Raw genomic sequence first — 72,089 nt, 5'->3', positions numbered from 1 at the left:
GTGGTGACTGTAGCAGCGGATCCTATCTTTTTTGAACTCACTGAACACGCAGCTGTTTTTGTAGTAAAGCCTCCTTTTCTATTTTCATGCATGCAGGATGTCGTTTTGATAAATGGAGTGAAGTATAGGCCAAATGGAGAAATGAATGTGCATCATGTTGAATACCTCTCATACGCATCCTCTATATCCCTCCTTTGATTCCTTTTCCTTTTTCATGGCTTTTGGAGTAAAACTCTCTTGACATCATGCATGTAATAAAAGCTTGTATTACTATAAGGAGCAATGTGTGAGAAACCATATGTGCATTGTTAAAAATGGTAAAAAAATGGTGGGAATGACTCCACCAGGGCTTGAACACATACACTAACATTCATATTCGTGATGCCTTACCACTTATGCTGCCCTTTCATTCATATACTATATGCCTTCATTAATTAAAGTAGTAAACTTGTTTCTAAATGCCCATTTTATTCTTGAAACTCCATTTTCTTGAAGACACATCTTCTCATACAAGCCTCTAATGTAAAAACTCCCAACTACAAAGTTGTGGAGGGCCATGATCTGAACATTTGTTATGTTGGGAATTTTCTGAAATGAAGCCTATTGACACGTGTAACCATGTACTGAAGTCAACCACCCAGCCATCTTTAAAACTTCCAAAAAATTCTTAGTGTAGAAGCTTTCTAATTTTAGTAACTTCACATTCCAACTAACTTCCACTTTTGGTAACTTTGATAATTTCTTGATTTTTATTATTTCTTTGACTTCCTTTGACCGATTTTCCACCAAAAGTCCACATTTGACAGTTGACTTTGACTTTGACCAAAATTCAACATTTCCTGATTTTTCTGATTTCAAATGAATTTCCCGATTAATCCGTTTCTGATCTGATTCTCAATCAATTTTCAACCCAAGGGCTCCAATGAATACTTCCTCCAGACAACCATATTTTCATACTCAAAAATCATCTTCTGATTAAATATTGACCAAAAAGTCAACAGGGTTGACTTTGGTCAAAACCCTAATTTGGAGACTCTGATGGATCGGAAGCTTGTATCCTTTAACCTGAGCTTTGACTTGGAGAGAATGAAACCCTGATCTTTAGGAGGACTTCCATGGGAGTGGTATCATACAATCAGACTTCAAATCTTCTCTTATTTTCTTATCAGGAATTTCTTCTACATAGAAACTCTTTTTTTGTCAGTTTTCTTGAACAGTAACGATGATATGAATGAATGTATTGAGTGAATGGCCTATATGAAGTATGTACATGAATGTGATGTGGAAGCCAGTTAGGAATAAATATGTGGGCAAATTTTGGGGTGCAACAGCTGCCCCTATTCAATCTGCTTGGACCTGAATGTACGAACGACACAAGTTCTAGACATGAGAGGTGAAAGTGGGTTCCTTGCCTAATGGAATTCTAAAGGCTTCAAAAATTTTGGAAATTGGGCGAGCATATGGTAGCCCACTTGCCAAAGAAAAACAGTATTCCATATGGCGGAGAATCACATAGGCCCAATTTACCGGCATAGCATTTTTCATGGCACATAGAAGCATCATATCCACTTCTCCTACTTTAGTATAATTGTTGCCTTTTGGAACAAGCACATAAGCAAGAAAGTAATGAAGCATTCGGTCACTTACCGACAAATTCTTGCTAGAGACAAACACCTTGGATGAACCGGATTGAATGTGTTTGGCATAAAACTCCTCTCTAGAAATACGACTTATTCCAAAATAAAATTCCATCATTTCATAGTTAAGAGCTCCTAGTTCTTCCGGAACATAACCGCGCATAATTCGTACACCTTCATAAGGAACACCCAAACATCTACCAAATTCTTCTATGGTCATAACAATGTCAACATTTTTAACCTTAGAATGTAATGTAAGAGTATCATCTATCCTAAGGTGAGCATAAAAGATTCTAACCAAATCCGGATAGTATGGGCCAGCATCAGAAACAAACTCATCCATCTTTTGAAAAGCTAGCATTTCAGGGAAACTGAAGCTAGTGTTAGGGAATGTAGTAAGATTAGCAAATTTAGGTGTGATGATGGCTCTTTGTTTGAAGTTGAAGAATGCTTTGCATTGCCGTACCGGAGGGAGTTCTTGCTCAGAGTCAGTGTCGGAGTTGACAACCATGGGAGCTTTTCCTCTTGATCTTTTTGGAGGTGCCATGGAAGAGTTTTGGTGAGGTGAAATTTTGTGAGGGAGAGAGTGATTTTCGTTTTTGGTGTTAGGGTTCACAAAATAAGTACTTTTGAGAATGACTTATTTTGTGAGAAGAAGAGAGAATAAGGTTTTATAATAGTTGGGATAAGTGGGTTTTAATGGAGATAGAGTTGGGAGATGGAGAGATTTAAGTGGGCAATGAAGATTGTGTTGAATACTTTGTATGTTACCAAGGAGAGTAGTTGAAGAATGGAAGAGAGAGTGAATGCTAGTTTGACCCAAAATTAGAATACATACAATGCATAAAACATATAGAAACAGAATAGTAAAAGAAATTAAATAAATAAGAAAAACGTACAACAATAACGTATATTAATATTCTGTGTAAGGTTACGGAAATCGATTTCCTATGGGAAGGAATCGATTTCCAGCTTCGCAAACAGCATTCCAGAACCCAGATTTTGAGATTTTCGCTGAAGGAAATCGATTTCCTGTGAGGGTAAATCGATTTCCGTGACAATTTTTGCCCAAAATTACTGAAACAGCAGCTTTGTAACTTTGAAAATATTATAGGAACACTTATGGAGTAATATATAACATCACACTAACATGTTTAGGCAATATGTGAGTATAATTAAAAATAAAGTAACACAATATAAAATGCAAAAATATGATTTCACAAATAAAATTGTGAAGATAATTTTAAAGAAATTTAAGTGAAGTAAAGAATGATAGCATGTACCTTAAATATCGAAACTTTATATCATATGATTCAAACATCATTCTCATCTAAAATTCCGAGTTCTCTCCGAATTTTGTAAAATGGTTCTTTTGCAAGCGGTTTGGTAAAGATATCTGCAAGTTGGTTATGAGTATCCACAAATGTTACTTCGACATCTCCTTGAAGAACATGGTCTCGGAGAAAATGATGTCGAATGTCTATGTGTTTGGTTCTTGAGTGCATGACCGGATTTTTTGTGATATTAATTGCACTTGTGTTGTCGCATCGAAGAGGAATGCATCCTAGATCAAGTCCGTAGTCACGAAGTTGTTGCTTAAGCCAAAGAATTTGTGTACAACAACTACCTGCTGCTATGTATTCTGCTTCGGCCGTGCTAAGAGCAACACATGCTTGCTTTTTACAAGCCCATGATACTAATGCATTTCCAAGAATGTGACAAGTGCCACTTGTGCTTTTACGATCAGTTTTACATCCTGCATAATCCGCATCAGAATAACCAACTAAATTGCAAACACTACCTTTAGGATACCATAAGCCAACGTTGGTTGTTCCTTTGAGATACTTCATGATCCTTTTAACCGCCTTAAGATGTGATTCCTTTGGATTTGCTTGAAAGCGAGCACAAAGACAAACACTAAACATTATGTCAGGACGGCTTGCCGTCAAATACAATAAAGAACCAATCATACCTCGATACTTAGTAATATCAATTAGAGTACCGGATTTATCTTGATCAACATATGTACCGGAGCCCATTGGAGTATTCATTGCTTTACAATTATCCATATCAAACTTCTTCAATAGTTCTTTACAATATTTAGATTGATTGATAAAGATTCCATCTTTGAGTTGCTTAATTTGTAGTCCAAGAAAGTAGTTCATCTTTCCCATCATAGACATCTCGAATTCTCCTTGCATCATCAATGAGAATTCCTCACACATTTCTTTGTTAGTCGATCCAAAAATGATATCATCAACATAGACTTGAACCAATAAAGTGTTACTCTTGATTTTCTTAATGAACAAAGTTTTATCAACCTTACCCTTTTCGAAACCCTTTTCACACAAAAAAATTGCTAAGTCTATCATACCATGCTCTTGGTGCTTGCTTTAAGCCGTAAAGAGCTTTTCTCAACTTAAAGACATGTGTAGGATTCTTGAAGTCTTCAAATCCCGGGGGTTGTTTGACATAGACTTCTTCATTGATGTAGCCATTCAAGAATGCGCTCTTGACGTCCATTTGATAAAGCTGAAAATTTAATGAACATGCATAAGCAAGTAAGAGACGAATTGCTTCTAACCTTGCAACCGGAGCAAATGTTTCTTCAAAGTCGATGCCTTCTTCTTGTTTGTAACCTTGGGCCACCAATCTTGCTTTATTTCGAACAATTATACCATTCTCATCAAGTTTGTTCTTAAACACCCATCGGGTACCTATGATGTGTTTATTACTTGGTCTAGGGACAAGTTCCAAAACTTGATTTCTCTCGAATTGATTTAATTCTTCTTGCATCGCATTTATGCATTGATCATCTCCTAAGGCTTCATCAACTTTGGAAGGTTCAATTTGAGAAACAAAAGCCATGTGTAAGCAAGCATCTTTGAGATTTAATCTTGTTGCAACTCCTTGGCTAATATCACCAATAACTTTATCAATAGGATGATCTCTATGAGTTCTCCATTCTTTTGGTAGATCATTGGTGTTTGATTCTTGTTGTACATCCTCTTGTTGAACACTTTCTTGTTGAACTTCCGGTGCCTTCACAATTGTATCATTTGAAAGTTCTTCCGGGGGTAAATCTAAAGGATCATCATCATCACAAACAACTATTTCCTCCTTGGAGGTGTTAGTTTCATCAAAAGATACATGCATGGATTCTTCAATAGTTAAAGTTCTTTTATTATAAATTCTATATGCTTTACTAGAAAGAGAATAACCAAGAAATATACCTTCGTCGGATTTCTCATCAAACTTACCAAGATTGTCTTTGTCATTGTTGAGAACAAAGCACTTGCATCCGAAAATGTGAAAGTGAGCAATGTTTGGCTTTCTTCCTTTGAAGAGTTCATATGGAGTCTTCTTTAAGATAGGTCTAATGATTACTCGATTTCCAACATAACATGCCGTACTAACCGCATCCGCCCAAAAGTATTTAGGAAGATTTGCATCACTAAGCATTGTTCTTGCAAGTTCCACTAGAAACCTATTTTTCCTTTCAACTACTCCATTTTGTTGTGGAGTTCTTGGTGCTGAAAAATTATGAGAGATACCATGTTCTTCACAAAATTCTTCAAATGATGCATTTTGAAACTCTCCACCATGATCACTTCTTATGGATACAATTTTTAATGACTTCTCATTTTGGATTTGTTTTGCATACTTCTTAAAGGCTTTAAAAGCATCACTTTTCTGCACAAGAAACAAAGTCCAAGAATATCTAGAATAATCATCAACAATAACTAAGGCGTATACATTACCTCCGAAGCTTCTTGTCCTTGATGGACCAAATAGATCCATATGCAACAATTGAAGTGGTCTTGTTGTAGTCACCACATTCTTTGGTTTGAAAGATGATTTGGTTTGCTTTCCCTTTTGACAAGCATCACATAATTTATCTTTGACAAACTTTATCTTAGGTAAGCCAATAACAAGATCATGTTTGGTTAACTTATTTAAATGATCCATATGAATATGGGCTGCTCTTTTATGCCATAACCATGAATCATTATTATTGTTTACCAAAAGACATTTTACTTTCAAAGATAAATCATTTAAAGAAATCATAAAAATGTTATTAATTCTTGTACCTTTGAGTTTTACCTCATTGGTGACTTCATCAATGATCAAGCATTCCTCTTTAGTGAATTTCATCTTGAAGCCTTTGTCACAAAGTTGGCTAATGCTTAGAAGATTATGCTTTAGTCCTTCAACATAAAGAACATCTTCAATGGATGTGAAAGGTGGTGCACCAACTTTGCCTTTGCCAAGAATTCTTCCCTTATTGTTGTCTCCATAAGTGACAAAACCCTTGGCCTTTAACCTTAAATCTGAAAATTGGTTTAGGTCTCCCGTCATATGCTTTGAACAACCACTATCTAGATACCATAGGTTTGAAGTGGTCTTCAAGCATGCCTGCAAAACAAATTAAGTTTTATTAGGTACCCAAGTGGCTTTGGGTCCATCATAGTTAGTTCCTTTCTTCACCCATACATAATGTCCACTAGGTACACTAAAGTTTCTTACATAACAAGCATTGGGTGTGTGACCAATAATACCACAATAAAAACAAGTAGGTTCAAAGTTACTTCTATATCTAGGAGGATAAGATTTCTTCTTAACAAAGTTCTTCCTTTTAGGATAATGTTGAACTACTTTAGGCTTGTTCACTTTCTCTTGAATTGGTTGGTCACTAGCCTTGATAAATATAGTTTTATTGGAACTTGGTTGATCAAATTTTGAAAAGCCAAGTCCACTTTTATCATTTGAGTATCTTTGTGTTCTAAGAACATTTTCCAATCCAATTTGTCCCTTTTCATATCTTTCTAGAACTCATTCTTGCATGCAACATTCTCTTCTTGAACACTAATCAATTTTTCTTTGTCATCTTTATGTTCTTCTTCAATTATCTTAACCTTCTCTTCTAAAGATGATATTATCTTATTTTGAGATGAGATCGTTTTATAGAGAATTTTACACTCATTTAACAATTCATTTATTGCACCTTGTGCACCATTATTAAAAAGGGAATCATCGTAACTAACCTCGCCTTCTTCATCATCGGAGTGGTGTGATGCCATCAATGCTAGATTTGCACTTTCGTCACTATCGGAGTCCGATGAAGAACTTACTTCATTATCTTCCCATGCTATGTAGGCCCTTTTCTTTTTGAATTCCTTCTTGCCTTTGAATCCATTCTTCTTAGAAAGTTTTGGACACTCCGACTTTATGTGTCCTTGTTTCCCACATTCATAGCATGTTACTTCTTGTGATGAAGTGGATGCTTCTTTATCCTTATGCTTTGAGAATTTCTTCCTTTTGACAAAGTTAGCATTATCAATATTATTTTTATTACCAAAAAATTTGCCTAACCTTTTTACAAGAAGCATGAAGTTTTCATCTTCATCCGATGTATCTTTCATTTTGCTTTCCTTTGAATCTACCTTTAATGCAATGCCTTTGGATTTCTTCTCTAAGTTTTCATGCTTTTCTAATCTTCCAAGTTCCGTCTCATATTCTTGAAGTTTACCGAACAATGTTGCGGAAGTCATTCTAGATAGATTCTTTTTCTCGGATATCGCTGTTACTTTTGGTTGCCATTCTCTAGTTAACGATCTGAGCACCTTAAGATTAAGTTCTTCGGTAGTGATGGTTTTACCAAGTGCCTTCAAGTGATTTGTCAAATGTACGAATCGCTTTTGTAAATCAAGAATAGTTTCTCTGGGCTTCATTCTAAACATTTCGTATTCTTGACTTAGAGTATTCAATCTTGATCTTTTAACTTCAGTGGTACCTTTGTGAGTTTCTACAAGAGTATCCCATATTTCTTTTGCTGTTGTACATCCCGATACTCGGAAAAATTCATCCATACAAAGAGCACCTTGAAGAAGATTGACCGCCTTTTTGTCAGCAAGAACCCTCTTTCTATCGTTATCATCCCATGATGCTTTAGGTTTATCCGATCCAACACCATTTACGACAGTTACAGGAACATGAGGACCTTGTTGGACAGCCTCCCATACTTCTTCTCCTTGTGATTCTAAATGAGCCTTCATTCGGATTTTCCAAAAGTCAAAGTATTCACCACAAAACAATGGAGGTTTGTTGTTACTACCACCATCTTTGAAAACTGGATTTTGATTTGCGGAAGCCATTCAGGATCTTTAGGAACAAGTTACCTATAACTTGCTCTGATGCCAAATGTAAGTATCAGATATGCCTAAGAGGGGGGGGGGGGGGTGAATTAGGTACTTTATAACTTTTTCGGTTTTATGGTGTAAAGTGATTATTTTTCTGGTTTATGGTAATGTTATTAAAGGATGTAAAGTGTAGAAAAATAAATGACACAAGGATATATCCTGGTTCCCCTCAAAAACCGAGAGTACTCCAGTCCCCTTACGCAGTAAGAGATTTTAATATAGTTGGTATCTTGTACAAGCCTAACCAAACACCAAGAATAATCCTCTTGGACCAAGAACAATCCTCTTGGATTTTTCACTAAGACCACTTATGAGAACAATCCTCTCAAAGTGTCTAACTTGTTTCCAACAATCCTGGATAACAAGAATACAACAAGTATTTTGATTTTGTATAAGAGTTTGAATAGAAGAATAAAGTATCAATCACTTGATTGATCTTCTCTACCAATCATGCAATTTATAAGAATAACAAGTGCTCAAATGTTGATGGATATGATATGAATTTTCTGTTTATGATTTATGAGACAATGCAGAAAATTCTTTTGAAAGTTTGGTAATCACAACACTTGAATGAAAATTTTATGATATAGAATGATGTTAAATTGCAATAGGAAGAGGTGATTTGAATTCTGAAAATATAGGATATATATAGTGTCTTAACACCCCTAGGAATGAGTATGATACAATGAAAAGGTGCAAAGTTTGATGGTATAGAAAAGGTTCACGTTCAAATTGTAAACATACTGTTTTTTGATTCTGGAACGATGGAAATCGATTTACCATTATGGGAAATCGATTTCCCTGAAACGTTGTGCCTTAAAATTCAAAAAACTGATACTGGAAATCGATTTACCACCACAGGAAATCGATTTCCACAAGCAAAAAACAAATTTCCAGAAACTGATTTGGCTGGGCACGCATAGGAAATCGATTTCCACTTATAGGAAAGTGATTTCCAGTTTGAAAAAGTTAGAAAAACAGAATTTTTAACAAGCCAAAATGCACATGATTTGAGGATGAATTTGAGCACTTAATTTATTCTTATAAGAACATGTTTGTACCTATTTGAAAGATGAGCTTCATAAAGTCTTCAAGTGATCTTGTATGTTGACAATCTTCTTTGACTTTAGTAATTTGAGTAGTTCAATCTTTGATACATCCTTTCTTGATATTTATGAGTGCACACATGTTGTCTTCATCAAAACACATAATATTTGGAGAAGCTTGCAATCACAAGTGGTATGTCGATGAATTTCTCTTTAATACCTTTAGTCGAACGTTGGTATATGTTATCGTCAATGGTACGGCGGTACATCCCTTTTCTACCTCCAGTGGAACGTTGGTAGCTCACCTTCAGTGGAACGTTGGTGAATTTTGTTCATCGTCAGTGGTACGTCGATGTATTTCTCTTTAATACCTTCAGTGGAACGTTGGTATATGTTATCGTCAATGGTACGGCGGTACGTCCTTTTTCTACCTCCAATGGAACGTTGGTAGCTCACCTTCAGTGGAAAGTTGGTGTATTTTGTTCATCGTCAGTGGTACATCGATGAATTTCTCTTTAATACCTTCAGTGGAACGTTGGTATATCTTATCCTCAGTGGTACGGCGGCATATCTCTTCATATCATCAGTGGTACGATGGTGTGTTTTCTGTTAACAGAAGATTGGCATTCTGATTCATGATGCATATTTTCTCATCCCCAGTGAAAGAGGATGCCCCCTTTCTCACCTCCGGCGAAAGGTGATGCTTTAACCTCTCTGGTGCGAAATGTTTTCCCCAGAGAAGTTTATTTTCCCACCAAAGTTTCGTCTCTCCAACAAAGTCTTGCCTTCCCCAGTGAAGTTCTGCCCATAAGACATTTGTTTCCCCAGTGGAGTTCCTTTTCCTCCCCGGTGTTGCCGTGTTTTATTCTCATCATATACATTCATTAAACATTGCATAGCATCTTAGGTTAGAAAATTGTGTTTTACATATTTAAGTCTCTTCGATTTCGTCAAAACGAAGATTTCCAATCATCGTATCTCCGAATCGAAGAAACTTAAATAGGGGCATCTGTCATACCCCCAATTTTTGACCCTAAGATCACACATCATTTGCATATCAATCATCAATCAAGAAGTTTTAACTCAGAGCTCTACTTGTGATGTTGTGCTCAATTCATCTGCAAGGGAATCATCAAGCACCCATGTTTTAGTCTTGTATATATATTGTTTTACTAACCAAAATACCAAAAATATTGCCTTGTGCTTTTGTGTGTTTGTGTTTTGTAGGTACCAAGTCAAAATACCCATCAAAATGAGCATTTTTCAACAATTTCACTGTGCAAATCGATTTGCATAAGGTGTAAATCGATTTACACAACTGATTCTGCACCAGATTTTGCTTCTGCCATCAGTGCAAATCGATTTGCATAATGTGCAAATCGATTTACATAACTGTTTTTGCCCCAGATTTTGCCTTTTTCAGCAATGTAAATAGATTGGCATAAAGTGTAAATCGATTGCACCAGTGCGAATTTGGAAAAATGAAGGCAAATTTCAGCTTTTGAAAGTGTTGACATCATTTGCAAGCATGGGAAGCATGACTTAGCTCTTGTATTTGATTACTGCTGGAGCGGTAAAGCGGCAAGCAAAAGTAAGTAGGATATTATTCCCGGGTGATATAGTTATATCGTATCGTAGTCCACAGAGATGTGTGCCATTCGATCAATTAATTCGTTCTTGAGTTTGGTTTTATAAATGTACAAGAGAGTAAATGTATCAACAAGAAAACTACTCATTCCTTAATAGAATAGAATTGTCAAGCTGGAATATGATCTAGTTCTCACAGACTTAAACTTATTGACCGAACATACTCAACTTGTAACCTATCAATGTTTCACATGTCAACAAAACTACCCACAATATGATCTAAGTGACGATCTCTCAACCACCTAAACAACACATGAGATATCCGAACTTCCCGTAGATGCCGATCTCTCAGACAAACACGACCATTCAGAAGCATTAAGCACTGACACTAAGTGATTATCAACCTAATCCATCTCTGCAATTAAGTTAATAGATAATTATCCTAGATAAGCATTAGAGCCCTACGTCTCCATAGCGACTCAAACACATTAGCAACAAAGCAAAAATCCAAGATAATAATCCACAAAGATATGAAAGCAAGCTTTATACAACATACGGATCAACAAATATACATGAGTTCAAAGGAGATACATACAAACAACCCAACAATGGAAATTACAAAGAGAAGAGAGAAAGAGAAAGCAAACATGTCTTGGTTTGTCAACACCAATTGATGAAGAATACACCCCCAATCCACCAATTGCAAGATCCAATGTTGTTATCTACTCCTAATCTAACAAGAAATGAGGTGATGGAGTTGAGAGAACCCTAAAATTGGCCTCCCAAAACCATCACCCTAAAAATGAAATGATATGAAACTATATACACAAATCTGTCCCGCAGCTTTTGCCCGACGAGCCAATTGCTCCGCCCGGCGAGACCTTTATTCCTGGCCACACAGCCTCTGCCACGTCATTAAGTGGCAAAAATATCTACTTTCTCCCGGCAAACGATATGCAAAGCATACGCTAAAAAAATCTGGAGGGCAAATTTTGGGGTATGACACCGGCGACTCCTTCTTCTTCCGCCCGGCGAACGAGAGGCGGCCCAAGGTAGAAGAAAGACCAAAATTTTCCAACGCTCGCCCGGCGAGCCAATTGCTCCGCCGGGCGACTCACACCAGTCTGCACTTTTTATTTCTTCAATTGCTTCTCTTTTTATCGATACAAAATTGCATCCTTGAAGCTTTATTACTCAATGCTCCAAACATGCTCAAATACCTACAAAAAGAATAGAAAACTATTAGTCGGTACATAAATGAATCAAAAACTCGATTAAACGCAAAGTATACGTATTGTATGTAATATACACTAAATCGCGTCTAAATTGAGGAAAAAGAGAAGATAAGTGCAACAAAATTATACACAAAATTACTACAATTTGGCACTTATCACACTCTCCCCAACTTAAACTTGTTTGTCCTCAAACAAGAAACAAACAAAAACTCACTCAAAAGAAAGTTTGTCCTCAAACAAAACTAAACAACTCGAAATGACAAAAACGATCAATCAAAGAATCACGAAACGACAAGTTTTAAAGAAGGAAACAAATGTATGGCTCAACCAAAAACGGTACACACTAAGTATACTACTTACCACTACTTTGATGATAACATAAAAATGATACAAATGCTAAATACAATGAATATACCAAACATTCTAAAACAACACTTGTTCAAAAATGAATCACACCTAGCAAAATGAAATCATCGGTAGATGACAAACACACAAAATAAGGTAATTTCACTCATCCATAATCTTGCAAACAAAAGACTAAATTATGCAGTCATCCAAAAATTATGTTGAAAACACAAATGCAAGAATCACAAGGACTTTTCAAGGTTGTAATGTGGCTTGGTTAACAAACAAGGGATAATTCCTAAGGCTAATCGAAACAAAAATTTGCCCAAACCTAAGGGAGTGTTCAACTCACAAAAGTTCAAACACAAAATTCCAATCAAACTTCCTCATTAACCCACATTTCACACCAAAGCACCATACTTATTTGCACAATTATTCAAACTTTTTTTTTTATCAAAACTTTTCTCTTTTTCTTTCTTTTTCTTTTCACTTTTTTTTCATATATTTTTTTTTCTTTCAACCTCATAGCAATCAACCAATAAGTACACAATCATTCTCTCCCCAACTTGAATTCAACCATATTATCAAAATGTGAATACTCCCTACTTTCTAAGGCAAGGTAAAAATTCAAACCAAAAATCATGGTTAAGGGTTCAAGAAAACAAAGAATCAACATCCATACAAAAATGAGAACCAAACACTCATAGACAAGCATTTAGCAAAAACAACATGGACATTGACAAAAAGGCTCAAAGGAGGTACTAATGATCACACACTCACAAGGTGAATTGACTATTTGGCCAAGGTAGTTGTACTCAAAATGAAATAAAATGCCTTGATCCTTTTCATGCTTTCATATAATCAACACAAACAAAAGATTAAGCATAATAAAATCCAGTTAGAACAAGAATGTGGTCTCCAGCATATGTAAATAATGGAAAGCTACCTCACAAAAAAGGTGGGAACTAAAGTGATTCACAAACGAACAAGTATACGAAAGAATGAATGGCATACAAGTTGCAAAAAGCCTAAGTATCATGAATATGCTACAATCTAGAAAGCGATAAACTCATACCTCGAACGTGTACAAAATGTTAAACTTTATCATTACCATACATCCGCAAGTCGCAACGATCAAACTCGCCAAATCACCAATTGCGACCTCAAGATATCGAGCCAAACTTTGAACACAAACAATCAAAAACAAAAGAATAATTATACACAATTTACAAACGTTGGGGTGCCTCCCAACAAGCGCTTGTTTTACGTCGTAAGCTCGACGCCTTTATTGAGCTCGGGTAGTAACTTCCTCCATCATGCCATGGTGAGGATTCACCGTGCAACCTAAAGAAAGTGTCCTAACAAAAACTCAAACAAACGTTACAAAACAAGAATATTTACAACAGTACGTACACAACACAAACGATAAGAAAAACAAAACGTTTGGTGAGACTAGTTAAACAAGTTGAAAAGTGAAGATTTGAAATTAAAGGACTATCCGAGTTCAACTTGTTTAATAAGTCCACCAAACTAAATTAAAACAAGTATAACTATACAAAGTATATAAATTCACAAATGTACGATATTTACAACTCAAAAACAAAGAAACAATCGCAATGCAAAACACATCCCCGGCAACGGATCCATTTTGCTGGAGCGGTAAAGCGGCAAGCAAAAGTAAGTAGGATATTATTCTCGGGTGATATAGTTATATCGTATCGTAGTCCACGGAGATGTGTGCCATTCGATCAATTAATTCGTTCTTGAGTTTGGTTTTATAAATGTACAAGAGAGTAAATGTATCAACAAGAAAACTACTCATTCCTTAATAGAATAGAATTGTCAAGCTGGAATATGATCTAGTTCTCACAGACTTAAACTTATTGACCGAACATACTCAACTTGTAACCTATCAATGTTATCACATGTCAACAAAACTACCCACAATATGATCTAAGTGACGATCTCTCAACCACCTAAACAACACATGAGATATCCGAACTTCCCGTAGATGCCGATCTCTCAACCAAACACGACCATTCAGAAGCATTAAGCACTGACACTAAGTGATTATCAACCTAATCCATCTCTGCAATTAAGTTAATAGATAATTATCCTAGATAAGCATTAGAGCCCTACGTCTCCATAGCGACTCAAACACATTAGCAACAAAGAAAAAATCCAAGATAATAATCCACAAAGATATGAAAGCAAGCTTTATACAACATACTGATCAATAAATATACATGAGTTCAAAGGAGATACATACAAACAACCCAACAATGGAAATTACAAAGAGAAGAGAGAAAGAGAAAGCAAACATGTCTTGGTTTGTCAACACCAATTGATGAAGAATACACCCCCAATCCACCAATTGCAAGATCCAATGTTGTTATCTACTCCTAATCTAACAAGAAATGAGGTGATGGAGTTGAGAGAACCCTAAAATTGGCCTCCCAAAACCATCACCCTAAAAATGAAATGATATGAAACTATATACACAAATCTGTCCCGCAGCTTTCGCCCGGCGAGCCAATTGCTCCGCCCGACGAGACCTTTATTCCTGGCCACACAGCCTCTGCCACGTCATTAAGTGGCAAAAATATCTACTTTCGCCCGGCAAACGAATTGTTCCTCCCGGCGACTCCTTCTTCTTCCGCCCGGCGAACGAGAGGCGGCCCAAGGCAGAAGAAAGACCAAAATTTTCCAACGCTCGCCCGGCGAGCCAATTGCTCCATCGGGCGACTCACACCAGTCTGCACTTTTTATTTCTTCAATTGCTTCTCTTTTTATTGATACAAAATTGCATCCTTGAAGTTTTATTACTCAATGCTCCAAACATGCTCAAATACCTACAAAAAGAATAGAAAACTATTAGTCGGTACATAAATGAATCAAAAACTCGATTAAACGCAAAGTATACGTATTGTATGTACTATACACTAAATCGCGTCTAAATTGAGGAAAAAGAGAAGATAAGTGCAACAAAATTATACACAAAATAACTACAATTTGGCACTTATCAATTACCTACATCATTTAATCATAAACCCTCATGTGATTGCATCAAGACCATTGGATTTCATTTTTGGCTCCAAATCCTTTTCCCAAGCCTAATTCTATTTTCCAATCCTAACTCCAAACCACAAAATTTCCCAAGCCTATGTGCTATAAATTGAGGCATTCCCCTCATCATTTTTGAAGCTTTGATAGCCAAGAAAACTCTTGCTCTTTCTCTCCTCACCTCTTCCAAACCCCTCACTCAAAGCTCTTGTTTCTTCCACAAAAATTAGTGAGTCACATCTTGAACCTCACTAATTTAGAGCTAAACCTCAACCTAAACACTACTTTCTTCATCAATTGTGAGAGATCAAGGCTTGTGGTTGTGTGTTCTTGAAGAAGATTCAAAGTTTGTGGAAGATTTGGTAAAATTCTAGATCCTTTCCATAATTCAAGATGTGATCCATTGTTGTTTATGTTTGATGCACCTTTGGTGCTACATTGATGAGTTTTGCTTGCTTACTTGATACATTTTCGTGCGCAAATTGATCCAAGATCACAATGTGTTTGGTTTTATGTTTAAACAAGTTTTCTTCTCTTTATTTGCTGTTTTTTGAAAAAAATTGTGTTGTGCAAATCGATTTACATCTGGTGTAAATCGATTTACATAACTAAAAACTGCGCAGACTTGAAAACAGAGTTATGCAAATCGATTTACACTCTGTGCAAATCAATTTACATCTGAGCAGAATGTGTTTTTTGCCTTTTTTTGACTTGTTTTTTGTTCTAACTCATCTTCTACTCCATTCTTTTGATATTTTCTTTGAATCACAAGTTAGAGGCCTAATTTCTCTCAAATTTCAATGGACTTAGGGCGTCGATAGGATGAGAATCCGAATTCGCAATATTAAGTGATTGAAATTATGGATGAAAGGAGCTTTTGAATATGGTTCCATCTTTTATTTCTTTTTCTTTTGATCGATGAAAGTCTTTGATACCTTGAGAATTCTTATGGATTCTTGGTAAAGACTAGATCGCTCCTTATTTTCTTTTCGTGCGTTATTGCTTTCGGAGAATGTTCTACATATCATTTCTCTCGCATGCATTAGCACATAAAGTTTTGACCGGCCTCGTTGTAGGGTGATTTCTATATAAATCACTTGGCGATCTGCTTAACATAGCGCAATATTCCGTGTCCCGAATAAAAAAGATCAAATATGGAAGAGAATTGTATGCGGTTGATTTAAGACTTATGGAGGTTTATCGTGTAGTCGCTATGATTTTATCAAGCTTTTGATAAATGTCCATTGAATTTAAATCCGAGAACATCCTTCACTCACCATCGATCTTTATTACTAACTTTGATAACATACTTGACAAGTTTCAAGATGGTTATCTTTAACATCTAACAATTGACTTTAATTTCCGCAATTTATTATATTGCTCTTTATATTTTGCTTTATGCTTTATCATTTCATCATATTTACATTCCGCTATTTCTCTTTGTCCATTTGGACACTATGTTTATGTTTCCGCTATTTTCTTTTTGTCCACTTGGACCATACTTTACTTTTATGCTAAAACACTAATAAATAACAAAAATCTAAAAAACACTTAAGGCTCTCTTTTGCACTATTGGTTACTATCCCTAGCATTTTGGAGATTCGGACTTATGGACTTAGTGCCTCTGGACCCTTATTCTGTTATTACTCTGTGGTTGTTCTGTCTGTCTGGCATTGGATTGTTGTCTGTTTGTGTATGCAAGTATTTCCTTGAAAGTCCTTGATGGTTAATTCCAAGGCATTGAGATAAGGATTTTACCCAAAAACAACCGTTACTCTGCCCGATTTTCGTCAGAATTTTAATGTGCTCAATGCGAAGTGGTGCTAAGATAGTAAATTCATCTGGATTCCCAAGCGATAATGTGTTGGTTTGGTATTGATAAGTCCAAAGGATGGGAAATCTACCTTGACTCTTAATGTCAAGTGTTGGCTTCTTCTTCGGTTAGACCGTTCTTTCCCTAGCTTTTATTTTATGCACTAGGTTAGCCTCTTCATCTCCTCCCCTTCTTTAATTTTCAAAATCTTCTCCCTTTTTACAAAACCTTCTTATGTTTGCATTCTTTTCAAAACTTTTTCTTTTAAAATATCTTTTGCCCTTAGTGGCTTTTCTTCAAAAATTTAGACACGACTAATTGTTGAAACGAGCGGCGATACCCTACGATTTTGAAATTGATTGATATAATGAGATCTTTTCCGCGTGAGAGAGCTAGTGGCATACTCGTTGATTTTATCCGAGTTGGAGCCCTTCTTTCATTTGCGATGCAAAGAACTCGTTTGTTCTAATGCTCAAGATCAATGGCTGAGTATTTCTCTCCGACGACGATAAAGTGTTTATTCGTTTTAAAAATGTTTTCCCTTTAAGTGGAACTACATTAGCTCTGACTTCTCCATTGCACCGAGGAGGTATGTAGGCACAAGGCTTAATGCTTTGCCGAGCTTATTTTAAAATTCAAACAAACCGTTTTTTAGCACACACGACACAGATTTTCAAAAAGGTTCCTGTGGAGTACCACAGATATGAGGGGTGCTTAAAACCTTCCCCTTGTATAAACAACACCCGTACCTAAGATCTCTTCTTTTTGTATTAAAAAACAAACTTTGGGTTTTATTCGTTCTTTTCCCTTTTCCTTTGGAAACAATAAAGCGCGGTGGTGACTTTCACTGAAATATTGATTCGAGTCAATCTTATGGCTTCGATATCAGATTTTCCCCGCTACAACAGTAACAACACAAGAGATTAACGTGGAAACTCCAAAACTAGAGAAAACATCATGGTCGTCGTCAATAGTCAACCAAAGAATAACACTATGTGAAAATTGTTACAACACGTAATATACCCTCAACTAACCCAGGCCCCCAGTACACCCACACCCTTCAAAACAAATATTTAACTACATCTCACAACATCCTAATACAAGAGCATAAGAGAACAAAGAAAGTCAAATACAAGTTTAAAGTGCTTTTGACTGATGCCTGCCTCTTGTAAAGAAAAACTTGAATCCTATATATAGCCTTGGACTCCCTCTTCCTTCACAAAACTAAACGATGTGGGACTTCTTCGACATGTATATTTTCAACCAACCCCAACAATCTCCACCTTGATTGAAAATAATACATTAACTTTTATTGTCTTCAACGACAATCATACTCCACATAAAGAGTATAGTCACTTGAAGTTACACCACTCCAATAATTTTCACATTGTCTTCACCGACAATCATAGTTTTAAATACTATCATACTCCACCTAAAGAAGAGTATACTTCACTTGAAGTTAAACCACTTCAAGAATTTTCACATGCCTAAAACTAGGTTGAAACTTTATGGTGAAACTTTCATGTTGGTAGGAAGCTCTTCAACCATTGACATAATCTTGCACCTCGTGTAATCTTTGATTGTATCAACACATCTTTGACTTAAACTTTCCTCAAGTGGCTGCAGCTCAACAAATCTTTCACAACACCACCCTTATTTTCTGATGTGGAAGATTAGATAAAGCTGCAACACAGAGCATACTAAGAATCCTTATCCCTGGATCGAACCAAAAAGCTCCAATACCACTGTTGGGGAGTCCGGGAGAGTCGGGAGCACCAATGAGACTAATACTCCAAGACTACAAGAGAGGGAGACGCTACATCTTAACCAAAAACCTTAAGGTGATAGGTAAATGGGTCTTCTCTCTTATAAATCCAACATTTCATCCATTCATAGGCAATGTGGGACTTTAACCACTCACACTTGCACCCAACACATATTCCTACCAATCGAATAGAAAAATTATTGCAAGTCTCCCCACCCTCTAGATCAATTTTCTTAATTATGTAGACGGAAAAAAACATTGAACATAAATAGAACCATATAACTAATATTAATATTAGAGTGTCATTACACAAGCAACCACAAAAAATTTCATGAATCACAAGTTTAAATTATAATTATCTAGAAAGAACCTAATCTAAGGGGACTAATAGCTCATCTTTAAGGGATTAATGATTTTTACAATTGGAAAACAAAAATTAAGACTTACAATGATGAAGAATGAACTCCTATTGATAGCCTTTATTTCCTCTTCTCTAACTCTGGAAAAAACCTTAGACAATATAAATTCGGACTTCTTAAACACTAAACATGTTTCTCTATTTATAGGTAAAATTTTGAATATGCACAATTTCTCTACGCATAATCCTAATTACGGTGCTATTAAGTGAATTTCTTGACTTAAACTTTGGCAGCTTAATAGAGCGCGTCGTTCATATTGGGATTGCACCACTATCAGATAATTCTTTTGATAATCGCTTCAGAGAGAGTTGAAATCAGTGCTAGGCCTAGTTAGCATTGTTATGGTTTTCTAAGGCTTGATAATGTCGCTATGTGGGTTCTGCACGCCGCAATATCACGTTTTTTTTGTGATTTTATCTATTTTTTTCTCTGTTTTTCATGTTCCATTCTCCAGCTTAACTTTCATAGTGAAATACTATGAAATTTGTCTAGTTAGGATGATTTCATCAAATATATATAATAAGCACTCCTAAAAAACATGAACACATTTATAGTAAGCACTTCTAAAAATATCAATTTAAGTACTAAAAACATAGTATGAAAGACTGTCGTCCCAACCCTAAAGCTTAACATTTTATTGTCCTAAAAAAAATAATTGAAAATGATATTTTTAAGAAATTTTTTAGGAATCTTCATGCTTTGATGATAATTTTGAAGTTACTACAACTTCAAAATTTTGGAGTTGTTTTTTTAAAAGTTTTTAAGACAAAAAAAAATCAAAGGGTTATCCTTTATTTTAATATATATTTAATATTTAAAATTTAATATTAATAAAAACTAAATGATATTACATACTCATGTATTTTTAAATCGGGCATCTAATTATTTGTTCATGGTTGAATCATGACTAACCTTCACAGGGCCTCCAAAAAATTGAGACATCCTTTTATATATATATATATATATATATATATATATATATATATATATATATATATATATATATATATATATATATATATATATATATATATATATATATATATATATATATATATATATATATGTATATATATATATATATGTATATGTATAGAGAGAGAGAGAGAGAGGACGTATCATATCAGAATGACATTTTTATATGAGAATATGAGAATGAAATTAAACCATTAGATTTTAAAATAAATAGTTTATATTATGTGTCAGTATTTTTTTCTCTCTTTTCTATTATTAAAATAAATGATGGAGGAGAGAGAAAAAATATTGACACATAATCTGCATCATATATTTTAAAATCTAATGGTTCAGATTCATTCTCATATTCTCATATAAGAATGTCATTCTCATATATATATCAAGTGAGAGCATTTTTAAATGAGAGATGAGAGGAATAACTATCAACCTTTAGATTCATCGAGAGAGAGAATGTTAATACATTAATGTGGCTATTAATTTCTCTCTCTTGATGAATCTAAAGGTTGATATTTATTCCTCTCATCCTCTCATTTAAAATTGCTCTCACTTGATATGCTCCCTATATATATATATATATATATATATATATATATATATATATATATATATATATATATATATATATATATATATATATATATATATATATATATATATATATATATATATATATATATATATATATATATATATATATATATATATATATATATATGAGTTTCATTATAATTTGATATTTTTCATGAATCTTCAAACACTTTATTAAAAATTTCAAAATAAAAATACATTTATAGTAAACACTTCTAAAATATTAATTTGAAGTACTAAAAACATGGTATACTGGAATGTCATTAGTAAGTATCACCATGCTTGAGTATGATGATCATGTTAGTGGTCTATCTCTTCTTGTTAAAATTGTGGAAATAAATTTTCCTATCCCTTTTTATAAACCATTTAGCCTTTGGTTTGACTTTCTAAAAGATGTTCTGAATGTGCAAGGCCTAGTTGAGAGCATTATGTGCAGTCTTCTATTCTAGGCCTAAGGATTTTGTGTAGCCATATCCTTTGATTAGTCACTGAATGTAATATATATTCTCTATAGTATAGTAAACTTTTGTGTGCATGTTTCCGAAAATTGAGAAAATGTTTTAAAGTTTTAAACTTGGTAGAAAGAACCATCATGGAAATACCAATAGTCTCTTTGCCTTAATGGCCTGAGGTGGTTTTGCTACATGTATCAAGTTTTCTAATCCCCTAACATTTCAATACATAATATTCATTGGATTACATGTCAATTTTAGAATCATGTTATTTAGATCTCTTTCTACCTTTTTTTTTGGAATTCATTGTGATTAATGGTTCACCTTCCTCCATCTATGTAAATTTATCTTTCTTGTGTCCCTAGGAAGTTGCTTTCCCTAGTTCTACTTTCTTGGTTAATTCCTTATTCTTCTTAGGTTGAATGGTAGTGTCAGGATCAATTTTTTGTCACAGATTCTAGAGTGCTTCTTGTTTGGTTTCAAGTGCAAAAATATTAAAGTCCTCCATCGACTAAGAATGGAGGAACTTTTGGATTTATAAGAGAGGTGAACCATAACCCCATTTCCTTAAGGTTTTGGGGGATATGTAGTATCAAGGTCTATTGGATCCATGAACATTTGGCTCATTAACACTTCTGATGCTCCCCGGAGCTTTCAACACTCACTTTAAATGAGTTGGACACCACATATTAATCCAAAACCTTAAGTTATTGAATTTATGGGCCTTATCATTCATAAAGCGTTTAAATTACACTTTTCCATCCAATGTGGGACTCATACTCATACTTTGTATGATAACAATATCCCCTCAAGTGTGAGTCCATCCATTATTATGAGTATTCTCCCCATCAAATGGAAGCTCTTTCATCCATATCTACTTATACCGCCATTGGATGACCTCAATGGAACATATTGAAGGTTCATAGAAACACAAGAAATTGAGGGTTTGAATTGGGTTTCTAGATTAAATATTTTTTACCACCCAAGAAAACAAACAAAAATGCTTATAACAAAAAAATAAAGACACGAGAATTTTTATTCTCCTTCGTTGTTAACTAAGCTATCTCCGGTTCTCCCGCCAAGGTGATTTTTCCTTCTTAATAAGGACCTACTCCACTAATCAAAACTTTGATTAAAAACTCAATGACAACCTGTCAAAGATTTCTCAAGGATTCTGACTATACCCTAGTCCCTCAAGGAAATTAACCAAAGGTTAAGAATACAAGATTGTGTTTACAAAATGGCTTGTAAATAAGATGATACACACTATGACTTACAGACCTTTACACTTTAGGAAATATATAATAAAATTTCAAAGTGTAATGAAGAAGGTTCTTTCTTTCAAAGATATTTCTTGCTTTTTCTCTTTGCTTTTCTCTTGGTTTCACGCTTATGTTTCTCTTTCTTTTCAAACTTCACATTGTTGCATTTTCAAATATCCAAGACCTCTTTATATATATGATGAATAGATCCGTTGGAGGGTGGAATAGTAAAATCCTTAATACTCATAGCTGATATGAAGACGTTTGCAACAAGATATGAGTAAGGCTGGACAAGGACCCGGAAACCGGCCCAATCCGCGAAACTTGAAAGAAAAAAACCGAAAAAAACGGTTTCAGATGGGCTTGCGGTTCAACAGGTCCAAAAATGCGGTTTATGGCGGATTGTACGGGCGATTTTCGGTTCATGGAAAAACAACCGTGGGTACCCGCCCGATCCCATTACTTAAGTTTTCCGATACGCACCTATTTATCCATATCTAAGTATCAATTCAGCCTCATTTCTCCAACACACATGAACGATAAAAAAACCCTAGTACAGCACCGCCGCTGAGAGGTTTTTCACTCACGGTGTTGTTATGGGTAGCAGTAGCACCTCAAGTTCTTGTTCATCTACCACCACCAATTCTTTGTTTCTTCTCTTTGCCAGTTAAATTAATCATCGAAACAAAACCACACATCTCTCCCCCTTTATTCTTTCCATTTCTTGTTCATCTCACACACTTAATTCTTAATTTTTGATGGATGTATTTTATTTAACAACTATCTTGAGCGGGACAAAATCATCGGTGATTTTTGAAAGCTAAAAGGTATTTTTGGGGGTTTTGATTTTGTCATTTGTGTTTAGGTTTTATGTTATTTTTGGATTTAGGGTTTTGTAATGTTCTCCATTAAAAGTTATTACTACTTGTGTAACCTATGGATATTATAGGAGAATAAATTTTTCTTTGTTTAAACTAATAACTTTCATCCGTTTTTTTCCAACTTTTGTAGATGTTGGTAATAGCTTTGGCGTACCTGTTTGTTAAAGATAACTTCGTCAACGAGGTGGTTTTTCTTTTTCGATTTTTCCTTGCATCAAATATTTATGGTTTAGACATTGGCTAAGTTTGAAAGTGCTTCTTGTTTCTATACATATCTAATTCTAATGTTAAATAGTTTTCTATCTGTCTACCTACAGCTGTTTCAAAATGCAAAGAAAGTTCTTATGATAGGAATGATACATTGACGTAGCTATTTCTTCGTCATTTTGATAGATCCTACCATACCCTTCTTTTGATGTCAAAAATCTTCATACCATAGAATTTATAGTGTCGACTTTCAATTTGGACTAACTATTTAATCCTTGCAATACATGATGATTGAGTAGCGGTAGGTGACATTTTTTTTCTGGTATATCATCACTAACTGTAATATGAAATTACTTATTTTATAAGTGTTGTTTGATGTTAACAGAAAGTCACCGGAGTTGCTAACTGCATACAAAGCTGTTGCTAGAGAATTAGTGAGCATGAATCTAAATAAATTTGTTTCTGGTAGTAGTGATATTCACAGGGAGCTTATTGATATGAGGTCACATAATATGAGATAATATGAGGTCACCAGTAAGTATTTACCCTGTTTTCTTGTAGTATTAATTAATGATAATTACTTCCTTCGTTTCCTCCTTAATCTGTTATGTGTTACAGAAATAATGTAATATTGTGATGTTTTCTCATTAAGTTCTTGTTGACATGCTTTTTAGTGTGATAATAGATGTTACTTTTCTTATTGATGTGTATTGATGGTGCTTGATTGGAGAAAATTCTTGGCATGATTTTTATAACCTCAACAAGAATTCAATAAATATAAGTCACATGTTTCTTTTCGGCATGACTTTCATGTAGAATCACCTTTTGTTCATAGGAATGTACAAATGTGTTTCCTTGAACTAACTATTTATGCCCATTGTCCTCATTAATTGGAAGCATTATTAATAAGCATGGCTAAAAGGAAAGGAGAAGACTTTAATTTTATATGAATTTATGCTTATAATGGACAAAACATTAATTTTATACTGCATAATTACATCACCAATCACTTTAATTTAAGCTCATTTTTTGTTTATAATGGAACAACTATCACTATACTGATAAATGATTCAAGCATTTTTAACTTATAAAAGTTGAATTCTTATGATGAGATTAATCTATTATATTGTCTTTGATCTGATATTTATTCTTTTGCAATGCAGACTGGTAGATTTGGATATGGAGAAGCACCATTGGTTGCATTATTGAAGTTATTCCTATTTGAAGGCCATTGATAGTAGTTGATAATATTATTAAGTTATAATTTGAATTTATGTTTAAGTTGAATGTATGTTAAATTTTGATTTATGTTGAATGTATATTAAATTTTGAATTATGTTGAACCGATTAAACCGCATGTATTAACCCGCGGCCCGTCATAACCCAACCCGGCCAACCCGATTAAAAAATGGGCGGAATTGGGTTTATATTATTCAACCGCGGGTTCGGTTGGGTGAGGCTTTTGGGCACGAAACCGCCCAACCCGGCCCGTTGTCCAGCCCTAGATGTGAGTATGGAATGAGTAGAAATAACATTGGTATGATAATGCAGTCCTTTTTCCTTAATTTTAGGGTAGTGGAAAGGATATCAGCATATTTGTCCTTTTAGGGAACATTTGATTTTACCGCTTTTAAAGTTATACTATTTTCAGGATTATTATTTCAATCATTCTTCTAATCATTGGCTTCATATAAAAGGAGAATTGAAGCTTAATCAAAGTTCAGAGCCTATCTTCAGAAATTGGAGACACTGAGACTTCAGAGTCTATAGAGTTACGTGTCCTAAGGCTTAAGAGGCTTGAAATATCAGAGTCTTTCTCAGATTTATTTTGAATAGATTATTGCAGAGGTATAGACTTGATAATCTATATAATTGACTTCATTTAAACACGCTTTTGTTTCTGCCTTTGGTTTAGAGTGCATTTACAGTTCAGAGTCTGCTAACTTCAGATTTTGACAACCTTCACATTTTACTTAGATCATAATTTATATGTGCTTTGTTTAGAGTCTGATGCGTCTATACTTGACTTTTTCAGAGTCATGATATGTTTTATTTGATTTGCGCACTTAACAAATTAGTTAGAGTACAAAATTATTATCTATACTTTGTATACTTTGTTATCATCAAAACTCAAGGATAAATGTAGAACCAAACTTGTTCCAACACACGTCACCTGAACACCCTTGTCAGGAAGACTTTCGATACAAAGGTTCTATTTTATCTCGGGCTTATGTATTGAAAGTCTTCCTGAAAAAGGTATTTAGGCGGCATGTTTCATTAAGGCCATCCAACAGTGGTGCAAGTAGATATATAAGAAAAAGCTTCCATTTGAGGGGAAGAATACCCATATGAATGGATGGACTCACATCTGGGGGGAGATTTTTGGTATATCAAGTGTTAGTATGAGTCTCAAATTGGATGGAAAAGTGGTTGTTAAACACCTTACAAGTGAGAAGACCTATAAACCCAATACCTTAAAATTTTGAGTTAATATGTGATGTCTAACTCATTTAAAGTGAGTGTTGAAAGTCGAATGTGATGATCCCCAGACCCCCTCGTGTCCCAGCAGTAGTATTAGAGTCTGGTTGGTCAGGTGGGGGAGCAAAGTGGGTCCTAATTTGGATCAAGGCTAGTTAAGTAGGTGACTTACATTTATGGGGAAGATTGTTGGGTTTCAAGTGTGAAAGTGCTTAAGTATCACATCAATTAGGAATGGAGGAAATATTGAGTCTACAATAGAGGTGACATGAACCTCCATTATTTTAAGGTTTTGAGTGGATATGTGGTGTCAAGGTTTGTTGGATCCATGAACGTCTGGCCCATTAACACTTATGGTGCTCCCCCAACTCCCCAATACTTCTTATTGGTCTCCTGGTCCTCATAGGTGTCATGGATCTCCGAATCATTGACATAAGTATCTTTGGGATCCGATTCATTTTCCACCGTGTCTTTGACTACTTCATTATCTGATTCATTGTGAAGTCATTTGCAATCTGAAGAATCCTCATCTTGAGGCTTTGAAGGCTCAACAATCTGTAGCACTTCCTCTTTTTTATTCTTAGAGACATATTTTTGGTTTTCTTTGTATTTATATCAACCTTTTCTCATGTTTTTGTTGTTGTCTATAAAATTTTCAACATTTGTCAATGGTGTGTCCAATGCAGTTGTTGTGACTGCAAAAGTAAGGTAGGTTTTCACTATGCAATTCCATAAAAACCACATAACATTATCTTTAAACGAGTATAAAATCATATGGTTCTAACAATGTTTATATCAATGATAACACGTGAAAATTTTCCTATTATTTTTTCATAGAAGCTTTATCAAGTTATGATGGAGTACCAACACGAGAAACAATGGAAACCAGGGTAGTAGGAATCTAATATCCTTGGCAGGTCGTATACTGACAATCATGTCTAACAATTTGTATTCTTTAGGTCAATAGTTTAAAATCTGGTTCCATACTGAAAGGAGAAAAAATCTTGACTCAAGATTCTATTACGGACTTGTCCAGGCCCAATCCTCAAAGGCCAATCAAGGGAGACGAACCACAAAATGAAAAGTCCAAAAACTTCACAAAGCGAGTCTTACTTCTAAATCAAGGTGAATTAGAATCTGTTAACATCTATCTTTCGAGACACTTATCCCTAAGAGAAGGTTTTAGGGAGTCAAACCTTATAACCCTAGTATAAAAGGGTTAAAAAAAGCCTCGTGGTAAGGTGCACACTGTTTAAAGCCTAAAACCTTTCATTTTCGACCGTCACTAACTTTAGTGTCGAAGTGTTTGGAAGTACGCCTTCCTTGCCAGACTGAATCCTGAAGAAACCTATTGCCTTCAACAAAATTCTTCATCATATTACAACTCATTTCCAATAAGGCTTTGTTTGAGAGGGGAAGGTATGGGAGGGCTTCGAAAAAAAGTGAATAATTGAGTAAAAATAATAGAAGGATTTAGGTGAAGATAGTTTTCGAAAATTTATTTTTATTTAAAAACCAAAATTCTCCTAATTTAGGGAAACTACAAAATCGTGTAGGAGGAGGGTTTAAAAAAAAGTTCAAATATAATTTATATTGTTATTATATTCTAAAAACTAAAATAATGTTAATAATAAACACTCTTTTATCATTCTAAACAAAAAAATTTCAAAAATTTCTCTATATTTAAAAAAATTGTTTTTCAAGACCCTCCTTAAAAATAGTTTGATTACATTAGTTACTTGATTATATCGGTGTCCCTCTTTCTAGATTAATTATCTACAATATAAGAAAATCAACTGCTCTGGAAAATACCAACTTACCCCTTTGTTTTGAGATGGAGCCACGTGGAACCCTTGTCTTTCTAGCTTTTATCTACCATATAAGTGGCATGGCTTAGCATCCACCATTTCTCTATTATACTCAGCCAACTACTTCTTCCATTTGTACAAAAACAACCTTCTGCTTTCTCTTTCTTTCGTCCTATTTCTCTTTCTTTCACCTTCATTCTCTCTGTTCTCTCTCTTTTTCATCTACTTCTTCTCCCTCTTTCATCTCCTTCATCTCTAATACTTCATCAAGATATTTTTTAGGCTTTACTTTTCAATAATTTCACAGTTGATTTGTCCCTTTTTATAACTTACATACTAACTTCGAATGATTTTCAGGATCAATTTCATTGTTGACAAATATTTTGTTTCCATCTTCTTCAGGTAATTTTTTATCTTTATTTTTGTTCTCCTTATTTTTTGTTGGTTTCTGTGTTTCGCATATATTTATAAATCACAATCTTATAAAAAAATGTTATATAGATCAAGATAAAATTAGATATGGAGAAAAGCAGATCTGAAAATTTCCTCTTATTTATTAGGTTTTTAAATTGTAATTCATTCTTGCTCTATTAAACATTTTGATTTTTTCTTCAACAGCTAAGATAATTTTAATTTATCATCTTTATCATTTGCTTTGAATACCCTTTTTGTTTGATTTTTGATTTTTGTCATGGTCATGATTTTCTTCTGCATAAAACTTTGTTGTAAAATTATAAGGATTCTTCTTCAAAAGAAGAACCACCCTTTTTATTTACAGGTGGTCTTGCTTTGAAAATAAAGAAGAACTACAAAAGAAAGTAGCGATGGATAGTAATAAAGAAATAATTATAAGGATTCTTCTTCATCATTGGATTACTAACTAGAGTGTGGTTACAAATTTATGCAGTCTTGACAGATTGACAACTCTTATAGACAAAATAAAAATGGTGAATTCTTATCTACCCAACTCAAAAAGTTGGGTAAGGTTACCTCCTTCGTAAAATGCTTTGAAAACAACCAACATTTATACTATTTTAATAAATAATTAAATGTGTTAAATGAAATGGAATCATGTGATTGGTTGGAGGTACACTACCCATCTTTTTGTGATGGGTAGAGAAGTTGTCCCCAACAAAAATATATTTTTCTTATGATTTTTGTTTCAAAATTCTACTATAGTTTAGATCTTAACCATTTTTATTATTCACTACCATAATATTTATTTTAATAATTTTAGTGATAAATAATTTTAAGACTAATAATTTTTTAGAGAATAAATTTAGCCAACATTCTGATTTAAGTAAACAATGTTATAACTAACAATTTTTAATAAATAAGTTTTGCTTTTAAAAAGAAAATAATATATAAGAAAACTCTTTCTAAATAAAATTAATTTTTTTAGAGTTTCTAAACATTTCCTCTTTGATAACATATTGTTAGAAAATGAATATAATTTGACGCCAATTAAATATATTTGATTTTGAACAAGAGTGGATTTCTTAAATAGCTTTGAATGTTTGTTTTTTTTTTTGACTAAATAAAATATTCATTCATTCCAATCGTTAGAGTATATTGTTGCAATACAAATTAAAAATCGCCAAAACCAAAAAGGATGAATCTGCAAACAAACTCAAAGCATCCATGTTAATAGCATAAAACGGCAAATTGCATATGCCTACGAATATAACTATGACTAGATTGAAATGTTTGAAATATTCATGCCTCCAGATTTGTAGCGTTAACAACACCAAAGTCATAGATAGGATCTGCACTAGATCGAAACTCATCTTTCAACCTGAAACAAATGAACACTGCGCACAAAGACAGAAAAACAAAATACACCGCACAAAGATGGGAAATCAAAACAAACAACGACGCACTAAAATGACGAAATCACAAAAAAGAACACTAAATATATGTGAAAATCACTTATTAAACTAATAGAGAAACAAGAACAATTTGGAGGGGTGATTTTGGATCAAAATTGATCCTAAATCACCCCCTCTTTAGGTGATACAGAAGAGGTAATAATTAGAAAGATAAAATCCAAGAATACTGAGAATTGAAATTAAAACTTTAAAAAATTTGGTTAACGCTTATTGATTTCCATCTCTAGTGTGACCTTTCAAATCAAAAGGCATTGAGTCCTTTGAATGTTTGTTTTATAAACCATTAAATTGAATTTGTTGTTACTATGATCTGCTATGCATCTAATCAATCAATTAAAAATAGATAAAATTTAAAAACTTGAGTACCTTCTGCTACTATTATTATAGAGTGGTCTTCTCAAGGGGAGCATACCCTTGAGGCTCAAGCACCCTGCCACTAGACCAACCCTCTCGAGTTAAAAGAATTAATAATTAATATTCTTATTTTTTTAAAATTTCACCAATTTTCATTATAAATTGATTAGACAACACATGAGTGTAAAGATTTGACACATTGTGAGTCTCAAGATAATAAATATGCATTATAATTTAATAACATTAAATGGTAGAAAAAAATATGCTTTTACTATTATAATATAGTAGTAGTTAAAAAGAAATTAAAGATGAGAGAATATGAAACAGTGGTAACATCAAATTTTAAAGAAATTTTTAAATTTTTAAAAATTTCTTTAAAATTTGATGTTACCACTGTTTCATATTCTCTCATCTTTAATTTCTTTTTAACTACTACTATATTATAATAGTAAAAGAATAACAATCAGATGAACAATTTTCTTAACAGTTCAATAGATATGATAGAGCAATACATCTACAATATAAGAAAATGAATTGGTCTGGAAAATACCAAATTAGCCCTCTGTTTATATATGCTTCCACGTGGCTGCTTGCTTTCAAATTATATTATTTTTGTTTTCAAAAGTTAACTATTGCACTTTCTATTTGAATTTTGAATTTCCCCTCACAGAAACCTATGTTTTGCAACTCATTAAATACCATAGGCCTATTTTCATTTTCTGCAACTCATTATTAAATTGATTGTATGTTTACTACTATTAATGTTAAGGTTTTTTATGTTATAATATTTGTAATAATTACCATTAAATATTGTTATCAGGTGTATATCATTATAATTTATTACATGATTATCTTGATGTATGAAATTTGAAAATCAATATTGTTATATTATAATTACCAAATTAATGTATATCAAGACAAATATTTCTCAACTTTACCTTAAAGGTTGTATTTAATTTTACCAAAAAGGTTGTAAAATTGAATTTCAACACTATTTTTACAAAAGAATAAGCTTAACATATTTTATTAATTTGTAGAATTAAATATGAATAAGAATAAATTTGTTTGTAAATAAAACCATGTGGTTGACCAATTAAATATGGGTCGATTTTGAATTGGTTAAAATTATTTATTTTATGTTGTATTTAATTAAGTTTTTAATAATTATCCTCTAATTTAAAACCAGACATTCGTCCAACTATATATTTAATTATTATTTTTTCACGGGTACCAGACATTTTTCTATATGATCAATTATTATTTTTCACAGGTACCAGACATTTTTCTATATGATCAATTATTATTTTTTCACGGGTACCAGACGTTTTTCTAAACATTCAATTATTATTTTTTCACGGGTACCAGACGTTTTTCTAAACATTCAATTATTATTTTTTCACGGGTACCAGATATTTTTCTAAACATTCAATTATTATTTTTTCACGGGTACCAGACATTTTTCTATATATTCAATTATTATTTTTTTTCACGGGTATCAGACATTTTTCTAAACATTCAATTATTATTTTTTCACTAATACCGGACATTTTTCTATACATTCAATTATTATTTTTTCACGAGTACCTAGTATTTTTCTAAACATTCAATTATTATTTTTTCATGCGTACCGAAATTTTTTCTATATATTCAATTATTATTAAAAAATATACATCTAAAACAAATACGCGTCTCGTATCAAAATCCGTGAGAATGCACGGATTTGTTAGTTTGATAATAAGAATGACATTTAAATTGTCAGACAATTCAATGTTCTTCACAAACATATCAAACTCATTGATAGTGATTGCTATCTCACTTAATTTGTCATCATTTTCATCGTTATTTTTCTGTTTGATTCTTTCTTCTAGAAGATTGCTAATTTGTGTGCAAAACTGTATTTCATTAAACATTTTAAGTTTTTTATTGATAAACTATCAATGATTCTTGTTAATCCATTGTAAGTATGAAAAAAAATTAGATAATATTCTATCAAACTTTTTATTAACAATAGTTTATTGATAAACTTTTATTGAAATTTATTTTATTTATAAATTATTTTTCTATTAAAGATTTTCCGCCAAAACTTTTTTTTTAATAAATTAATTATTATTAATTAATTAATAATAAAAAAATAGTAACCACATATCATTTTAATTAGATCACACATAAATAGGACACCTAATGAGAACTTCATTGCATTTTTCTTTTTCGATTTTTTTTTTTACAAATTAATAATTAAATAAGTTTTCTACCAAAACCATCTTTTTCTTTAATTAATTAATTATTATATATTTTTATTATTATTTATTTCTATTTTCATACTTTTAATTTCTTTATATTTTTTTTCCATATATTAGCATTAGCATGCCATGGATATTTTGTATGTGTAGCTATAAATATGTCATGGATGGAAAATTGCACATTAAATTAAGACATTATGTTTCTAATTTTCTATTTAATTAATTAATTATATTGTTATATTTTTTTTCTTTTATTTCACATCTTAAAGTAGATTCAAGTGGTGCAAAGTGCAAACTAAGTTATATTATTTAACTCCTCTTTTCTTCTATCCACAATCATTTCTAAATTAATTGATATATTTTTAGACAATTTATTAATAATAATTAAAAAATAATTTAATCTATACCTATAATAATTCAATACTACATGTCTGTGCATCACACGGGTAGACCGCTAAGTATATATTATCCTTATTACTATTGTATTGATACTTTTGTTAGAGTGAAGACCCATTTTGGTCCCTCACAAAAATCACACAACCCAAATTAGTCCCTCACAAAAAAAAGGACTCAATTTAATCCCTTACAAAATTTAACCGGACCATATTAGTCCTTCTGTTAATATTTTTATCAAATCGGTTTTTTTATATTTTTAAACCGTGACTAGACTGCCTTGTTGGCTTTTATTTTTTATTTTCATTTTTTAAATATTAAATTAATTTTTAATTATAATTTAATTTTTAAACAATTCTGATTTAATAATATCATAAAGACAAAATTGTTTTTTATAAGGAATCGAACTCAATACTATTAAACAATATCTTAAGTCTTTACCACTAGGCCAATATGCATTCATAAAAAATAATTTTCAAGATTTTTAATAATATTAAATAATTATGGATTTAAAACAAAAATTATAAAATTTATATCAATGGGGTTTCGAACCTCTTTGATTTACTAATTTCAAATAATACACCAATTTAAAAATAAAATTTATTAAATGTAAAACCTCAATATATTTAATCAATTAGAAATAAATTAAATTATATGTAATTGAAATTAAATAACACACAAATAAATATTTATTTATTTCAAATTAATTCAAATTAAATAATAATTAATTAGTTTAATAGTAATTCAACTAATTATTAAAATATTTAATAAATTTAAATTAAATAATCAATTAATTTTTAAAATTATTTAGTTAATACAAACTAAATAGTAATCAATTAATTTAATAGTAATTCAATTAAATATTAATTTATTTATTTTTATTTGATTAATTTTATTTAGGATTTATATTTTATTAGTTTTATTTTTTAAATTTTGTATTATTTAATATTAGTAAATATTTATTTTTTTGTTATTTGAAATAAGTAAATATTTCTTCTGAATAATTAACTTAAGTATTCATTATTAATAATATTAACAATATAAATTAACTTGTATAGTTGTAAAGGTCATAGGTTCAATTCCATATAAATTTTTTTTTTTGCTTTTTTGATATTATTAATTCAGAGTTGTTTAAAAATGAAATTATAATTAAAAATTAATTTAGTATTTTAAAAAATAAAAAATAAAAGCCAACGTGGCAGTCCAGTCACGGTTTAAAAGTATGAAAAAAACCGATTTGGTAAAAATATTAACATAAGGACTAATATGGTCCGGTTAAATTTTGTAAGAGATTAAATCGGGTCCTTTTTTTTGTGAGGGACTAATTTGAGTTGTGTAATTTTTGTGAGGGTAAAATGGGTCTTCACTCCTTTTTGTTATTTTTAAATGGATTCTAACTTCTTCCTTTTCATTCTCTTCTTCTCTGTTTTTATACGAATATCTGTTGTTAACACTAATGACATGATCCATACGCTTTTCTCATTGTTTCGTGTACAAACTCCCCGCTTGATTACTCGTAAAAATAAAATAAAAAAAAAAACTGCTTGCTTGAGCTCACGCTTCTGGATAGAACCTCTAGATCAAGATGGGAACATATTTTAATATTTAAAAATAAATAATAAATAATTATATCAAACATGAGTGACCACACTTAAATTTAAATAGAATTAAAACAGGCTTTATTGTCCATGTATTATGAATTGTCAAACAATCACTGTGCATTTTATAATGGCTGTTTCTTTATCACGTACTATTATAATCTCAATCTCATGTATAGTCGCTTTTGATTGTATTTTTCCCTAACGCACGCTTGCGCACATGTCAAAGTCAAAATTGCCAAATTATGTGACAATTCATATTAGCGATGAATTTAACATCATCTTCACACCAATCATTCCACCTCCATAATTCACCAATTCTGCTCAACTAATTTTGTTTAAAAAAATATAAATATAAAAATTATTAATTAAATTATAATTATGATCGGGAGGGGCTGGACCCACTTGATGTCAGAATTGACTCCCGAATCGGATTAAATCGGTAGTATAAACCAAAAAAAAATATTAGATTTTTTATTGACATGTAAATCTCTTCTTTTCATTTTGGCTTAACATGTATTAACCTCGAGTTCATTTTAGTCTTTTAACATAAAAAAAAAAAGTTTATATTGATCCCCTAACTCTTCAAAATATGTCAGGTTAGTCATTTTTATCTAATTAACGATAGAAAAGTTTAAAATCGAGTGCTAAATTTGTCGCTAATAAGACAAAAACGACTAACATAATATATTTTGAAGAATTAAATAACTATTATAAACCTTTTTTAAGTTAAAGATGCAAAATAAACTCCAAATTTAACATAGGAGACAAAAAAAAAGTATTAAACCTTTCATTTTCTATTAACTACAACAATTAATCTTAATTTTGAATGTTTTTATCGATGCATAAATCTCCCCCTTACTCTTTTTTTTTCGTTGAAATCATCTAATTTCTTATTGATGCATAAATCTTTACTTTTCCTTTTTTATTGACCATAGAAATTTGAGTTTTTTATTTTTAATTTAGAATCTAAGGATAAAATCAAAGAAAATAAGAAGAATAGAGGAAAAACAAATTGATTGAAGAAGAATGAGTATGTTATAAGAAGTTAGGTTGAATAATAGAATAAGAAGATCTTTTTGGGTTTTTTTTAGAGTGGTATCCTTCTTTCCGTGCCGACTAATCCATTCGAGAGGAGTCTTTTAGGCTCCCCACGTAGCCTCCGAAAGTTGGTCCTAGGCACCTTCGAACTCAGGACCTCAAGGGAAGCAAACCCTTGAGACCCAAGCATCCCCCACTAGGTCAACCCTCTCGGGTTAGATTTTTTGGGTTGTGTTTCTGAATTTTTGTGGCTTCAAGTAAAATTTATGAAGAATGTACTGTTTTTGGATTCAATTTTAATTATGTATTATTTTGTTTAAGTTTTTATAATTATGTTTTTTGTTTTTTATTATTTTATAAATATATAAATAATGACTCATCAAAAAAATTATTAAAAAAATGACGCATCATAAAATTTGGGTCCATATATTTAAAAGGGATAAAAAATGTTTAAAAATAAAATAAGGGAGCCAGATTATGTGAATAGACTAAAATAAAGAGAATATAAACTGTAATTTAACATAAATTATTTTATAAAATTATTATTTATTAATAATTTAAAGAAAATAAAATCGATTATAAGTAGAAGGAATACATCAACATGTTCAACAACTACGTCTTCTTGTTTAATAATTATAGGTATGGAAGAGCCAAGATTAATAAAATAAAAAGGATTAATGAACTTTTTGGTCCCTCTAAATATCTCAAACTTCGTTTTTAGTCCCTCTAAAATTTTCATTCAAAGAATGGTCCTCCTAAAATTTTAAATTTTAACTTTTGGTCCCTCATGACAAAATCATAGCTAAAATGGTCTGTAATTTCGTCGCTAAATAAAAAATCATCGCTAAAAACCGTCGTTAAATTGTAAAAACCGTCGCTAAATTGCAGGAGGGACCAAAAGTTAAATTTAAAAATTTTAGGAGGACCATTCTTTGAAGAAAATTTTTAGAGGGACTAAAAATAAAGTTTGAGATATTTAGAGGGACCAAAAAATTCATTAACCCAAATAAAAATCATCAATATTATAAGTGCAAAGATGCATTATGATTATGAATTTATGATTATGAATTTAAATATTTTGTCTTTTTTTCTTAAAATAAAGAAAAACACATGTTTTTGTAAAATTGAAAGGTTCAACTAGGGGTGTTCGCGGTTCGGTTTGGATCGGTTTTAAGGCAAAAATTCATCCGATCCAAAAATAATATTACGTGCGGTTTGGTTCGGTTTTGGATGATATGTTGAAAAAATCCAATCCGATCCGATCCAATTTAATGCGGTTTAATTTGGATCGGTTTTTGGATATCCAAATTACAAATTATATTTTTACTAATATTATACCATTACTAATAAATTATATATTTGATATAATATATATCATATTGTATATTAAAAGTTAATATTATAAAATGAAAATGATCGATTATAGTTGAAATAAATGAAATAATAAAAATAAATAGATTAAGCTAAGCTAAAAGATAAGATAAAAAAATTAATTATTATATAATAATAAATTTATGTAACATATCATACTAATAAAAAATAAATAAGTACAAAATACATATATATGCGGTTCGGTTTGGTTTGGATCGATTTTGAAAAATCAATCCGAAATCCGATCCGAACCGCGCGGTTCTCACAAAATGACATCCAAACACATCCAATATACTTCGGTTTTTTGCGGTTTTCGGTTTTTTTGGATCGGTTTGCGGTTTTTATTTGGATTGGTTTGGATTTGAACACCCTTAGGTTCAACCACACCGAGATATTTAATGTTTGAGACAAAGAAAAATGACAACCAAACAATGCAATAAAAATATAAAAGATAATAACACAAAGAAATTGTTTATCCAGTTCAATCAAATTGATATATTGTAGAAAGAGAGTAGCTTTTCGGTTCAATATACTTCAAAATTGTTACGAGAGGCTACAATATGAGTTACAAGAAAACAACGTTCAAAATTCTTAAGAGCATGCGCTATTTTGTATTCAAATATTTCTCAATATCTTCAACTCTCAAAATATGAATCATGCAAACTCAATGTGTTTAAAGTGTTTCGTTAACCCCTTTTATAATCCCAAAGACTTCCCAACTGCAAGAATATAATCCTATAATTTTCTATGAATATAACCCCTTTAATGTTTATTTATGTGAGCTATAATATTAGAAGTAAAACAAAGAGAACAAAAGACTCCAGACAAAGATTGATTGAGTTTGATTTTTACTACATCATTAACTCGATGAGTGGGAAGAAATGGACTATTTTTCACTTAATAAAAAATACCACTCTTTGAAGTCATCCTACCTCTTGAGATATTTAGTCTTTTATTATGAGTTAGCATCTAATACCAATTATTGACGAAGTGACTTTAAATACAATAGAGGGAGTGAATTATGTTAAAAAAGGATTTTCAAAGTTATGATGATTTTACTTGATTGATTTAGAGAGAGAGAGAGAGTGAGAGAGAGAGAGAGATGGAGCAAATATTAAGCGTGGAAGAATACATAACTAAAAAATTAAAGAGATAAGGGAAAAGAAAGAACACACCAGAATTTATATTATTTCGATCTTAAACCACACTACCTATTTCAATTCTCAAGGATTTCTCATTGATAGTTTCACTAACAGTTGAGCTTTTGTCACATAATTATCCCACAACCTTCTTACGCCAAGCTTTTGTCCAAATTCAACTTCCAACATTTATAATTATATATAGAGTCACATGAGAATAATGCTCTCTTGATTTATAACTGTAGCTGAAGCACATTAATCTGTAATTTCACAATAGTAACTCTTAACTGCTTTGCTGTCTCTGCACTAAAATGATTCTAAGCGAAAGAGTAAAAGAAAAGTTAATGTTCAAACTTCTTATGTTTTTTAAAGTGAACACACGTCCTATTTATATAGTAAAAAATTTACCAAGAAAGGAAATATTTTTATATTAGGTCTTCCACTTTAATCAATTAAGCTACCGCCCTAATCGATTAAACCTAGAAAAATTAGAAATGTTTTGCTGGATCTAAACCCTAATTTATTAGAAAGCTTACTTACTTAATTATACATAAAGATTTCCCCATGTCACTTGCATTTGATCCATAATCGATTTAGGTCAAATTTTCTCAGTGTAATTAATTAAGCAATGCCCATAATCGATTATACATTGGCCAGAACCATTTTTAAGAAGGTTTTGAAAATAAATGAAGTTAATAAAGTAGTTTGTGTGTGTGCATTATGTTAGTACTTTGATACTACTCACACTTGATATTTCAAACTAATGATCCTAAAGAGACAAAAGAAACTAAAGCACATGATCACAGAGAAGCTTAAATAAACTTTAGTATTTAATTCTCTTGAGCCAAACATCAGACTTTTATTGTTTTTTTATTTAATTCAATACTTTTTCTCCAACTTCATTACTCATCATTGTTTCCTCTCTGAACAGAAAACTCAGCGTAAATGTCACCAATACAAGGCCATAACAGTGGTTCCTCTCTAAACCAAACATCTCAGCATAACTCAACATAATAATCAAAATAATTATTTTTTCAAGAATACTCATCAAAAACATCAAGCAGTATCAATATTCAACAAGGCATACTCATAGAGTTCACAATTAACTCTAATAACTTTTATTTAAAGATAAAGAGTTACAAGCGTACACTTTTCTCCCTCGAGAACAACCTTAAATTCAACTCATTTAATTCTCAAATTGAAATTTAAACACGTCAACTTCAACTCTAGATAGCTCAATATCTCAATTAATTATTTTTCTCATTAAAACTTAATAAACAGTACCAAACAACATCGAATAGTCCTCAATAATAAAATTTGCTCAAAAAATCGAGCTGAATGACCCAAATTGGGTCAAACAGGACCCATCCCTTCTCCAAGCTCGTCACCCCCTCTCACAACCCGTTACCATTGTGACCCATGGGCAAGGATCCCATTTCTAGGATCATGACGGTCGACTCATCATTATCACAGTGACGGTTGGGTCGTCACGCAGGTGATACCCATCACCGCTGTGTAGAATGCAGAATTCTTCGTTTTTCACAATTGAAGTACCTTCGAAAGTTCGATTTTGATTCCGAAAAATCCACACGATATAATTTATCTACCTACATTTATACAACAATTATAATATCAAGTACGCATAAATCACACATTTATATAATCAATTCTCCACAATTCATAATCATATTCATAAGAAATGTCAAACACATATTCATCAACATTAAACTCAAATATAAGCATGTTAATTCACAAAAATCTCAGCTATCAATCACAATATAATAACATATTCATTACACAATCATCTTGAGAGGTTTGCATAACCATCTTATGATCAAACCTCATCAATGTATTAACAAGAAAAGGGAAAAGGGAATATGATAATGGCCCCTCTCTATCCTTTATGCAATAAACACCCATAGATGAATAGTTCCTCCTTTACCATAAATTTGCAGCAAGATCTCAAGCTTTGCTTTGGAGTTCTTCTCTAACCTTTGCTCTCCTAAGGTTTTGCCTCTTTCTCTTCTTTTCCCCTTCTCACAAAACTTCACTTACTAACAAAAAGCTCCACTCACTATTCTATTTAAAATAAACCTAACTTTTATTTTAAATAATTCCACACTCTCCCCAACTCTCTTTTATTCCACTTTGTTACTTTAATTTTTCCTAAATTCAAGTTTTCTCCCCAAAACTCATAATTTTCTATTTTTTTCATTATTTTAATTAATTGAAATAACAATAATTCTAATAATTCCCCAATACTCTCAATTTAATTATTAAAGCGCCCAAATAAATTAATAAAAACATTTTAAATTCGATTAAAATAAAATAACGAGAATGGGGCCGTTACAAATTACATAAATCACATGTTTATGGTAGAACTATCTATAGGGAATTTATTCTATGAGAACTAACCATTCATTCTAGAGAGATTCATGGTTTAAACAATAGAAAAGAAAAATTAAAGATTTACAAAGATTAGAAACGAGTCCATAATGGTAACCTTTGTTTTCTCCTTTCCTCGGTACATAAAAGCACCTTAAACTCTCTAAAATTCAAAATCCTAATGACTAAACATGTTTTTAAATTTACATAAAAAACATGAAAATGTGTGATCACGCCGCACTAATATTTAAGCACACCAGAAGTGCTTGATTTATCTGGTTCAGAATTTGGCAGATTGTTTGGATAGCTTTCACACAATGATGAAAACATTGATTTTTCTCTTTAGGGTTTGATTACGCCACGATGTTTGTAGGCACATTGTTATTAGATGATTCCTTTATTTTGGCAATTCAAGAAAAAAAGTTTAGACTACATTGTTTTAGATAAAGAAGTTACTATTTACTACTTAGAGCATCCAAAAAGATAATTTTTCTTATCTATTTTTCTATCTCATTGGAGTAAAAAAATTAAGATTGACTATTAAGAAGAGAGGTAACTTTTTATGGATTCTATTTAATTAATTTGTATTAAAATGAACGAATTTTTTTAAATATAAATCAGCAGTTAAAAATAATTGTTTAAAGAGTTAATTTATTATGCATTATTTGTATGTAAAAATCATCTTGGTCTATCTTTATTTTCTTGTAGGACAGACCAAATTTTTAGGCTCGCGCTCTCAACAATGTCGGAAGATACATACATGTCTATTTGTCATCTCTAATCATAATGGACGGCAAAACAGTCTGTTGAAAATATATTTATCACAATTGTTCATAATCAATAATTAACTTTATCCCTTTATTTATTTATTATTATTGTACAAATTAACTAGTCAAATTAAATATAAAAAATTATGAGAATTTCTTCACCCACCTCCTAACCTTCTTGCCCACCCCTGGTGAATTTACCACACTACCCCTTGTTTCGGAAGTTCATTTCCGAAAAGGTACTTTGTTTTTGGAAAAAAGGTGTTTTCGGAAATGAACTTCCGAAAACGTGTTTTTTTTAATATAAAATATTGATTTCGGAGATGCATCTCCGAAATAAAGTTACATTTTCAGAAAATGTGGTGTTTCGGAAGTTCATCTCCGAACTCACCCCCCATGATGGAATTCGGAAATGAACCTCCGAATTTATGTCTGGACAGAAGAAAAATGAAAAACAACAACGATTCGCTTTATTTAATCGGGTGAAGATTACAACGGTAATATTACTGAAAATTAAAGTTACATATTGTTGAACACGGGTAGGTGGGGATGAGTCAACATTTTGATAACGTCGTCCGCCGATCTTTGAAGTTTGGCGTCCAACTCGATCGGGCCTTTCGAAGAAAATCGGTCGAACGTTGTCCACATAACCGCTAAATCTTCGTCGTTCTTGATCTCAAAAGGTGTGATCATCAACCCTCCCTCGTCGTTAAGCGATGGCGAGCGGTACTCGAGCTGACAGTTTGAAGAAACTACCTACGACATCAGAAAATAATGATATACTTCTGGCCGATAAGGAAGATGTTTTTATTCCAGATAACCTTCATATGAAGAAGCTTTTTGAGAGCGAGAAAGTTTTTGTGTGGTATCCTAAGCATAACATGACACCATTGTTCAAGAGTAAACTATCTGATATTTACAGAAAAGTTGGTGCTAGAAATATCTCTGAGTCACTATCCAAAGAAGAATCATCTGTTGTGAATGATGATGTTGAACTCGAGCATGTTGATCCAAATAATATTCTCAACTTAAGGGGGTTGGTTAAGCTTATTCTTGGTTTTCTTGCATGTTGTAGCCTGAAAATGGAACAAAGTAAGAGACATGAAGCTGTTCAAAGTCTTGTCAACTTGAGTTTCCGCGAGACAAAGGAGCCAATCAATGTAAGCTATAGTTTATCATTATCATCAGGGGACGTCATTACAAAAAAATCAAACAAAGGGGTGCGCTGGGAAAGTCAAAGTTCTATGTTTATAATCCAGAAGATGGATAGTGTTCGCGGCGATGAAATGAAACATGCTTCAAATTTCTCTGAAGCAATATCTGAAGGCGTTTTACGCGAGAATCATGATCATGTTCCTGCACTCGCTGAACTAATCACATTCGGTTTCTTTCTGAAATTTAAAAGCGAAGAAATTGATTTTCTAATGGAATCCAAGAATCTACATATTGAGCATGAAGATGAGATGTTCCTCAACTCTGCCTTCTCTTCTGGCTAACTCTATTGCCGCTGCTTACTGGTTTTTCTGTTTGAATATGCTTTTCGGAAGTTCATCTCCGAAGACACCCCCCATGAGGTGTTTTCGGAGATGCACTTCCGAATTATGGAAATTTTTTTTAAAAAAAAAACGCTTCGGAAGCTCATTTCCGAAGCAGGGGTATTTTGGGATTTTCGCTGGGGGTGACCCCCATAGGGAGGTGGCTAAAGAAATTTTCAAAATTATTTATATACTACGTTCAACATTTTAAAAGAAATCAAAGTATTATATTATTTAATAAAAAAAGTTTGTTTTTGATTTCTTTAATGTGTATCTTAAATACTTAGTTTTTTTATATATGTAAAATAAAATATTTATTTTGTAATAGTAAAATAATGTATTTCTTTTTTGTCGAACCGTCTACTGTCGGAGATTTCATACTCTAAAATAATTATCAAGAGTATGCGCTCTTGCATTTAGACGAAAGTAAATGGATTTGAACTGATTTAATAGAATTCGATCTTATAATTGATGTGCGTTTACATAACTATCAACTAAGTTGGTTTAATAAAACTAAATAGTTTTAGTTTTATTTGTCAAAATAAAACTTTTTTTTTTTTGATATTTTACTCTTTAAAGGTGAATATTCCACCACCTGAGCTAACTTAATAAAAAAAAATCTAAAATTTAACCATTTAAAGATGTTGAAGATTCGAACGTATATTTTTAGGTTGTACATCTATCTATGAAATTAGTTTAATGTGATTATTTTAATAAGTAAAATTTCACTTAAAAAAAAAAAGAAGTGAGATATCATGTATTTTCGTTTTTGTTAATTGATGTTTATGTTGACTATCACTTAAACTGGTTAATGAAACCTTTTTTTTTTATTACAAAAAAGATTACTTTTTGAATTAATTTAAATAATGTAACGGGTGTGTATATTTAATCCAAATATATTGATTGATTGCATAATAAAGTCTAAAAGGTAAATTCATAACAAAGATCAAAAGAATAAAAAGCTACAATAAATAGTGGAAGCCCATCCAAAATAGATAAAGATAAAGTTTCCGAATATTGACTCCGAGAGAATCTGCAATGGGCGTGTGCGCGTCTTGTCACAATGCGAAAACCACACACACTCCAAAAACACCCGCTAGTGGAAAGCACGGTGGCTCTGCTCCACCACGCGCATCGGAATCTTTTCGAAGACCATCGTCGATCATGGTGATGAACATTTCCAACGGTACAATCAAGGAGTATAAACAACCGATTTCAGCAAGCGTCGTCGTTTCGGAGATCAACAAGAGCAATAATTGCTGCTACATCTCAAATGCAGAGTCAATGTGCATCGGCACGTGTATGCCACGCGTTCCTGATGAGGAGGAGCTTCTACCTGGTCGAATCTACTTCATCGTTCCGATTTCGCATTCGAATTATTCATTGTCGCTTCCGCTTCTCTGTGATCTCGCCGTTAAAGTTAGTTCTGCACTTGCCAACTCACGGAGATTATGCTGCGATAACGTCGAGTAAGTTAATTCTAACGTTTTCCGTTTTCTTTTGTTTTTTCCTTTTTTTATATTTTGCCTTTATTTATGATTTAAAATATGGGACAACTTTTTTACCCATTACAAAAGTTGGGTAGTATACTTCTAACCAATCAGATGATTCTATCTCATTTAGCACATTTAACTATTTATTAAAATACTACAAATATTTTTTGTTTTCAAAACATTTTACAAAGGAGGTAACCTTACCCAACTTTTTGAGTTGGGTAGATAAGAATTTACCTTTAAAATATTCTATTGACCTGACTGACTGAGACCTTTTTGAAAAATTCATTATTAAAATATCTGTCTATTTAATGTTTATTTATGACTTTAAATTTTAGTTGACTGTTAATTATTATTTTTGGATATAAGTGATTTTTTATCTTTTTGATTCTTAGTTGTATTTTATAATTTATATTTATTATATAACAAAATCTGTAAACTCTTTTAGTTACTTCTATAAACACTTACATGTAAGGAGTTTATGTATGATTTTTACTTTTTTTTTTTTTTGTTATTCTTTTATAAAACGTTCAAATAACTCACTCATTTAAGAGATTTAAAAATGTACTTTGTAGGAAAAAGAGAGATTATGAATTACTCCTACAATGCTGTCTGTCTTTGAACAACAGATACCTTAGAGACAACATGAATTCAGAATCTTAGTACTGCCAAGCTGCCAAGATTTTGAGATTACATCTACGCGTAACTACTGTTTCTTCATAGAGATTCTATTTATAAAACTATTTAAATACACTGTAATTTACAATATAGTGTATCTTTATAATTAGCATCAGGGAATGGTAAGAATACACTATCAAATTATATGCATTTATTTATCTCTTATTTATATATGCACCAATAAGAAGATATTATTTTAAATTAATGCACTCTACTTCATATTTATATGAGTGGATATGGGTGTAAGCCGATATGAAAAAATTAATTAAATTGATATTCTAAACTAAATTAAATAGAAAAAAAATTAATTAATTTTTATTTGATTTTAAAATTAAACCAAACTAATTAAAATCGAGATGGTTTAGTTCGATTATCAGTTTTAATTTTTATAAATCGTCAAATCGATGAATTAAACTATTTGTTATAATTACACTCTAAATCTTTTATTTCAGCAATCATTAAACTAAATTTTTGTTTCTGTCCAACTATTCTCCATTTTTATTTACATCTCCTTCATTTCAACAAAACATGCATCAAGAATCCAGGGACGAATCTCCTCTTAGCAGTATGTGGGCAATTGCCCCCACTAAAATGTTAACTCCTTTTAGATATATTTCTTCTGGCCTTATTTATAAGCAAGAATTCCTTTTTTAGATTCATTAAATAATGAATGTATCTGGTTTATTATGTAGACTAAATACATTCATTACTCATTGAACCTACAAATTTTTTTTCCTTATAAATAAGGCCGGAGGGAGTATATAAGTATGATTCTTATTGCCATAGTGTGTGTAATAGATTGAAAATCATGCACCCAATATAATACCATTCAATATACAATATAAAGTGTTTAATCATTACATTAAAGCAACTATTGTATTTAATGCTTTTTGTGTCTAATATTTTATAAATGTTAAAATAAAATACTAATTATTCATATATTTAAATTAAATTGCCCTCACTAAATAATTTTTTTTAGGTATGTTAGATTCAATCAAAATTTTAAAATTCTATTAAAGTCTAGTAGAAGGTCTGTTAGTCTAGTAGAAGGTCTGTTAGTCACCATCTATCAAGTTTTTACTATTTGTCCACCTATCATTTATTTACACACTTCAAGCCCAATGGTGCTAACACGATGGGGTGTTACGAGTCACACATCGAAAATATATTTCATTAACATATTATTATAAAGGGAAATCCTCACCTTATAATTCGTTTTTGTAGAGATGAGTTATGTCTAATCCAAATTCTAAGATAGTGGATCAAATGTTATTTCCAGCAAATTCAAGTAGGGAATTCATTGGATACTATGATTTCTGACTATGGATCCTGCCCATATTCCATGCGAAGGGAAAATGTGAATGATCAAGATAAATGTTATACATAGCATAACCAGAAAAATTATTTCTGATGGGTCCTTACAAATAATCATGAATCGAAGATTGATTATCTCTTGTAGTGTAGAACTTTTGATTATCAAAAAATATATATATTCCTCAATACTCGAATATATTTAGTAACAATAAATAAGTTTGATATCTCATATTTAATTATTTCAAGATGATCATACAATTTACAATTATAACACAGTCTTAAGCAACACCCAAAAAAGAAAAAAAATCCATATACACGAAGTGTCCATCAGAAAACCGACTAGAGTTTATATCGCCAGATCCACCATCAACAGAATAGAAAAATCACTAGCAACACCAAGACCATTGAATCCTCTCGAGCAGGTTAAAACTCTTGATCCACTATTTGCTAAGACACAAAATAGAATTATGAAGTAAGTCGTCGAACCTGACTAAGTTTGATGTTTCTCTGTTAAGCAATCAACTCCAAACCAAAAAATGCTCTTATCCTTCACATTTTTCACGTTTGTTGACGATCCAAAAGATAACTTATTATGACGCAAGCATGTCAAATCATGGAGAAACCTCCCCTGAACTTAGCCCTACCACCTAAAGAAAAAAAAAAAAAAACTCCAACTAAGAAGAGTCAGCTGACCTCCTAACCTTCTAAAACTCTTATACCAAACACAAGAAAGTAGTTTACAAGAAACAAAAAGATGAGAGACTAATTCAAGTCAATCCTAAAAAAAAATACAAAAGATACCTGTTTTTTTTCAACAATAACATTTTTTTTAAACAGTTTTTTTCTAATATATGTATACTTTTAATTGAGAGTATCTAAATTTGTATTTTTATAATCATGAAGATTTTTTATTCTATTTTACTACCATGAATATATATATATATATATATATATATATATATATATATATATATATATATATATATATATATATATATATATATATATATATATATATAGGTGGGGACGACTCAACTGAGAACACTTGGTTATTATGAGAAATGAGAACAATGAATCACGACCATCAAATTTTGATTTTGTTGATTTTAATGGACTGGATTTGTTTCTCTTTCTAGGTTGATTTAAATTAAATATTAAGGATCATAGAAAGAGAAACCAATCTAGTCCATTAAAATCAACAAAATCAAAATTTAATGGTCGTGATTCATTGTTCTCATTTCTCATAATAACCAAGTGTTCTCACTTGAGTCGTCCCCACCTATATATATATATATATATATATATATATATATATATATATATATATATATATATATATATATATATATATATATATATATAAACTAACTTTACACATACAATCAATCAAAATCCTTACACTTATCATGTCCTATTAGTTTTTTTAAATTAAAATTGTATTTTAATTGGATAAATGGTTGTAATTGGTTGATAGTGTAAAAATATTTTACATTGTCAGCGCATATCCCTTTATATATATATATATATATATATATATATATATATATATATATATATATATATATATATATATATATATATATAAGGAGAGATCAAATTACACCCGAATAGTTACACCATGGGTTACACTCACTCAAAAACTTCACTTCAGATTTTTTTTTTAAAATCAACCGTTGGATTGAAACAGATTAGCATATATATCATACATATAAAGTTTGAGATTAATCTATAATGATTTACTATGTCACTGAATTTTAATAGAGCATTAGTTAGTAAATAGATTTGAAGGTTTTTAAAGGAAGATGAAGCAATTTGGGTGGGAATTTTAGAAGAAAGGTACGAATGTTTGTATAGAAAATCGTGGCTGAAAGAAGGTCAAAGGAGAAGAAACTATGAATCTCTATGGAGGAAAGATATTATAAAAATTGGTGACTGTCCAGAAGCTGATAGATTGCTGCAGATGTGCTCTCACAGGTTAGGGTCGGGAGCTAATATTCCATTCTGGTTTGCCAAATGGATTGGGCATGCTCCCTTGGAAATTCTTTTTCCAAACTGTTTTCAAGCTTGCCTCAATAAATATGCCAGCATTACGAATATGAGGGAGTGGCATAATGAGGGTGGCATTGGAAATTCGAATGCTCTTTCTCATAAGAGGCTTTGGTCAGAGACTTGGAAGTAGATGAAAGATAAGGGTTGGTGTATTATGTCTAATATTTCTCCATGTAGGGACGTTGAAGACATAGTTGTATGGCCATTTGAAGGCAATCAAATTTTTTCTTTGAAATCCTGCTACAGAAAGCTTATGCATGATGCGACCTCAATTTGGCCTGATGCTTGATAACTCAAGCCCTCAAGGTGGTCTGGAGTAGTCTATGAAGACCGGACTCGGACACAGATACGAGACACGACACGAATACGAACACGAGGACCCCGCTAATATAGAAAACATAGGACACAAACACGACTATATATCTTTTAGATATTAATATAATAATGCAATGTATGAGCACAATTTATAAAGAGTTTAAAACGACAAGCAAAATATATATATATATATATATATATATATATATATATATATATATATTTAAACTTAGTACTTTCAATCAACAAAAAATAGACATAAATCCACCAAATAAAAATAATACAAATCATATCATAGTCACTCCATATTGATAAAATCAGCCTCTAAACCGTGGAATAAGAAAAAAAATAAAGAATCCTAATTGTGTTATTTTCATAGTGGAGAAGTGAAATATGAAAAGTAAAAAAAAAATCTATTATTTTTATAAATAAAAATCTGATAATTATTGAGTTGAGCCTTTTTTTTTTTATAAAAAAATCAATTTTTTTTTAGTTGGGTGTGTCCTTTATTCAAAGCAAGGTGTTGTATTTGTTTCCGCAGCAATTAAATTATTATTTTTTCATTAAACACTGCAAAAACGTGGCAGATACGTGTGGTATGCGTGTCGCACGGGTATTCGTGTCCGACGCGGCGACACGCCTTGTGAATGATGTGCCGACGCTTCATAGGGAGTAGTATATTCCATCAAAGGTGAATATATTTGCGTGCAGATTGCTTTATGACAGGTCACCTACTAAAATGCAATTCGTGAAAAGGGGAATAATCCATGACCCCCTTGAATTTTTGTGATCTGTTCTAATCATGATGAGATACTTAATCATGCCATGATTGGATGTCCTTTGACGAGAATTGTATGGAATAAGATTTTAAATTGTTTTTTTTTTTGAAAAAGCAAAAATATATTAACAAAATAAACCGAGCACAAGAAGTGCAAGGGATAAATCACAATACATAGTCTAGTCCTTCACTTTAAAAAGCAAAATATACACCACCACAAATAAATGTTCCCTAGGCATACTCCCTCTTAGAACCCCACCAATACTATTACAGATAGGAAATTAACAGTTCAAGACAAACTCAAGGCCTTAAAACTAACAGAATAATTATGCAGACAACACCAAAACCTCCCGAATGGATTTTCACTACAGTATCCAAAAACACCAATACCATTGAAACCAATCTACCACCAAACATAACAAGCTGCAAATCAATGGAACATATACAAAAACTTGACCACCTCCTCGATACAAGAAACTACCAACCTCTGATCCAGAGAAATGATCGAAAACCAAGGCTCACGACTGATACAATATGACAATTTCCTGACTACTTCAAGCCGGTGGTGAAATGTTGATTTCCACAGATAGATCCCCAAGCTTAACCCCAACCCTATGCATACCTACTAAATCACTCCGGTCTTTATTTCACTTTTGCTCAGGATGCCGCAACATTTCCGATGCCAACGAATCCATGGTATGATACAAATACAGAACACCCCTGCCCCCAAAACAAGAAATTTCAGAAACTATAAAAAAACATAAACAGGTAGCAACCCGTCTCAATGAAGAGCACATAAACTCCAAAGCATGGAACGAGTGGCTGTTCAGGCCTGAATCGATAAGACTTCTAAAATTCTCAGTTACAAAATATCAGACCTATTGAGCACAAGCAAACCGACACGCCACTCACGAAACATGTTTAAACCACTAGCAGACAAATAACTCCGCCAAAACTGAAGACAACTTTGTGATTACTAGACCAAAACACCAAGACTTCAGCGCCTATCAAAACAGAAAACCCCACTGCTAAAACATGAAAAACAATACGCCAACACTGATATCCAGTGCATGCTCTTGGATATGAAACAAAAACTAAGACTGCTGCAAGTAAAACTAGAAATTGCAACTACCAACAAGCATATCCATGCACTCTTGCTCCAATATTAATCCCAATATCAAGAAAGCCACTCACAACAGAAAATTACTCCTCTATCAGTCCTAGGCTTGCCCTTGGTTTCAGAAACCATAAAGATATGTCGAATATCAAGTCCTTTGTTTTTACTTTCAACCATTTCCAAGCGTGGATTTTCACCTTCTTAACCAAACTTTCTAACTCGAAATTTTTGTTTTGAATAAATCTATCATTTCTAGCTTCCCAAATATTCCACACCCATGCAAACCAAATTACTTTGGCCATAAGACCTACTTTTCTGTCTCCACCTAACAGTCCTTCAAATTGCTTCAAATGCGATATACTATCCATATGCAATGCCGAAGATATGTTTAACCAACGACACACCTCGTACCAAACCCCCGCATAAACTGGACATTCAAAGAATAAATGGGATACCGACTCTTCTTTACCACATTCTCGCACACATAAATTAGATTCAGAATCTATCACACCTCTCCTAATAAGGTTATCTCTGGTAGCTATTATGTTTTGAAAGATTCTCCAAGCTAGGCACGAAACTTTCGACGGGATAGCTTTATGCCACGCGATGCCCCAATCCAGATTGACTGGGTTTTCGGATTGAGACATAAGCCCATTATACACTTCCTTAATAGAGTAATTGGATTCTTGGTACCACTCGGCGTTATTGAGGTGATATATAACATTCCACCAACTAGAGCAGTCTCTACCCCCACTCAATGTTCCGTCCTCTCTCAACCTGTATCTATTAGATAAGGCCTTATACCAAATACCTTGCCTCTCAAAGTTTATTTTCCACTCCCATTTCCCTAATAAAGCAAAATTGAAAACCCTCAAGTTCCTAATCCCTAAACCACCCTCATTGATTGGTCTGCACACTTTATCCCAATGAACCCAATTTATTTTTCTCTCAACCTCACTCCCACCCCAAAGAAATTGTTTAAAGAGAGATTCGAATTTTGAAATTATACCAGTTAGAGCCTTGAAAAAGGAAAGGAAGTAAAATGGAAGAGCTTGCAAGATTGATTAAATAATCGCCACACGCTCCTCGATGGATATATGTTTCCTCTTCCAACTTGATAGTTTTGACCTTACCGCCTCTATCACCGGATGCCAAGTATCAATTCTGTTTGGGTTTGCTCCAATCTGTTTGGTTAGGCCTAGACTGTGATGTGATGGAGGATTGTTGCAGTTACTTCTTACTGTTTGTATCAAAATTTGAGGGGTTGGTCCTCAAGAAAAGAGTGGGTGTCATTTGGTTGGCTGGCTGTGTGTTGGTGCGCTTGGAAATCACATAATCAAATTTTATTTCAAGATGTAGTAGAATCTTCAAAAGAAATAGTGTTTAAAGTTAAAGTTGCTTATAAAAAAAAGTTTAAATATACGTTACCCCATGTTATATAGGCGAGATTCTATTTACTTCATTAAATATTTTTTTGAATTATTATCCTGTAATTTTTTAGTACCCCTAAACGTGTAAAAACGAGGAGTAAATAAAAAAAGTACTTTATAGAGGGTAATTTGTGCCTATATAGAACAAAAGACATAAAATTTTCATATTTCAGAGGTAATCCAAAACAAAAAATTTTAAACGTATATTTAACCTTAAAAAAAATATGATTGTAATTTAAAGTGTTGTCCGGTAAATATAAGATTAAACATACTTACCATTTATTAAGGACAAAATGGGGGAGTGACTAGAGTTAATTGATTTAATAATAATTTTTTAAGGTAGAAGGTGCTGAGCGACCGTGCGAGTTGGTCTCATTTTTGCACGATCCTTGAATAAAAGAAGTTGTTTCATCACTTTCATGTGACATTTAATTGAATATTCAACTTACTCTTAGACAAAAATGTGTTTTTAATATGAGTGAGTAGGCGATAGGGGTGAGAGCGGTGCTAAAGAAGACACATTTGTTCACATGGGAGGAAAGATTAGTTAAAGATTGTTGTTTCTTGTTAGTTAACATGTTTTTGATTGAAAATGTAAGAGACGGGTGGATATGGAGTTTTAACCGTAACATGGGTGATTATTCCGTCAACGACGCTTATCACTTGCTTATTTAAGATGTGACTATGGATCCTCTTGTTATTATATGGTTAAATGGTTTACGATTAATTAGGTGCACATGCAGAGATCTAGCAGAAACAGACACCACACTCTTCTCTATTCGCTCTCTCTCAAATTGCAATACAGCTTGCATTCCAAGTCAAATGTCAATGCTACCAACAAGTCTCTAAAACTACTACAATGTCTTTTACTGAAATATCACAATCAAGGACAACTTAGTAAATCCACATCATCGCTCTTGTTAGTTGTTTCTATTATAAATAACTAGTAGGAAACCCGTGCTATCGCACGGGTCTTGCGGGATTTCACATTACATGTACCTAATTATGACTTGAAAAGTTCTTTTATATATATATATATATATATATATATATATATATATATATATATATATATATATATATATATATATATATATATATATATATATATATATATATATATATATATATATAACCCTAATGCAACCCAAGCTTAGTCATGTTAATCCCAAAAACTTAATAGTTAATAACAAAAGTGCTAATAATACATCTAAACTTTTAGCTCTTTAAATAAAACAATAAAACATATAGATGGTACAATCTTCAAATGTTATATTCTTAAATTATCAGAACCAATCAGTAACAAAGCCTGCATCATATACCTGCATAGTAAAATCCATAAAAGTGTAACATATATAGATACAAAGAATGGGTAACATTAATATATTTATAACTTATAATCATTTATGAAATTTTAATTCACGTGTTAGGAATATTATACAAAGAATGGGTAACATTAATATATTTATAACTTATAATCATTTATCAAATTTTAATTCACGTGTTAGGAATATCAAACATAATATAATTTATTATGTCGTTCATAAATATTCACGTAATTTCAATTATATATTAATAATATGTACCAACTTCATATTTATAATAAATCGTACAATTATTTGTATAACTTCAATTTTATAAAACAGTAACAAAAGAAATAGTTAAAAGATAGACATTAAAATGATCAATCAATAACTGGTATCTCATAGATACGTTCATATTTACCCGTCAATTATTTTTATAACTTCAATTTTATAAAACAGTAACAAAAGAAATAGTTAAAATACCCGTCAATTATTTTTATAACTTCAATTTTATAAAACAGTAACAAAAGAAATAGTTAAAATATAGACATTAAAATGATCGGTCAATAACTGTATCTCATAGATACTTTCACATCTACCCGTCAATTCAGATGAGTATATAAAATGTATGACCGCTCCTGTAAAATACTTAAAAGTTTTTACATTTAATACATATTATTATAATATAAAAAATATTATTTATAAGTTTAAAAAAAATACAATTTTAATTAAGAAATTAAACATAATTAGAGAATAAAATTTATTAAACCTATTTGAGATATTAGCTCATTTTTTCAAACCTAAAATGTATGACAGCTCCCGTCAAATGCTTAAAAATTTCTATGTTTAATGTATTATTATAATATTAAAATTATCATAACTAATGTATTTTATTTTTTACATTTTTATAAAGAGTCAAAACTTATTTTTTATGCGGTGATAAAACTTTTTATTATGTGTACTAATTAAATAAGATGATAATATATAATTAGAGAAATGTAAAAAGAATGACAATTTTCTATTTTTCATAATAAATTTATGTATATTTCTATCATAATTGTCTCATGTTCTTTTATCATATAAAAATATTTATAACACTTTTTAGTATAAATGATAATTTTATCATAGAAAAAACTAACATTTTTCAATAAATTGAAATTTTAATATAATTTATTATATTTTAATAGTAGTTTTAATTATAGTTAATGTATTACTAAATTTTAAAAAGAAAAACTTAAATAAAACTTTAGTAAATGACTAAAATATTTATTTTAGTAATAAAGTTTATGTAGAAACATCATAAACGGATTGATTTGCATAAAAAAAAATTAAATTAATCATGATTGGAATTTTGCAATATTTTTTGTTGGATAATACTCTTTTTAATTAAATGTAAATTTACCATCAACATCTTTTACTATTAAACACAATAATTAGAAGATTTTAAAATTAAATTAATGTATTATTTAATTGTAAGATTTTAATTAGTAAACACAATATTTGAAAATATAAAAAATATTAAATACAATAGTTATGAAAGTGGACATATTAGACGTGATATTGTTTCTTTTTTTTTATAATTATTTTAGAGATATCTTTCCATTAATTACAATAATTCAAATTTTATGGTCAAACTTAATTTTCCATATTTTAAAGGAATCTATTTATTTTTATGCAAACTTTTCGATATACCATTCATCATCATATTCATAACTTCATAACCAAAACTAAAAAAACTTAATTCAAAATAAAAACAATCCTCAAACAAAAAGAAAAAAATAGAATAATAATAATAATTTGCTTATGTTTTTATGAGAGTAATAATAATGATAATAATCTAACATGCGGTGAAAACGGGATTAAAATATAATAATTACTAATAGAGAGTACATTATATAAGTATATAGGAAGAATCATTACAAACTTTCTCAGTATAGTAATAATGATTTATTAATGACAAACTTAATTGAAACGGTTTTCTCAGTATAGTCATATATATATATATATATATATATATATATATATATATATATATATATATATATATATATATATATATATATATATATATATATATATATATATATATATATATATATATATCATATGAGAATGACATATTTAAATGAGAATGTGAGAATGAATCTGAACCATTGAATTTTAAAATGAATGGTGGAAATTATGAGTGAATCTTTTTTTTCTCTCTCCAGTATCTTGAAATAAATGAAGTAGGAGAGAGAAAAAAAAAGATTCACTCATAATCTCCACCATTTATTTTAAAATCCAATGGTTCGGATTCATTCTCATATTCTCATATAAATATGTCATTCTCATATGATATGCCCTATATATATATATATATATATATATATATATATATATATATATATATATATATATATATATATATATATATATATATATATATATATAGGGGATGACTCAGGTGAGAACACTTGGTTATTATGAGAAATGAGAACAATGAATCATGACCATTAAATTTTGATTTTTTGATTTTAATGAACTGGATTAGTTTCTCTTTCTATATTGACTTAAAATAAATATTAAAGATTTTAGAAACAGAAATCAATCTAGTCAATTAAAATCAAAAAATAAAAATTTAACGGTCGTGATTCATTATTCTCATTTCTCATAATAACCAAGTGTTCTCACCTGAGTCGTCCCCCTATATATATATATATATATATATATATATATATATATATATATATATATATATATATATATATATATATATATATATATATATATATATATATATATATATATATATATATATATATATATATAGTCATAATAATGGTGTGAATATTAGGGTTTATGAAAAACTGGTGGAATTTAACGAAGATAGGAAGTTGTGTGAATTTGAAAAGTGTCGTTTGGAGAATGGAAGGGCAGGAGTAATTTTTGTTAGTGGAGGGCTCATCGTTCGAAATTATGGAATAATTCTATGCATTTAATAGACCTATTAGGGTTTTGTAATTTATATAAATAAATAATTAATTAATAACAAAAAATAAAAATAAATATAAAATACCAACAAAAATTAAGGTAGCGACACACTAATTAATGTCAAATCAATAATATTGAGTTATTTTACAAAAAAAAAATCATTTATACCCATGGAATAAGAAATTTTTTAGTACATTTATCAGAGGGCTTTAAATGGTATTTCCAGGTACTGTGCTGTTATATATTAATATATTAATAATAGAATAATAAATTTAAAAATATTTAAATAAGATAATAAATTTATTTAAATTACTATAAATAAAAGGTGTCAATTAATTTATTGTATAATTAAAACCAGTAATGTCAATTTAATAGTTTAAACCTTAGAAATTAGAATGATGTGCTACATATGATACTCAGAATGCCATTATGTTACTCAGGTTGCCCATACGTTAGCTAAGGCGGCCAATTCTTGGTCTAGGCGTAGTTTTTTCAGTAATGTACCTCCTTGTATTGAATTTGATTTGAGTAATGATATCAGTTAAGTTTGTTCTTGTAAAAAAAATGATATAGTAACCGTCATCACATATGGAAAATTGGATGAATTAATGTTATAAAATAAATAATAAACCATTAATTCAAATGACGGCAGGGGGAGTGTGGCATCCACCCCTCTTTATAACTAATTCAAATTTTATAGCATCAACCAACCAATAATTATTGTAGAATATTTCTTAAAGGCAACCTTTATATAATTGGAATCTTTACTATCTCCTCTCAACTGATTACAACACAATTTAGAATACCTAACAAAAAGGGAATGAAAAAGAAAGAATTGTGACCAAATGCCAAAAACTTACAAAGTCGTTGAAGAATTAATTATGAATTGAAAAGCAAAGAACAAAACTTCACAAACAAAGAACTTAGCAAAAGACTTAAGAATAAGAAGTAAAAATAGGAGAAGAGCCATCTTTTTCCATCACTTGTTCAACATATCATCTTTCAATGATTCTCGCACAACTTGTTCAGGAAAATTCAACGCTGTCGTTGAACCTCTTGTTGACAAACAAAACTTCCCTAATCAGTGGATATAACCCTATCAGCCTGAGGCACAACCTAAAATTCAAAAAAATTTCAAACTCATATACAAAATATATAATTTAAAAAACACAAAAATTAAAAAAAAAAAAAAAAGAGAATCAAGCAAATTGGTGCTCATTGCTAGGAAATTGCATTAATCTTCAAATAGTTCCTCTGCAAAACTAAAAAATACCCAAATGAGTTGACAAAAGTAATTTTTTTTAGAAATATAAGAATAATACATGGAGGTTTCAAAGCAAGAGATTGAATACACCTCAAGGGGCGTATTACTCTGTGATGTCCTCATATTTCTTCTAAAAATAAGAAATCATAAAATGTAAACGAATACTTTGATCACTTATTCTGACTTCCACGATTAGCTTGTACAACATCCTTCAAAGCCTTCTCGCTAAGATCATAAAATGTAAACGAATACTTTGATCACTTATTCTGACTTCCACGATTAGCTTGTACAACATCCTTCAAAGCCTTCTCGCTAAGATCATAAAATGTAAACGAATACTTTGATCACTTACTCTGACTTCCACGATTAGCTTGTACAACATCCTTCAAAGCCTTCTCGCTAAGCTGAAGATTTTTAAACAACTGCTGCCCAAACCTCTTATCCGAATGAAATGATAGCAAAAGGTGTTCCAAAGACACACACTCATCACCTATTTCTTCCTTATGCCTTTGAGAGTTGTCCAAAACAGAGCTCAAATGCGAACCAACAACAGGACCAGAAGTGTCACCCGTAACCTGCACTATAAAACAGTAGGTAAGAATTTTCTAGAACATCAACAAAGTATGTTACCTTACCAGTAACAGTAACGACATTAACACAACTTAGGCCAATGAGCTATAAAATTATCAGTAGCTTGTAGAATCAATGGGTTGTCTAATACTGCCTTGGTGAATATCCTTCAAGCCAAACCATCCTTTTGCTCCAATAGAATAATCCAATAACCTATCAATGAATTATGAAATAAGTAATTCTGTCATTAGAAAAAAAAATGGAGAAGAAGCTTCAAACTTGTAAAAGAGAAAGTGAATACTGGTATGCCATTATTGGTGGTGATATATAACGCGAGAATCAAAATGAAAGGGCGCAAGTAATTGATTTTTTGGGTAGTGGAGGAATTGATGTTTTCAAAGTAATAAAACATATCCATTCAATGATGAAATAACTATGTATTACCTTTTAACGTGTAGATTTGAAGTAAAAAATAATCAATTAACAAAAATAAAAAACCAAAAAAAAAAATAAGAGACTGCCACATCTGCAACAATAAATGCCAAATCAATATTATTGTATTATTTTGACAAAAGACTTTTATACCCGTGGAATAATATTGTAAATTAAATTAATCATGATTGAGATTTTGCAATAAACACAATAAAGATTTTAAAATTAAATTAATGTATTATTTAATTGTAAGATTTTAATTAGTAAAGACAATAATTACAAACATTCAAATAGAGTTATGAAAGTGTACATATTATACGTTATATAATTCCATTCTTTTTTATTTTAGAGATATCATTCTATTATTTTTTATTTCAAGATATCTTTCCATTTTTTTTATTTCAAGAGAATTAATTAATATGTTATTATTTTTTTAGTAAATTATAACTATTAATAAAATTAAAACAAAATATTTAAATAAATAACACAAACAAAAATTACTGAAAATAACTATTAACTCTCTCATTTAAGCTGATTCCAAATCCTAATTAATAAAAGAATACCAAAAGAAATCTAAAAACACTTACAAAAAGAAATACCCTTAAAAGTACTTTAAAGATAAATAAAAAAACTTTTTTTAGTTGCAGTATTATAACATCATAAAAATACATAAATCGAAATTATGAGTTTTGTTTAACTTCAACATTAAGAGTCACCATCCTATGACAACTCTCATAATAAGAAGAATGTCTTAGATCCACACCTCAAAACTTCAGCAACATGTGAGAAGACATCTAAGATAAGTACCAATTTGTTTGTGAAAAATTAAAGATTTACATGCCTATGTCTAACCCACAGTAGTAATATTGCAAATATTCTAGTTTAGCTTAGCAGCAACAACACAACCTTCAGCCTTTAGTAAAATTGTTCGGATATACCAATGGAGTATTCCCTACTAACTTCACAATAAAATCATAATTATTCACAACAAAACTAAACATAAAAATAAAAGACATCAAACTAAAAATAGTTATTATGAAGACTGAAGAGAAAAATTACTTCAGTAGCAGTAGCATCTTTCTTGATTGCAAAATATGTCTCCATGCTATTTAAGGAGGAAAATCTGAAAAATCAACCCATTGCAACATAAACTTTTGCAGTTGGAAACAGAAACATTGCAGTTGAAAAAATATATTCCAGCCAAAAATATAGTCAAATGCAACTGAAAAAAATCAACAAATTACAGGAAAAAAATTCTAACGATTAAATTACATAGTAGGATGATGAGAATGAGAGAAGAAGGGTATATGGTTTGCCATGAATCCAAGCTTATTAATATGGGTAGAAAAAAATACAATTCAATGAATCTTGGGAGGGTGGAAACAGGGAAGCAAAACGTTTGGCTTCTCTGTGTGAAAAACGTTTGATTCCAAGAGAAAATGTGGTTGTTTAATAATAGCTTATACTATCATTTAGGTTTATGAAATAAATTAGATTTATAAAATATATATATATATATATATATATATATATATATATATATATATATATATATATATATATATATATATATATATATATATATATATATATATATATATATATATATATATGGAATAAAAAAAGCTATGAATTGATTGTTGAGTATGGAAAGTTGGAATTTTGTATATTCAAAGTAGGCTATTGATTTTCCACTGCAGAGTGTTGTTTAAAAGCATTGGATTATGCACGTTATTTCAAACTTCCAATGCATCTATTAATATGATTACTTTTAGAATAATTAAGTTACTTAAAATTTAAAATGGAATTAAAAAATATATATAATACAACAATAAGTTTGGTGATGCCACATCACCTGCATTAAATGCCGAAACAATATAATTGCAGTATTTTGTCAATAGTCATATTTATCCCTGGAATAAGAACAATTTTAGTTATTTAATCAGATGGTTTGAAGTGTAATTTCCAAGTACTTTACTTTTTATATATTTATAATAGATTGATCCTCCCATCCGTGACTCTTCAACTTTAAATTAAAACAGTACATCCTTCTTCTTCTTCTTATCATTATTATTTTCAAAAGATAAGGTCCCATGAAAATGTTACATTTGTTCCCTCTCTTTTCACTTGCCGTTCTAACCATATCCTTATCCATCATCTCCTCCAATGCCGCAAGGCTAGCAGCCACCGTTCCTGAACCACTACCACCACCACTACCACCAGCAGCTCAAGAGTTTCTAGACTCTCACAACAAAGCAAGAGCCGAAGTCGGAGTTCCGCCACTCCAATGGAACGAGAAGCTAGCGAAAGACACAAGCCTACTAGTCCGTTACCAAAGAAACAAAATGGGGTGCGATTTTGCTAACTTAACCACAAGCAAATACGGCGGTAACCAGCTCTGGGCGGGTTCGGCGGCGGTGACACCGAGCAAAGCGGTGGAGGAGTGGGTGAAGGAGAAAGATTTCTACATCCATGCAAACAATTCTTGTGTGGCGAAACATGAGTGTGGTGTTTATACGCAGGTTGTGTGGAAGAATTCGGTACAACTTGGGTGTTCACAAGCTAGTTGTAGTGTTAAGGAGAAAGCTAGTTTGACGATTTGTTTCTATGATCCACCTGGTAATGTTATAGGGGAGTCTCCATTTTGATTCATGTGTTTCGATTTCAAGTAATGCTTATTAGAATATTAGTATCTGTTTCTTGTATGCAAAATGTGCCAAGAAAGATTAGTATTTTACTTACTTTAGTTAATATCTCTTGTTATGATTGTTAATTGAGGTGATCTTTTGTGTGAATTTTGCATATAAATTAGTTTACGGTTTAGTTTTTTTTTTATTTAAAATTTTTAAATATCATGAAGTTAAGAATAGTCAAGGTAGGCCATGTTAATCAAATTGGTCTTAGTTTTTTTAGAAGTTGGAAATTGGTTTTTGTTTTTAGTGTTTGTCTTATGAGCAAATTATAGATTTAGAAGTATTGTTTAGAAATGTAATGCACTAACGGCAGTCAAATGTTTATTACTACCATGAGATAAGAGTCAACATATGAACAATTTGCTTAGCAATGTTTTAAGGTCTAAGGCCACTTAAGCAAATCAAAAATAGAAATTCTATATTAAAAATGACAATTTTTAATCTTTTGAATACGCCACTTTCATTACTTGATTTTTTTATGTTTACCTAGAGTCAAACTCGATGGTAATGTCAATTTATCCATTAATTATTGTGATGCTCCTTTTAAAGTTGAATTATTATTGAACAATCTTCATGAAGTCCAAGCCACACGTTTGAATCTTGATCATGCCACTTGCATTTACTTACTCAATTACCTTTTTTTTTTCTTCGGAGTTTCTTAATGCACCATAACCATTTCTAACACACCTCGAGAAAATACAATAATACTCTCGGATTTCGGAAATGCATTTTCAGACGCACTTCAAACACACACAATTGATTTGTTTTTGAGACACGCCCCAATTTTATCATTAAATTTATTCAAGAAACACATTTTAGGAATGTCTCCAGAAATACATTTCTCGAACCTACTTATAATACAATAACTAAGCTACTAAAAAATAACTAATCATCATGAGTTATCTTCAATAGGACCATTGAAATATGCAACTCTCTATCTCTTTTTTACTTCTTTTTTTCAAGTAGGTTATTTGATCCATAGGTTTTAGAAATGCTTTTTTGAAACAAAAACGAATTAATTATGTGTGCATTTGTGCTATTTGGGTTAATTAAGTTATTAGAGAGATATAACTAATTGAGCCTAAGTAGTATAAATAAAATATGAAATTGGTTTGTGGGTTAAGCCCATTAAGAATAGAGGTAGTAAGGAAAATATGGTTTTAGAGGTTATAACTCATTTGGGGAAAAAGAAGAAAATGAGGCTAGAGGAGAAAGTAGAGAAGAGAAAGAGACAACTCAAGAGAAGAGGATTTGGGGAGAAACTAGAAGATAGAAGGAGATTGATTCAAGGTAAGGGGGAGAATCCCATTATCTTGATTATATATATATATATATATATATATATATATATATATATATATATATATATATATATATATATATATATATATATATATATATATATATATATATATATATAAATAATAGGTAGTGGTATATGTGTGTTCTTCATATCTCTATTTCATAACTTTCTAAGTTAGAGTTTAGGTATGAATCCATGAAATTTGTGTGAGATAATCATGTTCTATGTTGCTATGTTGATATACCATGATAGAAATATGATTAGAAACTCTTAAATTGAATGATGAAAGTGATGATGTTATTGTGTGAAATGGAGAATGAAAGTTGTGTTGATTTGATTGTTATCATAAGTGCTTAAATTGACCCATAAATGTGATGGGATTGTTGGGAAAATGAGGAATTTTGAATATTGAAAGTGGGTTTTCGTAACAACAAGAAAATGGAGTTTTTGGGGTTCTGGTACAGGGGAACCCGGTTCCCAAAAGGGGGAACCGGTTCCCATATCAAAAAATGCACTATTTAGCGGACAAAAGGTCTGGGAACCCGATTCCCAGATTGGGGAACCCGTTCCCAGCAGTAAACATGAATTTTTTTAAAACTTCAAAATGTCATAACTTTTGATCTGTAACTCTGTTTTGTGTGTCGTTCGAAGCGTTAGGAAGCTAATGTGATTATCTACATAATAAGATGGGAGAGTTTAGCACTTGATGAATTAATTATGATGTTGTTGTGTTAATAACATGTAATTTGGTGTATGTGCATTATAACTTGGTGAAGCATGAATAACAATTGTTGAAATGAAATGTGGTACGATATTCATGATATGTGTGAATGAACATATGCTATTTGAATGTATTTTGTCAGAGATCATTATTTGATGTATGTTGTTCAAATGGCAAACGACATGTAATTATGTATGCGTATGTAACGAACTAATGTTACATGAGGATAACATGTGTTGTTATTGTTACCTTGTGTTAATTATTGATGTTGATTACATGATGAATGTATGATGTGCAATTGGTGAATAATTCAATGTGTGAATTATGTGATATGCTTGAATGTTAAGATTATATGGATAATTCTTAATTTCATATGTGTGGGTAATTGTATGTATACATGATGCTTGAATTTAGCGAATGTGTATGTTGTTGTTGGTGAATACTATGAGTATGATGCATACGTGAGTGAAGGCATGTTACTTGAAATCGTATTTATGTATTATGTGAATTGATGTTGAGCGATATTAACATTGTTGGCATGATATGTGATATGATATTCATGATGAGTGTGAATGCTTATATGCTAAATTGTTGTGCCTTGTTGTGATTGTTATTCAATATGTGTGTTTTGTACAATTGGTGGATAATTCATTGTGTGAATTATTGTGGTATGCGGTATGTTAAGATTGTATGGATAATCTTAATTGCATACGTTTTGATGATAATTGTACATGCATACGTAGTGGCTTTGATCCTTGTCTGGAAATAGAGGCGAGGCTTTGTTTCCTTTGTGGATTCGGGAGCGGTTAAACTATGGATTCACATGTTGGCTTTGATCCTTTATTGGAAATAGAGGCGGTGAAACTATGGGTTCACATGCTGGCTTTGATCCTTGATTGGAAATAGAGGCGGTGAAATTATGGGTTCACATGTTGGCTTTGATCTTGTCCGGATCGGGAGCGTGGCTAGATTCTATATGAATCAGAAGCGGTGGAACTTTGGGTCCACATTGGTACCATATGCATTTGAGTCACATTCTTCGCATTCGAGTCGCATTATGTGCTATGTGATTGATTGTAAATTATGTGAGTTGTCTTTGTGATATTGGAAATTGTGTTTGTGTGATAATTGTGGAACTTATTCAATATATGAAGTGTGATGAATGATAATGCTATTGTATGCTATATTCATTGTACATATTATATATATATATATATATATATATATATATATATATATATATATATATATATATATTCATTATGATGCATATTCTCACCCTTCTGTTTGAATGATGTTCATTATGACATCGTGCAGGTTTCGACGAGTAGTAGCTTGTATGAGGATTTAGCCGAGGAGCTCCTGAGTTTGTTGTTTGATCAGGTAGCGAGTCATATGCTCTGATCATGTAACACTTGGGGGGTTTTATTTGACCTATGCTTATGTTTTGATATTTCTATCTTGTATGTATTTTGAATCGATACTTTGGATATGTTAATTGAGTTCGGTAGATGAATATAGTATGGGATATATTCATTGAAATGTTTTGAGTTATAATTCTTCCGCGTGCGATATGTATATTTTATGAAAGCATATGATTTTCAAAATGTGTTACGATATGATTAGTGCATGTTGGTATGTTTGTTATAGGTTTTCATTGTGATGAAAATAACATGTGACGCCTCTTTGATTGTATGCATACTTTACTCTGTGAATAATATGTTATATTTGGGGTTAGAAAAGGGGTGTTACATGAGGTGCATCCAAAAATGCATTTCCGAAATCTATAGGGCATTTTCGATTTTAAGAAATTTCCTTTTTACTTAGGTAGTCTAGCAAACTCAAAAATAAGGTTCTTCAACCATTTGACTCTATTTACTTTCAAATTCCTCCCTCAAGGTCATTGTTTTCGAATCTTGTCACTTTTCAGCTACATTCAAAGAATAACAATCAAGGCTAACATAAATGTATTCATGAAAATGTACAATCTCTATTCTTACGTTATTACAATAATTAATGCCCACTACAAAATTTTCCTCGGCAGAACTAGAATTAAGAGTCTTCATCTCTTCCTCATTTGTAGTCTCCCTAGCTAGAACTTCCATCTCAAACTAAATTTTATTCGCTAAAGTTTATAATATTTCCCTCTCCAAATATTTACTCTTCTTACTCCTTTTACGAGTCTCACTAAAAGTAATAAACATGCTTATGATCAACTTTGATACCCTAGATTCCACTTCCCACAACTTGTAACTCTTTCCCCTTCTAGATAACTATTGAAGACACATTTCATAACCTTACCATTAAACTGGACCTTCTTGATTTGCATAAACAAACAAGTTTTGAACACCTTCAAATTCTATTAGTCTATAGGTTTCCTACTCCAAATATCCATAAGTGCCAAGAAGTTTATTCATGTAAATGGACATTTGCGGATCTGATAAGTTTCTTTAGCACCGACCTTATTCTAGAAACTCTCTGACAACTCAGCTCCTAGCACCATGCTAAAATTCGTCAAATGGGTTTTCATCCTTTATTTCCTTCAAAACTAATTTAAGTGCTATAAAACAACCTATGAGCATTTAACATTCTCTTGAATTTAATTTCCATAGTTTGTTCTTGTCATGAAAGACTACACTAGTTGATGATGCACGACTAATAACCTTGGAACCATCTAAAATATATAACCCACATATTTTAGACTTTTTATACGTGATCAATCAATCTTGCATAATTTCAACACGTCATGTTCAACTCTAGTGCAACAACCTATATCATCAAACATGCTTATGGATAACAAATTTCTCCCGAGCTTGAGAACATAAATGAATTAATATTTTTCAAATGAATTAATATTTTTCAATGGTTGAAATGAATTAATATTTTTCAAATTTTAGGTTGAAATGAATTAATATTTTTCAATAGAATGCATGTCACGTTCAACACTAGTGTGTGGTGTTATAGTTTTATTAATTCATTTCAACCCTTGAAAAATATTAATTCATTTCAACCCACATTGAATAGAAGGAAGTCACAATCATTGAACATTCTAAGTCTTATCGTACTAACACCATGAACCTTGCATTCCTGAATGTTACAGAGGAAGATAAATGACGAGTACACGTAGAGCTTGTTTATCCAAATTGATCAAACTAATCTACTCTCGATGAGAGAAAAGTTCTCTGATTCACTATACTTTCAAAAATTATTATAAGAATTTACAAATGAGTTACAAGAAAGTAGTCTCCCATGATCGTAAAAACAAATCCAATTTTCTACCCAAGTATTTTCCTATCTCTTCAACTCTCTCTATATAAATCACACAAACCTAAGGTGTTTAGAAATGTATCCCAGCCTTTTTAGATAACTTTAAAGGTCTGCCAAATTCTATGAATAGAATCCTAAGAACTTTCAAGTCTAAGAATAGAATCCTAAGAATTTCTTCTCTTTTTAGATACATTTTCCCTCTATCTTTCACTCTTACTAACAAAAGTAATAGAGAATCATATTTATTATCTAGAGAATCCAAGTCGGATCCACAAACCAACTCAACTCACCCATAGGCCAACCAAACAATTGAAGTTTGGTATATATTGATTATTGGTGTCCATCAATCGATCCCAATGGACATGTTTGGTACAACAAACTGAAATTTGAAAATGATGATAATGTGAGAATTATGTTTTTTATGTTCGCTCAAAATTCAATCGAGGGACTGCTCGAGTTAAGGAACTTTGTGGGCTTGATCTATGCATGTTATTTTGACTAGTTTGATTTATTTCATGATTGTAAAAAGAATAACGTCTTTGTTGATATGATTTTAGGTGCGTTCCGAGATGCATCTCCGGACTTTTCACGGTGGTAAGGGAGCTCCTCTAAAGGTGGGAAGAGCATTCCCTAATATTGCTCAAGTGTTTGGGCTCATACATTAAACTACGGGATCTGAAATTGGGCCATAGGCCCATGCCTATTCCGGGCCGGGTTCATAATCTTTGTCCTTATATTAGTCCAGGGTCGGGTTCATAATCTTAGTACTTATATTAGTCCATAATCTCCTAAACATGAAGCATGTAAGGATGAAATACTTAAGAGTATTAAGTCGGTCTACTTATGTCAGTCAATAACTCCCTAAGCATGAGACATGTAAGGTTATGGTGTTTAAGAGAATTATGTCAGTTCAGATGTGCATGATTTAACTTGATGAATAAACCATGTCATCTTGCAAGTGTTATTAGCTTTGTTGATCCATGATCTATTACTGTTGCTATATTTTATCTTTTTTTCCTTCTATTTATCATTTATATCATGTGTCATTCCTATGAATATTATGTTATTACCATGAATAAAAATCTAATTCAATTAATTTTTTCAGTGCATCAAGAATCACCAATCCAGACAAATCTTGTCTGAATTATGTGATCCAGAAAGAACCAAAACTGACAAAAGAAAAATGACTTTTGTCTTTAAGCTAGCATAAACATCCAACAGGTTAGACAATGACAAAACATACTACATGTGTGCACAGTCCTCTTGTCAAATGTCAACTGATATATCAGAAAATTATTTACCTTCTTCACAACACAATCTTACAACTTCAATCTACTTTTGTACACAAAAAATTACATAGAGCAAACAATGTAAAATCATTTCCTCATTAACAAGTAAAACTATCACTATTATTTTAGAACATCCTTAGATATAAGATATCTAAAATTAAAGTCATGTGGAATCCATTCTATGCACTTCTTCGATTTCGCAAGTTGACATTTCTTAACTCTTTTCCTTAGTGACTCAGGTAGAGATTCTAGGATCATGTCCATAACACCACTAGGACACAAATCTGAGTCCTTGGCGAATGATTCGATAAGCTTTGGTAGAAGTATTTTTTGGTCTTTGCGTACGCCTAATGTAGCTCGAATGTACTCGTCCTTTGCTACTTCTAGATCTTGAAACACTCTCTTTGGTGTATATACGCGAACCTATCATAGTTCATAAGAAGATTAAGATTTTATTAGATGTCAGTGTAAAACTAATTTATGCTTGTAGTTTGTATCTTTTTAATCGAAAAATGAATATACGAGAAATGTATTAGCAGAATACCGCGGGATCAGAATGGTTTCCGGAACAAAGAGCAAAGTGTGAAAGAGGCTCGAGATGCGCCAATGCATATGCTTGTCTTCCATCTCCGGTTTTGAATTTTGTCTTCGAAGAAAAAAACAAACGTAGCCACTACATAGACGAGACGAGTTCAAACATGTTCCCATGTCAGTCACTAGTGTATAAGACTTTATTCATAGAAAAGATTTTTAGGTTGGATTATAGGATTCACCTGTCCAGGGCGAGACATTCGACACCGAAGTATAGTATTTTGTATCGTGTCTGCGCTAACTATATAACCTCCAACATTATATGCAGCCTGCAAAGACAAAGCAAAAAGATATATCACATTCTAAAGACTTTGAAGAGTTTAATTTCTTAATGACTTAAGCTATTTCTAAAAGTGCTTTTTTACCTTTAGAAGAAGAAACACTCTTTTCATACTGTTTTGTGGAATGCCATAAGCCAAAAATGCCTATTAGAAACCAAATAACATATTAGAAATCCAACTAATCAAATTCGACAAATGCATGAGAAGATACTATAGAGAAACTTTTTCAATTACATGCATCACTAAAGCATTGTGTATGTTGATCCAGAAAGCTAGCTTCTCGTCGTGTTCTAAATTTCCAGGGTCTATTTCTTCTAATCGAGAAATAAGCGACCTGATACAACGCAAAAAAATGAATTTCAGCGTTAGATTGAACGAACGTTTATATATCATAGAGATCATCTGCGCGAATTTTTAAGTAAATCTAATTTCACATTTAAGAGACTCACTTGTAATTTTGGAGCAACTTTTTTGTATCGCCCGATTTCTGATTCTCTTTATAAATCCACGGTATTTCGACCATGGTGCTGTATGGTCCGCTAAACTCCTTGAGTCCTTCAACATGGAAAGGATTGTCTAACCTTACATCAAAAGAGGAGTTATTGTTCTTGAACCTTGGACTCCAAGTATCGCCTTGATCACCGATAGAGAAGTTGCTCGTTGAGGACAACGATGAAATGGGAGACGAAAGGCCTGGATGTATCATAGGAGGGTCTGCAAGCTTGCAATATAGAGCTGATATGCATTTGACCATATCTTCGGAGAGTTTATTAGGTTCCATTGGAATATGATCGGATATTCGCGTACCAAGATGTTCGGCAAGACTGATTATATTTGATGAAGAGCTTTCAACATACTGCGTAGAAATAAGTGATTGTCAAAATCCAAACAAGGCCTCAAGACAAGTCGATGTCTTGGATTGACTTATTTAAGTTTATCTACTGGTATTAACGCTACGTGTCCACGAGGCGTTCTTCGACTTATATCTATAAAAATTTCGAGGATAACTTATTGAAAAAAACTTATTACCAACATGAAAACAGTTTGACTTAACAAAAGTTCATGAAACTAGACTTACCTCCATCATGGACAATGGTTGCGAATGACAGGCGCGCAGAGCTTTGGTTAAAGATTCTTCTGTAGGAGACGCTCTTGTAAATGCTGTACAATGCGATAACGAAGAATGACAACGATAAACACCAGAATCTAAATATTTTTCTTTCCCCAAAGTCTCCATTTCATATCTACTATGTTCCTTTTGCAGATTCTCAAGCTCATCATGGTCATTTTTGGTTAAGACCTCATGCATAGAAGGTTTAACAAATGGTGCTTGAGGTATTGTTGGAGAAAGCTTTACAGTTTCCTCCTTAGTAAATGGAGATACCAAAGGTAATTGTTGATCGAAAGCTTTTCGGTACAATGAGAGAAGATGTTGTTCTAAATACACAACTTCCAACTCTAACACCGCAATTTCCTTAATCAACTCTGTTGCTGGCTGCATAACAAAAATAACAAACAAAATCAAAACATGACAAAAACAAAAGCCTAAAAAAAATGTAAACGTATAGCTCCTAAGTTCATAGAACATGCCGCGCTACCTTAGGCATCGTCTTTTCATTTGAATTGACAAGTAATGAAGATCGGTATCCGAGTGCTTTTTCTAATGTGCATCTAACCTCAAACTGATCTTGTAATCTTCTCTCTAGCTGTAGAATCTGCCACAAGAGCATGGCCAAAAGTCAGACTTAGTGGATGCAAAAAGTCATTAGATATTTATGAATGCAATGCACCAACCAGAAAAAGACAAACAAAAGAACATGACATGATTGCAAGAAAAAATGCATCATAAGAATTATGAGGAGCAGTTACCTCTTGTTTCATAGCACTATGGACTTCACTTGTAGGACTTGGTTTATTCTTTGCTTTAGCATACTCGGTGACGTAGTCGATGTCCTATAACCAAATCAAACCAATACTTGAGGAAAATGAGACTTGTTTTCTATGTAGGGACGGACTATAGGGAATGATATCAATATGGATCATTAATGTCACAACATTATGGTTGGTTGGGACTAATGACATCAATCATATTCCTTTGAAAAAGAAAATACAAAGACACTGACATGTCGATACCAGTAACAATTTGTGAAAGTAGAAGTAATTGAATGTAATTGTGTCTGTGTATGTAACACTCACACGTGTCAGACACCAAACACGCTTTCAATTTGAAGTGTTAGTGTTACATCATAAAACTGTGGTATGAAATACCTTCAATTCTAAGATTATATAAAATAAAAAGAAGTCATGATCAATTCATGATGAAAAAATAGAGTAATTGATTATACCATCTTCATTCTCTCTGAGGCCTCAACTTGATTATCTGGGTTTTCTCCACTTTTTTCAAGTTCCATATCTGAAAACCACAAAAACCAAAGCTATTCACAAAAAGCACACACAATTCACAGAACAACATAGTGACAAAAGATTCACCATCCTACCTAAGAACTTCACAGCAAAGAACTCAAATGAATGACACAAAAAAGCCTCTAGAAACAAACTAAAATACTTCACAAGTTCCTTTTCATTTCAGAAAAGCAAAGTTTCCTTCCAGGAACTATCCTCAAAGTGATGATTTTCACCTTATGCTCAATCTCTATCACATGAAGAAGAATGTGAAGAAAAGACTAGTTACACTTTTTTTTTACCAAATGAGCCTTCTCTTAGAAGAATCTCCCCTCAAGTTTAGTGTTGTTACTTCTTTCTATAACCTTTGTAAAGGATGAACTTTTTGCATTTTACATGAAAAGAAGTTCTTATAGAGAATCCCTTTAAGGCTTTAGCACAAGAAGTAAATCTTTATAGAATAATAACTTTGACAATTGTGAAAGAAGTGCAAATGTCAAAACATAAATATATAAAGAAAAACAAGTCTCACTCTAAGTAAAGTCTATAGAAAAACAAAATAAATAGTGGGTGGACCCTTAATTGCTAAGTAGAAAAATGTACAATTTATTTTTCAATATTCTCTTCTCTCATTAGGAAGCAAGTGAGAGTTGGTGACTCTTTTGTCCCATTTTGCATCTACCATTTTATACTTAGAAACTAAGCCATTTTATTTGACAAAAAAGAAAGAAGACAAAAATATTAATGTGACAATAATTGAATAGTTCTTTATTCTTAGCTCAAAAGATACATAAATTATGATTCATTGTAAGCAATCTTTCTATATTGTTAGAGAAGTCTCAAGTAAAAAAAAAATTTTTTTTTTGGTTTTTTACTTTTTTAGGCCAATAGTGTTTGTTATTAGAGTAAAGTTTTTGTGTTATGTAAAGAACAATAATGAGAAAACAAGTGACTAAGTAACAAAATGGTGGAGTGTAAGAAAGAAAAGCAAGGATTTACCTAAAAAGTGATGAAAGTTAAGAGGAAAAGGGCATTGGATACTTGAAAGGAATAGAGGTTTTGTGGGGTTCTCTTTGTCAAAATGGCTTTTATTTAAAGGAGATACCTATATTGTCCTTGAGTATCAAAGAGAGTAACGTTTGTCAAAGAATCAAGAAATATAATATAGTAATGTGGAGTCACCTTTTTGGTTATAACAAAGGAAAGTGATAGGAGTGTGGTAAGGTGGATAGTTCTTTGTTGTTGTCCTCATACAAAACAACCGTACTTGTTAATAAAGTTTCTTTTGTGATGCTTGCACACTTGTGTAAACATAAAAAAGTGCAAGAGAGGAGCTTAAATTTAGGACTAT

The 72,089-nt window shown here is 31.6% G+C and overlaps 3 protein-coding genes across 3 annotated transcripts; 2 read left to right on the top strand and 1 right to left on the bottom strand.

The window, feature by feature from the left end:
- The first annotated feature begins 43,413 nt into the window (after nucleotides 1-43,413).
- On the top strand, nucleotides 43,414-44,878 carry LOC131633546 (uncharacterized). Its single transcript, XM_058904242.1, has 2 exons — nucleotides 43,414-43,942; nucleotides 44,542-44,878. The coding sequence occupies exons 1-2, from the start codon at nucleotides 43,512-43,514 to the stop codon at nucleotides 44,627-44,629; spliced, it is 519 nt and encodes a 172-aa protein (XP_058760225.1). The 5' UTR covers nucleotides 43,414-43,511; the 3' UTR covers nucleotides 44,630-44,878.
- Nucleotides 44,879-60,222: 15,344 nt separating this feature from the next.
- LOC131633545 (STS14 protein-like) lies at nucleotides 60,223-60,985 on the top strand. Its single transcript, XM_058904241.1, has one exon. The coding sequence runs from the start codon at nucleotides 60,284-60,286 to the stop codon at nucleotides 60,836-60,838; it is 555 nt and encodes a 184-aa protein (XP_058760224.1). The 5' UTR covers nucleotides 60,223-60,283; the 3' UTR covers nucleotides 60,839-60,985.
- A 6,396-nt stretch (nucleotides 60,986-67,381) lies between these two features.
- On the bottom strand, nucleotides 67,382-71,238 carry LOC131633544 (uncharacterized). Its single transcript, XM_058904240.1, has 11 exons — nucleotides 70,834-71,238; nucleotides 70,681-70,748; nucleotides 70,205-70,288; nucleotides 69,934-70,050; nucleotides 69,414-69,830; nucleotides 68,785-69,191; nucleotides 68,570-68,669; nucleotides 68,420-68,479; nucleotides 68,237-68,323; nucleotides 68,008-68,136; nucleotides 67,382-67,886 (listed from the first exon to the last, which is right to left on the bottom strand). Exons 2-11 carry the CDS (start codon nucleotides 70,744-70,746, stop codon nucleotides 67,584-67,586), a joined length of 1,770 nt encoding a protein of 589 aa, XP_058760223.1. The 5' UTR covers nucleotides 70,747-70,748; nucleotides 70,834-71,238; the 3' UTR covers nucleotides 67,382-67,583.
- Between the last annotated feature and the right edge of the window lie 851 nt (nucleotides 71,239-72,089).

This window comes from Vicia villosa, unplaced genomic scaffold (assembly GCF_029867415.1).
Source record: "Vicia villosa cultivar HV-30 ecotype Madison, WI unplaced genomic scaffold, Vvil1.0 ctg.001135F_1_1, whole genome shotgun sequence".
Taxonomy (NCBI): Eukaryota; Viridiplantae; Streptophyta; class Magnoliopsida; order Fabales; family Fabaceae; genus Vicia; species Vicia villosa.
This window is presented reverse-complemented; position numbering and strand designations above follow the sequence as displayed.

Bases quoted from the DNA above. Each gene is read 5' to 3' on its own strand.
- LOC131633544 (XM_058904240.1), bottom strand. From the start codon at position 70,746: ATGGAACTTGAAAAAAGTGGAGAAAACCCAGATAATCAAGTTGAGGCC. The intron at 70,289-70,680 runs GTATAATCAATT...ATTTGGTTATAG, and splicing joins CCTCAGAGAGAATGAAGATG to GACATCGACTACGTCACCGA. The intron at 68,137-68,236 runs GTGAATCCTATA...TCGTCTATGTAG, and splicing joins GAATGTCTCGCCCTGGACAG to TGGCTACGTTTGTTTTTTTC.
- LOC131633546 (XM_058904242.1), top strand. From the start codon at position 43,512: ATGGGCGTGTGCGCGTCTTGTCACAATGCGAAAACCACACACACTCCA. The intron at 43,943-44,541 runs GTAAGTTAATTC...TGTACTTTGTAG, and splicing joins TTATGCTGCGATAACGTCGA to GAAAAAGAGAGATTATGAAT.
- LOC131633545 (XM_058904241.1), top strand. From the start codon at position 60,284: ATGAAAATGTTACATTTGTTCCCTCTCTTTTCACTTGCCGTTCTAACC.